Below are 72,089 nucleotides of genomic sequence, written 5' to 3'. Positions count from 1 at the left end.
TCAGAATGAACAACAAAACAAGTCCTTCATTAACCAGAAGCGAGCCAGAAAATAAGGAGCTGGAGAGACGGATAGAAGATTACATGCCTGTGGATTAAAACACAGTAGAAGCCAAAGAAGAGAGTAAGAGAAGCAACCTCAAGGAGATGAGGAGATCTTTGAAGTGACACTCAGGACTTCTTTGAAGCTGTTCTCCTGTCCAGGAGCAAAGATGGGTGTGCACAGTGCAACTTCACCTTTGATGACAAAGTCGACATTGTGGCCGTGTGGATTCAAAGCAGTGCAGATGTACTAAGGAGTTGCTAAAATGTTGAAAGGACAAAGTTTTCATTTAAAAGTTATCGCTAAAGAGCACGGTGCTGCACTTTGCATCTCGTCTACAGGAGCAAAGCAGCTTTCGTCCCATGCAGCATGTCGGCGCTATCGCTGCGCGCCAACATGCTGATCCGTGAGCCTCTGGCCTCTTTGTAGATTAGCACTTTGGGATCGGACGTTCAATGAGAACCATTTACAGCTGACATTAATATTATTTGAATACAGCTTGAGCAACTGACTAAAGAGATCCAAGTTTTTCCTCAAACACCTCACGTGCAGGTACACAACTTTAGCAACAGTTTAGCTATAAAAAACAACAACGTATTTGACCTGTAACTAAGCCCTGTCCCGCCCCTTCACCTTCTAGTGCAACATGTACAAGATGAGTTTTAACAATTGAAATCCTTTGATTACATTACCTGTCGCTGCAGTAGTTAACATAGCAAACCCAACATTTGCTTCTATAAAATGATCATTCATTAGTTCCCTTTCTGTGAGGGCAGTTTGTAGAAATCAGTGTTGGAATCCAACGCTCTGGATTCGGATGGCGTGCGAATGCACCTGGCATTCAGAAAACGATGATTTAAATCATAAACTTTGGGAGACAAGAGCAATATATTGTAGAGTTACAGCTGCAGTGGTTCATACATAGAATAGATTACACAGAAATCCATACGCTCTAATCATGTTCACTGTTCACTACACCCATTGATCTATGAAAGGGCCATTTTGAACAGCGTATTACAACCTGTTTCCTGATCACTAATGAAATCTTCAGCACTTGGATTTCATGATGTGGTAAATTATGTCTCTACCTGAAACTTTTTCAATTCATGAAGTATGCAAACAGAGGAGCAAATCAAAAATGAATCAATCGGTAAAATACTGAGGTAGTAGAGCACTTTTGGTGCGAGTGTTTATTGAAGTGTACCGAGGACAAGATATAAAAGTGTAAGTGTAGTGATTTTTTGTTTCTTCACTGGCAATTAATCAACGATTCCCGTCTCCTTGGGAACGCAGAACAATAATGATACCCGTGTTTCAGTTCCTTTTTGTCATGAGTGATTGTGTGGAATTATAGTAAGTGGAACACAACAGAACTTGACAGCATAATCTTAACAACGATCTCCATTCGTGTTCAAAGTGAAACACAAGAGAAAAAGGCAGACGACCAAAAAAAGAAAGGAAAATGTTGTGTACACACATAAATTACAGTTGCTCTTTAATTTTCAAGGCAAATTTACCGCTCTGATGTTCACTCAGAGAAGGTATTCCTGTGGATTACGCCGGGCCTGGAGAGCTCTTTGTCACAAGATCTAAAGAAAAGACAACAAACGCACCTAATTTCGGTAACAACAAACACTCATAAGATCGTGCGTGGTGCGTTTCTAAAAAGCTCAGCTTCTAAAAAGACACCAGGTTATTCAACTATATTTCGGGACAGAGTATGTCGCTTGTGTAGCGACTGTAAAGCCCTCTGAGGCTGATTTGGGATTTAGGTTATACAAAATAAAATAAACAGAATTGGGCAGCACAGCTTGGAGGACCCATTTACACCTACACCCCCTCATCATGCTGCTGTCTTGGTGTTCACACGCTTGAAAGCCCCTCTGACATCATGCATTGAAAAGGATGAAAGGTATGAAAGGTGCATCCACCTGTGCATCCACCTCTGCTTCAGCTGTTTATTCATGGATTCAAAAGCAAGCATAAATACTTATATGAAGTAATGCCCATAGAAAAATTATGCTCTGTGAAGATTTATATAATATATATAACATTATCTTTTCTATTTGCACAACTTTCAGGATGAGCCTGTTCATGGGGATTGTTAAAAAATAGAAATAAACATAAGTGAACATACAATAATTTGAATCATATGACAAAAAAACCTGGAATAAAGACAAACTTGAAGAAGATGCATGACTGACTTGCTCGTCCACGGAGAGCAGCAATGGGCATAGGAGTACAAGTACATAGTAAATGATTTGGGTTTGGTATTGTATTCGACTATTCTACATCCTCGGGGACGGTCACCTGGCCTTAATAAGGAAATTAAAAAAATAAGGTAAATAGGATCCGCTGACAATGTTTGCCCACCGTCCATCCACATGTAATTAGGAGGTGAAGAAAACGCAGAAGTAAATGAAAATGTCCCGAAGCACGCCGTCGCTTTAACATTTAAATAGATCAATTACCCCAGCTAACATTGTCATGCCCCTAACATCCCCCCCCTCCCCTCCCCCCAGGTTTGTGGTTTAGCTCTTAAGTCCCATCAAAGCAGACTTGATGGATGGCGATGCAGCACTATGACAGGGGCCAGGGATTCCCCAAATGCTGACGCTCTCTCCTCACTTAATCCCACTCTCTCCAAAACCTCCACCACCAATCAATCAGCCCAGTCGGCTGTTCGGCAGTTTGCCGGCCTTAGTTTGCTTTTATGTTGGATTGAATCACAAGTTCAGTATATTTGGGTGTTCGTACACCAGTCAATCTCGTTGAGGAACAAAGCGATGCTGCATATGAGCAGTTTGTAGCCGTCCGAGCCTCTCGTCGGTCAGAGGGAGAGGCGCAACTGATGGAGAGCAAGTTTTGAAAAATGAGTGCATAGGTGCACCATATTTAACTCAACCGCTGCAAGTTTGCATGTTTTAATAACAGATCCATTCCTCACTCACCATCGATGGGTTGAGACGTATTGATTGACCTGGTCCTCTGAAGTCAAAGGCCAATGTCAGCTGTTTATTACATATAATACTTCAGTTTGTACGCTTAATAATGCAATGCCAAGCAGAGAGGGAGAGAGAGAGACATGAAGTTTCAAAAGGGCCATTCAAACAGAAAATGCTCCGATCCGCCTGTGATGGTTCTACAGTGGTTCTAGTCAGTATCAGAATCGGCGTTACTGGTGTGAGGTATTGAAACAAATTCTACTCCGGAAAAACTCTAATCTGACTTTTAAAGGAAATTTCTAATTCAGCATTAATTGTCCGGAAGGCGGAAGCAGAACTCAAATGCAAAAACTTAAAAAAAATCCCAAATCAAGCCAGAAAAAAGTGGAAGTGAAGCTAAACCAGGGACACAAGAGGCAGGAAACTACAAAATAAAACAGGAAACGAACCCAAACCGTGACAATTAATGATACACATGCTACTCGAAAGTAACTATATTAAGCATTACATTTACAGAAATCCAGACTTTGTTCCTTTTTTGGGGCGAATTTGCGAAAGAATTTTTTATTCCACAGCTCAATATAAAAAGTTACGGAAAAAAAAAAAATCAGTATGATTGTAAAACATGATTCCTTTTATAATCACATTCCAAAGGAATATTATCCTGTTATTACAAAGCATATCATTACAACTAGTTTTGCACTAGCTAAACCGGATCTCCACGTCACTGTGGACAACTACTGACTGACTCCAAATATCACCCTGCTATCGAGGGATGAATTTATTAAATCCTGTCACAATCGCTTTGGGCGGCGGTGAGCCGGCTGTAGGGCGCTGCGCGCCACAACAGTGCAGGGAGGCAAACTGGCTTTTGAATGCTGACGGACAAGTATGCACATTGAAGCGGCTCGCAGCCCCCCCCCCAAAAAAAAATACCACCAAAAACAGTTATGTGATTGATGTAAAAAGAGAAACATGTTTGAAAGCTGCAGGTCTGCAGAGAAAATAGACATTTCGTTACTGCATTTTACTTCTTAAACTGAACTGCGACTTTTATTCTATTTTCAGATTGAATGTTGAAGTCGCTGGCCCATCAGAGCGATACAAGACTGAGATTCTAGGCTTTTCTAAAGGTTTTTAGTTGTGCCGTTTCCCTTTGCGTGAAACATAAATCAGCCGCCAGCATTGTGTGTGATGTGTGAGGGGTCAAGGGGAGCAAAATATCCTGCTGAGACCAGATGATTACCTCACACGATGTGTAAGCAGCAGCCTCAGGCGGAGGCCCACCTGCTTATAGCTGCGGTGTGCGTTCGGAATCCAAATGACTTGAGAAAATGACACTCATCCTCCGTGGTGCAGCCGGCCTGCAGCCACTCACCGCTGGCTGGATATGATTACTCTACTTTCTTTTTTTTATTAGCATCTCAGAATCGGAGGCTTAGCTCTTCAGCGCGCATTGGTTTCTAAACTAAAATCTTATCTAATTCCCCTTTAGTCTTCGTGTGCCCGACCCGCCGTCTCCCCGGCGGTTGTGAGGCAGGCTGATTTATCTTCTGTTCATCCATCCAAACTCTCAAAATAAGCGCCGTGTGTTGTTTGCTCTTCAAGGTGTATTAAAGGCTTCAGACCATGGGGTGTATTGATTATTTAAAAGCAGCGCTGGATGGAATAAATGCGGCAGCAGTGAGAAGGGGCAGAGGTGAGCTGTATGAAACAACTAATTGTATCATTGTTCATCCTCGCCAGCTGGTTTGAACCATACGGCTATTTAAAACATTACACAAAAAGCAGCGAGAGCCTGAACGGATTATGAACCTGTACTCTGGTACATTTTGTTCACCAGGAACCATTTTCTCTTTTTCTTTTGGCTGCTTCTGAGAATAAATGGAAGGTCAGTGACTAGAAAGGACGCAGGTTTCCCCCCCTTCCCCTCCTCCTCCACCCTCAACAATCCCCGAGGCTTTTTTTTTTATGAGAGTGAGACCTTTTCCTTTTTTATTGCAGGACTTCTCCCTCACAGCTGTCACCGAGAACGCTCAGGTGCCCGAAAGTGTATTTGATGGTGATCCCGCGACCTGGATGAAGGAGCAGAGCTCCTGAGCTTGGAAACACAACAACAACCACGCAGACACGAAGATAAAAAATAAAAAAAACACGTCTCCGGCCGCGTTGGCGATGACAACCCGAAAAACCGCCGTCTAGCGACGGTGAAAAGGGAATATATAGAAAGTACCTGTGCAAGCCGGTGCCACTGGTTTGTCGCCAGCAGGCCCCACTTTTTTTCCCCCTTGAACTCCTGACTATGGGATCTCTCAGGAGTCGCCGCCAGTGGGCTCTGGCGCTCTGACGGCGGCTGTGTTCTGCTTCCTGGACGGGAGTGAACAGGCCGCTGGACTATCAGACGGCACACAGCACTGCGCTTGACGGCCCGCTGTGCGACTACTGGCATCACTACACAGACGCAGCATCATTGGCGGACTTACAGACACACACACACGCACGCACGCACACGCTATGTGGCGAGGCGCGCCGTCACAGTGTAAGAAATCGCTTTGTAGTCGGCGTGCATCAAACCCTGGAGGGGCTGTGGCGTGTGTGCGTGTGTGTGTGTGTATGTGTGTGTATGCACGCCCCTTGGCTCACGGGTGCTGAAGGGGAAGGTTAAGCTGTAGCCAGATGTTGCAAGACTCCAATAGAGTCCCCGGTGGGACCGGAGCGGATTATGAAAAGGCTTTCATGAATGTTGCACTGTTGTTGTGTTTACTTTTTTTATAAGTTGTGAACTTCATTTTGGCAAAAAAAAGAAACAAAAGTTTACACTGCTAGCCTGGTTGTGAAGTTACCTGTTGTTTTAGTCACTTTGCTGTGATAATAAGTAGCATATTGTGCTGATAAACAGCCCCCGCAAGCTCTTGCGCAGTTTTAATCACATCGATTTCACATATTGAAAACTTAAACGGTAAAAACACAGTTTGCCTTCATTTACATTTTACACAAAGAATTCTCTCTTTTCCCTGTAGTTTTCTCCTCTCTGGGCTCAGTGTGATAAGAGCAACTTGGCCATTGGGATTCTTTTGACCTTTGCACCCTCGGCGTGTGTCAGCCCTCGTGGGCTCTGATAAGCACCGACTTCGGCATCGGGGAGGAAAGTTACCGGGGAATGGACGGCTGTTTTGGAGCATCATTGCTGCGAGACCCCCGTGTGATTATGGGGTGTCAGATCAAAGTATTTCATGAACCTGTGTCGGATTAAATTCTCTCTTCCCTCATACTACTCCTGGGATGGTGCGCTGGAATGTCGCCTGGGAAGAAGAGGATTATGCGCACTGAGAAATCATACGGAATTACAGGATTGGGCTCAATGGTTCTGGCGTGAGGCTGCGATGGCAGTGGAGAGAGAGAGAGAGAGAGAGAGAGAGAGAGAGAGAGAGAGAGAGAGAGAGAGAGAGAGAGAGAGACGGAGGGCGATTACATAACTTTGCTGGCTTTAGCTTTTTCAATTTCCAATTCCATTTTAACCTGTGGGGCCTGATAAGCCTTAAAACAAGGATGAGTGTGGATGTGGTTAGCGGCATGATGAGGAAGTGACATTGGACTGGCTCACATCTAAATGAAGCCTCTTTCACAGCGCCAAACACCGAACACTGAATTATACAGAAACAGAAACGTTTTCTACTATGAAGAGACATTTCTCTTTGAAAATTGATGAATCGCATGGATCAACAATTCCAATTAAGACACCTACAAAAGAATACATTTAATTAAAATCCGAATTAGACCAAATTGATTAAGAAGGTGAAAAATAAGATTGAAATATGTCCTCATGAAACATGAAAGGATTCCTTTTGGTATATTTCTTTCTTCAAAATAAAAATGTAGAAGCAAAACAGAAGTATACTCAGAGGTTATGTGCAGATAGAATGCTTCTCAGTGGACTCAAACAGGAAGGAGCAATAGATCTTCTTAGATAAATGGAGACAGGACTAGAAGCTCGGCTCGCGTTGCCAGCGTGGCGTCTTAGCTGTCGCTGCTGCTCGCACACTTAATGTCAAGTGTAGCTGAGAGCAGGACCTCTGATCTGGCAAAGAAAGCCTTTAAAGGGAATGTCAGACCGACCGGAGTGTGCGAGGCGACGCTGACGTAGGAGCTATTAGTATTGTCTTTCATGCTCTGTGGCTAAAAAATTCTCCAAAACAATCTCATGTATAATATTACTATATTATTGTAGCCATATTCTCATCTGGATACTATAATACTGGTTAGTGGAATGGATTTATCTATTGTCTTGACAAACACTTGTTGACAGTGTTGACAAGATTCTGCCATGAAGGAAAATCAAAGTTTAATATTGGAGGAGCGTTCACCTTCCATCACCTCCCTTCTGCTTGCAAAGGTTTCACATGCTCCTTGGTGAACATTTCAACCGGCTCGGCACTGAGTTTATCTTCTTCCCACCGCTGTGTCACTACATTTATTTGGGAACAATCCTTGTTTTTAGATGGAGCGGATATTACACGGAGACACTTGGTGAATTGGACCGAAAAACTCAAACGTTTTCTTCTGAGGCGTAGTGGAGTGAAAAGCACGTCTCCCGCCACTGAGATGTTGGAAGGGTGGTGTTTAGAGTCGGATTGAAAACAGTCTTTATACTGCCACCTAGGCTCGGTGTCCGCTCAATCCAAAGATGGCATTCAATTCAACTTTGCGATACAACAAGATCTTATTTGTGCCCATGGATTTTTGCCATTGATTTGCATTCATATTCAGCACTACCGTCCTTCCAGACGAGAGTCGCACGCACGGACACAAAAAGACATCAGGCACACCGACTGAACAAGAGAAAATGAATATCAGGTAAATGACGTGATGTTCAGAAATGAGGTATTTTCTTCTACCCTTCACTTCATCTTTGGCGGCCCTTAAACACTGCACACGCTACAAGGCAGCCGTGATCCTCTCACAGTGGAAATCACGGCCCACAGAAAAGGTTCCTGTCATCAAGTCTAAAAAGAGTTTTCGGTGTTGGTGGCCTGCCATGATTGCCCAGGCTTTTACCTGTTTTCATCAGGTCACACTCTCCAACTCACTCCTGCTTGTCTCTGCCACGGTGGAAACAGTCAGGAAAACAGCAATATATATGTAACGGCAGCTCCTCTGTTGCAGGTAAATGGCCCATGTCTTATCAGTACTGACTATATCTGCTTGTCAGAAAAATCCCCCCAAAACTGAGATAAATAATCGTTCCATAGTTAAAAAATTGTACGTAAAAAAGCTTATGTGTCATATAATATACCTCAAACCACATGACATTATTCACGTGAATTCATGAAGTTATTTAGAAAATAAATCCAAAATTACCATGAAAAACTCTAAAGTTCTCTAAAGTCCAATGACATTATACTGAATTGATTCATGCAACGGATAAAAGCTTTTTTTGTTTGTCATTTGTAATAACCATTGTCCATAAGGAAAGACAAACTGCTTGGAACGTTAATGGGTAAAAGGTTTATGTTGAGAAATTCACTTCAGCTTATTTACAGAAGCTATTTTGCCGTGTTCACATGGGCTATGATCAAAGGCACGACTCAGTCCCTTCCACAGACATTAAAGACAAGAAAATGATTTACCTTTGGCAAATGAAATGTCTCCTGGAGAGCCGTGCGCGTGCATTTCAATGACTCACTCGAGAATCCAACAATTGCACAAAGAGAAATATTTAGGCTGCGGGGTGGTTGATAGTTTGCCAATAAGATTGGCTGGCCATTTTGATGAGTCTATTCAATTAGATTTTTACATCAAATGAAATTTAGCGACACCGTAATTGGTTTGGTCATGCATCAATTTCACACATTGGAAAAAAACAGAAATAGTGACTGATGCAAAACTGCAAATGACTTACATTAACAAGTTCTGCCTTTTCGAGAAATCTCAACGAGAAAAACCTCGCAGCCAGATTCATTACATCGGTGAAGGAAAACTAATATTCCTGACAGCATTGCCGTAGCAGTCACTCTGAGGAGTGTGGAGGGGCTAATCCCTTCCCATTTGGCATCAGTTGGGGAGCTGAACCCCTTCATGGCTGACAGCTAATGTTGCGGCGCTGACGGCCAATGACCTCGAAAGCACCGTATGTCTTTTACCAGATCCCACACTCTCTGGCCTGGTTGCTTGAAGAGACAAACCCTTTCCCTGCTGCAAGTCCAACAGTGGCTGTTGTCCATTAACAACAATGTGTCCTGTCAAAGCGTCCTTGACCGGGAGATCTGATTCTCATCTGCATCAGTAGTCACTATCAGAGCGTCAGCTGTAACTCAATAAAGGAAGTTAAGTTTTCCTTTTTTTTTAGTCCTAGACTAAAATACTGAGAGCTGAATATTGAACAAATATCAGCAAGGATGGAGAGGTTTTACCAGATCTGATACATGAAGAAACAGCAAAATGTTTGGCCCCTCCTACCTCAGACCTGTCATAAGAGCAAAGATAAAAGAGATAAATAAACCTGTTCTAACTTCTGGCAGAACATTTGTTGTTTGTGTGCAAAACACATCAGTTGGAGTAAGAAAGTGATTAAGAAAAGGGTTTTCAGGGCCTTTAAAGTAATTAGTAATTAACATTACTGAACTCCAGATTTATAGCCAGCAGCAGCAGCAGCGTGTGGAGCCTGGTATTGGTTTTACCACGCGAGTCTGTTCTGCGTGCTCTCTATCTGTGGAAAGGTTTTGTTGTCCTGATATTGTCACACTACTTTTTTTTTCAAATTAGATCAGCGGTATCCTGTTTACAAAAATGTTGAATACACATCTAAAAATTTTGGAAAATAAACTTACTTACTCTTCATAGATCATACAATTTCCACAGATACCAAGTTACCTTCAGCAGCCAGTTAGCATAGCGTAGCACGAAGGCCGGCTGGATACAGCAGACCTGGTTCCATCCAAAGGAGACCATATCTGCGTAGCTGCACCTCTAAAACGTGCAGAGGCAGCATTAGTGAATGACATCGTTTCGTTTCCTCGTTTCAGCCAGGGCGCTTTATGGTTAAAAGTGTTCTTGCACGCAACCCGCGCCAGCTGCAGGGACACGTTTCAGAGATAATCTACAGTATTCAATTTGGGTCTGATGCTATGGCTTTGAGGAAGGATGGTGAGAAAGAGAGAGAGAGAGAGCGAGCGAGCGAGCGAGCGAGGGGGACGACCTCTGTCAAGCTGACCAGAAAAAAAGAGGCAGCCTGTTTGATTTCTTCCCATGGTCTCTTTGGGTCCCGAGTCACTTCCCCGCTGAGCTTCACCACTGCTGCTCTTTGAAGTGTGCAGCCGGGATGTTCCGCAGTCACACAATTCTGCACAACACATGTGCAGAAACACACCAGGGCTCGTGTCACACGTGCAGGGATACACACTGCGGGTTGCACGTATGTGCGTTGAGTTCTAAAGAACACCATTGAAATATGAACCCAGTGTGATGTTTTTGGGGTGTTAAATTATTCTACTTTAGTTTAAGTAACAGTCAAATTTCATCAAGGCATCTGCAGATGACAAGAACGGCGTCTCCACGATTCTTTACCAATGATTCTCACCTAAACACACAGCATGCAAACTGTATGCGAGCGCGGATCCCACCGATTCATTTGGTGCAGTTAGTGGAGAGACAAAATAGCCTGATTACATTTTGTTTTATCCTACCAGGGTATAATTTCCTCCCATACAATGAATAAATGAAGGCTTTGTACAATTAGTGTTGTGGCCGAGTCATTCAGTGCAGCCCCTCCACAGCACATCCGACAATATCCGATGTATTCAGGAGCGTGCGGAGAAAGTGTGTGTCACATTCTTGTCTCACGTCCACATCTAGGGAGAAAATGAAATAAGCCCTCTCTCCTTAAACCCTTTCCACCCCCCCCCCCCCCCCCCCCCCCATCAGTGCCTGCTTTGAGCAACAGTGTTGTGTATTCTTCAAATGCGTAGTCCTCTTGCCTGTTATAGCAATCAGTTCCAGCCCGGTTGATATAAGGAGGGAGAGAGGGGTGTGGGGGGGGGGGGGGGGGGGGTGGGGGGTGGACACAGGATGAGGCTCATCCTGAAATGAATTCTGTGTTCATTGATAAACCTCCCTTGTTTCGTGGACTCTCACGGGGGCCTTCCTCCCTTCACGTGGACCTTGCAAGCAATCTTAAAATTTAGATTGGTTCTGCACCAGTCCTACTCGGTCCTATCCTTGTGCTCATCACTTATACTAGTGTGATGTATAACAGATAGTGGAGATGGACTAGATTATGTTGGCAGCCTGCCTGTAAGTAGTGTGTGTGTGTGTGTGTGTGATGAGGAATGAGAATAAAGCGTATTCACATATTAAGCATGTTCATGAAGTGTGTCATCTTAACAGCAAAGGTCAACCAAGGTGAATTTAACAGCTGGCAACAACATGAAATAAATAATCCCTCCCGTAGCCGGACCTCATATGATCTGATGTGCGATCCAGTCCATAGAAACGGCCTACAGGAATGGAGTCTTTGGAAATCGTCGTCTTATCGTTTTGATACGCAGGTTCAAACTCTTTTTACAATATATTTATTTGGCCTTTTCAGCTCTGTTGTCTCTGTGGTTGACCTCAACTTCTTTTGTTTCTTATTTTGTAAATCCCTTCCTTCATATTTCAGAAAAAAGAAAAAAACAAACCTCATTTTTAAAATCCAGCCGTGACCCTTTGTGGCTTCCAGTTTGTTCCTTCAGTCACTTTCTGTTGGCTGAGTAGAAGAAGGAAGAAAAATAAAAAAAACAGCGGTTCAGTTCATTTCGTCGTGCCCAAAGAAAAAAAGAAACATGGTTACCTTTTAGTTCGGAGGCTTTTAGGGCTGTAAGCAGGAGGCCACATGAAATGACTCATTGATTGGAAGGTTTTGGTAACTGTCATCCTGCAGTGTGTCATGAAGAGCTCATGGAGAGACTAGCGATTAACATCATTATCTGTTGAAGCTACTTTTCAACTTCATTTTATAAATGACAGTAAGTAGAAAGAGGACAAAAAAGAAGTGTCCAACCGTGTACTAGTATAGAGGAATGGTGGCACGGTCATTATGTGTCATTAATCACACCTTTTCAACACATTCCTGCTCATGCTCCTTTTGTCTTCTGTCTGATTCATCAGAGAAAGTTCCTGCTCTCAAATGCTGAGAGGCATGTGTGTGATTATCGTTACCGAATAATTAGCATGTCTCACTTGCACATGCCACTTATGAGATTGCCTCTCCGACAGCTCATAGACAAAAGATTAGCTTTTGAACTGTAGCTGAATTACTGCCAGGAACTTTTTGGGGGGCGGTTCTTTCTTTTTTTTAGCAGACCAAGATACCACCTGTTCAGGCAAGTTTGAACGATGGCCTTGCGCCAGTTCATATGAACCAAACGAAGCGTTTCGTTGTAACCAAACCAAAGCGACGCCGGGTGTGGAAGCGACCCCGCTTGAGACGCGGGTCCACAGTTCCACTTGGCCAAATCTCTCAAAGACATGTACCATCTGCGGTTCCATAATTGATCCCCACAGACCGCAATAAATCCGACGATGTGACCTTGTACTATTTTCCCCATACCTCCGACATCAATATAATCACTTTACAACAAACTACCGAATCATCCGCTCTCATCGTGTCGTGGAGAGTAAGCTGTTGATTCATGGGAGGATGATAGCATCTGTCCGACTCAATTTATTTACTTTCATTTTCGCATTTCGCAGTAGTAGGTCCGCTGTGAAGCAGCTCCTCTTACATTGACGGATGTGGTGTGCTTGGGTAATAAAAAAACGATATTTATCAAACACAGAGTACATGTGTTGGCCGACACAGGCGGTTTGGTATGCGATTAGATGAACGTGCAAATTGAAATGAACAGGTTTTAATGAGGTCTTTTCTGATCCACTGGTGATTGTTTGCATTGCCACTGACCCAAAGAAGTAGATCACAGAGCTCTTAACGGCCTGAACCGAGTACAAAGGAATTCAGCACAACAACAGATGTGAATAAGTTGTAAATCACCATAATCGTGTTCCAGGCGGCCCCAAGAAATAGATGATGTCATTAGGGGCACAGCCGGTGCCTGGTCCCAGAACAGCCTCTCAGGTGGAATGTACTGCAGTTCCACTATTCCCCTGTCGAAAGGTAATATAGAGCCTAATATCCACTCTCTTCACGAGGGGCGGGGAGGACTGCTTTCTCGTTGAATAATTGAGACCCAGATGAAAGACCAAAGATTTTGTGTTAGACAGCAGCGCGGTGGCCTCGTTGGCTTTGCCTCTCCTTTCGTACTGTCTGTGTTTTCCATCCTGAGTCTCTGTCTGACCTCTTGTCTGATACACACAAGCTGCTTTGTGGGGATAATTGTCTTTGTAAACAATAGGCTTGCTGCCGTTTCCCCTGCAGGGAGCCTCCATGCTGTTTAGGGTAGGGCTGTTTGAAGTTAGGACTGTGCTGTGAAAGATAAAGCGGAGGTAATGTCTGTGTTAAGGCAATGGAACCTTGTCTGTTTCTCCTAAAGTTGGAGATATGGCCTCACATGCTTCCAATCGCTCGCCAGCAGATGTTATCGCCAAGTGAACGCTCACGTTTACACCGCCCGGGTCTTCCACCAGACGATATATATTCGCTTAATGCTCCACTCCCACTTAATGCTCCCCGTACCACTGTATTCCCTGCCAACAGGAAGGTCAGTGCACCTACATCTCACGGAGTAAAGAGATTAGAAACGTTCGCCCTGTAGCAGCAGACCCCCCTCGTATCACAAGACAACTTTTTTTTTTTTACCTTGGAGCTATGAACACATACATTTTTTGAAAAATGTGACAAATCCTGTTCTTTTTAATAAAATATGGCCACACGTTGAAAAGAGAGTCTAATAACTCAGTAAACCAACACTCCACCTACACTTAACAACCAACCAGTCGCTCAGTCCCTGTCAGGTTATAAACAGTCCAACCCCAGTTTCGTATCACGTGTCGATCCAGCAACTGTCTGGGTGGTTTTGGGTGTTTACTCGCCCTGTTCCTTGGTGCAGGGCTGTTCTTTGTATTCCTGTTTTTGTTGCCAGGCCTTTTGCTCCTGGCCCCTAGCGTGTCAAGTCCGCTCGTGCCTTTGCTGTTTTTGATTTGATTTGTAAAAAAGCACTTCTGCCAATAAAGATCCGAATCCTGCAGAGAAATCTATTCCTTGTTGTGTTATTCCTGATCGCTCACAGTTGGAAGACAGGCTCTGGAAAGAGAGGGAGAAAATTGAAAATCATGCGAGCACAATAATTGCCTCCATCTTTAGTCTGATGAGCACGCACTTATAAAGGTCACTGGTTTTGAATAGCCGTGATGAACGCGTGCCACGATGAACAGAGGTTTTCTCTACCGTCTAATCTCTTTTACCCAGAATTTCCTACAATGCCACTGGATATGAAGTTGCCTCGTGTTCCATAGTGTGTACAACCTCCGCCAGTGGACTAGTAAGCAGTCGTGCTTCATGAGGCCGGCCCCTCTCTCCAGGTCCGTCATCACAATAAAGACGAATTGAATTAAAATATGTTTATTATATAATGAAACCTAAAACAAAACGCAGTGCAGTGCTAGTGTGAATGATAAAGAAAAATATTCGATTGAATAGAGCCTGTTTGTGGCCAAACCCGACAGTCTAGCTGCCTGATTTACCCCCAGAGAAGAACTGGGTTCATATAAAACAGTGTTCATATTTTGGCGTAATTCCGTCATTTTGTCCACACGCCATCAAAATGTTTTCCTCAGGGATTGTCCGAGACTGCGACCGGAACCTCCATACGTCACGAATATGTTCTGCTCAGGGACCGTCTGTGTCCCTGCTCAAACAACACCGCGTGCCGCATTTTGTGTTTGCCCCCCCCCCTTGTCCCCAGAGCATACTATTAAGAATGCTTCTGAGGTTGCGTTTACTTCACAGACAGCGTCCAAAGAATTGGTGTAACACTTCTAGTCCCCCATTGTTTTGCTTCCCAGAGTAAATTATGAATACCGTGAATGCTCTTCTGCTGTCGGATAAAAGTAGTTAACCAGTACCACAAGTATCTTGAAATTGGACATCAACACCGAAGCGGAGAGAGTGAGAGAGAGAGAGACAGAGAAGACAGAGACCAGATATTCACAAGGGGCTATTCATCTTGAAGAGGCACAGGTTGTCAGACTACTTGATCTGTGAATCAGTCGTAGTCTGCACAGTAGTCTGGGAGTGGTAACCTGGGGAGCTGACACCAAAGCGGTGCAGGCAGGTTGGATGTTCGAAAAAACAGTGGGAAGGAAATCCTGGCTCTGCCGGGGGGGGGGGGGGGGGGGGGGGGGGGGGGGTGGGCTGAGCTTAGACCGTGTTGTGGAGGAGCATACGGACAAAGCTGAACTCCATTGGAGAATACACATCCAACCTGGTGCTGGGATGCGGCTTTGGAGCACATTCTTCATTTTTAGATTCTGCAGTGATTCATGCCCAGATGTCCCCAGCTGGCGCTGTGTCTGCCAGAACTGTCTGCATGAACAACCGTGGACTGTGTTCTGATTTGTAGCTGTTGTACCAATCCTTGTGGTATTTTACAGCACAGCCTGTATTGCAACACATTATTGGCTCAATAAGTGTATATTTACATGTATTTCATGTAAAACTTTCAACAGCCTGATCCCTCGGGCCAAACCTTTTAGAATGTCCAAAGCCTATTTTTAACAGCTGTGTGGAATATTTTATATGATTTTTGTCACACATCAAGGACGGGCTGCATCAATATTTATTTATCCTTTGTATTGTAATTTGTATTTATTGCTAAAAAGGCTTTTCATGTGTGATATGGGACTTCAATTATGCTTTCCTAAACATTTTACCATTTTATACAGCTCCAGTCAGTATGAATGTTTAAAACATTTGAAGATTTTCTTCCTGCATCAGTGGTTTCTGTTTTGGCTCGACCAGCAGGCCATAAACTAACAATATTCTAAATTATGGAAGTGTTGTCATGTGTAATTGAATAACTCAAGAAAAGGCTACTGAACAAAGCTGGGGCTCACAAAGTTAACTTTTCTCTTTGAAGAGAGATTTTCTGAAGCTTTACTGTGGCTAATCAAAGATCAAAGACAATGCAAACTACCTGTGCATGCTTTTAGACATTAGAGAGACAACCAAAAGGACGTTAACAATATCATTGGGTGATATTTGTTGTGTTTAGGATTTCTTAATAATATGTTCAATGCACTCCATACTCAAATTGTCAAATCAACTTTTAAATAAGTTGTTGATGAAACATTCATATGCAACAGATTGCAATTCCATATACACTAATTGTATCATCTTCAATCTCTATTCTGCAATGGCGATACAATTGCTTTTCTTTCTTGCTGGGAGTCAGATGAAAAGATCACCCCTGTAATTTGTTATCCCAGCCGGCGGCATGTTGCCTTGCAACAGCGGGAAACAGCTAGACCTCCTCTCTTCTCTATCCACATAGGATGCAGCTACAGTACATCAGCACCTTTACAGGACACTAATTAACAGATCATGCAACACTTTTGTGTGACTGTGTATTCCTGCAGTGTTGTTTTCGCCATGAGGTTGGCAGGCCGCCATCGCAGACTCCAGAAAAGTCACTGCCACCGGGATAGAAATAGGCCGCATGTAAATCCTTTTCCTTTCAGCAACTTGTAATTTCTCACCTAACGCTTGCAGTTAATCTTTATTTAAAAGTGTGGGAGGAAAAGGAAAGAATAAAAGCCTTGCAACCAGCTCTCTCGTGACTGTAAATGAGTCCGTGCCACAGTTGTACTCCAACACACAGGCAGCAAACCTCAGATGGAAAGTTGGAAAACAGGGTTGGGTCTGTGTCCAGGCGGGACCTGAACCAGCTGATCCTCTGTTGTGGTCCCAAAATAAAAGAACATACTTTCAAGTAAAAAAAAAGAAAGAATATACATCTCCTGTATTGAGCCTTTTTTGTTGCTTCATAATTTCATGAGACTAAAGATTCATGAGTCATTGCTGTAGCTCACAGAGATGGGCAGGAAACATTCACACACACACACAATGCACCATAACAACCTGCCTTCTGCAGTCATTGTTAAGGGAATGGAATCCAACCAGATGATATGCAGCTCTCTGACACTGTGAGATATGGAATTCATTGCTGCACAAACCACAAGCCTTGAAAAGGCAAGGATAGAAAGGGTGGTTCATTTTCAGAGAAAATTGCATTAACAATACTACATGTTAGTTTCCCAAACAAAGAATACATAACGGAAACAACGACCAAGACAGAAAAAATATGTCACAAATTGCCAAGAGTTTTTTAAACACAATCCGGGCAGAGGTCCTCCACAAGTAGGAGTAATATGTTAATCCAGTTTAGAACTAAAACTCATCCAACTCAATCATAATATAAACAAATTTCTTTATTGCGGCCACGTCTGTATTTCCCCCCCCAAATTAGAACCCTTACATTATCAAATAAAGTTTTATAAATAAAGCCAGCCGTTTATCTTTGACTTTTTTTTATATCCATGAAGGAAGTGGCGCTCCATTTATTTTTATCTGAGAAAGAAAAAGGTCACAGATGCATCATTGCCACAACCCATGTCAAAATTCCCCTGAGAGGTTGCTAACTATGTACCTCACTCTTGTCTTTTTTTTTTCCTGCTCTCAAACACCAGGTCGGAGAACAGCTTTCTAATGCATCACACAAATTGATCACTGTAGCTTTGGCTGTGGCTCACAGTGGCAAAGGTCACCTGTCGGCCTGTTCTTCACTCCATACTGGAGTGACGGGTCAAGTGGGTCTCGGGCCGGATGTTGGGTTGGGCTGCATTAAGATGACCTTCACTCACTCATTTCAAAAACTGTATTTAAGGTTTAAACGGATTTATACAGTAAGCACTGCATCGGGGGATTTGCTGTGATTGGCATGTCACAGTAAAGAGAGTAATTTCGCAAACACACACTAACACACCAACCGACCCCTTAGTCCAAAAGAATGTTTTCCACATGGCACTGTGTGAGCTTTAAAATACACTTGATGTAAACATTTGTATAATCATACTCCAGAGGATGAGTATTTATTTACAGCTTGTATCCTTCAACATGTACTGTCTTGTGGTCTCGGTATTCTGTGATTGACTCATTCAATCACCATAGTTCTGGTTGAACGTGCCCGAAAGGGTTGGAAGGAGATTCATGTCGCTAAAACCTGTTTCTATGTAAGAACCTGTGCCGCTAACTTTAGCGGCGTATGTTTCATCTACTGAATGTATACACTCGCTGCGTTGCATAATAATCGTGAGAGGCAATTAAGACCCATTGGCTTTACGAGAACAATGCTTCTTCTTTTCTGTTTCTAAGGTAAAATCACTTTTTTCCAAATTTGATATGATATTCATTGAAGCAGTGCAGTAAGTGACACCATGTGGACTCCATGGTTCGTTCTGACAGCCTGAGTGGGAAGCCCCAGGGGGCGGGACTTTTTAAAGCAATTTTGAACACACCCGATACCTTTGGGCAGACTTAGTGTAATTTCTTTGAGGCGTAAAAAGACACACACACGGTGTGCCGATCGAAGCCTTATATCCTCCCCAGAATAATCCTAAACACCCTCAGGCACTTGGAAATACACCTGTTCTCCTGAAAATGGCCACTGGAGGAAAAAGCCCTACATGACTACTTGTACTTGGCTCATCCACCTCTGGGCATGCATAGTCATGTCTGGTCTTATCACTCCTGCTGGGATGTAGAGCCCTGGCACAAATCTCGCACATGCATGGAACCGAGAAGAGGAACAATCTCCTTCGCCATCTGGCACTTGAATCAGAGTGTAAAAAAAGTTGACTCCAAGAGAAAAAGTCATTTTTTCGATCAAAAGGCAATTAGGTTACCCACCGTGTCCAGCTGACTAACAAAAGAAAAGAGAAAAATATTTCAATGGCTTTGAACCCTGCAGCTAGAGTAATTCCATGCATGGCCTGAGGTGGGAGAGCACATCTGTTACTGACCTTTTATTAAGCTATCCAGGTAAACCGACACACAAGATACAGCTCTAAAATACAGCCCATGTAGTACAAACTAAAAATACAACATGAAAGGCATTCAGAGGGACCGTGAAACTTAAAATGCTGCAGGAATTACGTGATTATCACGTATGGCATTGAAAAGGTTGTTCAGGCACGATGGATAAGTGCAATGGTGTGATTCCTGCTTGTGATCTGAGAACAAAACAGCTGAGAAGACTTTTGATACGACTTTAATGAATAAATACTGTCCACTTCAAAAGATGTTTTTTAAAACCACCACTTTTGAACTAAATGATTTAGAACACAAACATCTATAAATCTGCGTTACAGTCCTGTGTTTCTAGGAGCAGTTGGCCTAGATTTGGAACAACTCCTGTCAAGGTTTCTACACACCTCATCTCAGAACAAACAGGATATAGCATCTGCTATTTTAGAACATGGCTCAAATCATTTCTGTGTGCCACTGCCTTTTATTCAATGAGCATCTACATTGGGTTGTTTTAGGGAAATTCAAGAAATCACACCCTTTTTAGCCTTCACTTTCATAACATTCAATAGCTGAAAGGACGATACAATCACAAATTCTTAAAACTTCACCAAAGCACTTTATAAAAAACCAATCGTTTCAGCTACAACTACTTTCACCGTTTATGTGCTTGCATGACACACCTGTATTTCCAGTGCAGCGCACATGACTCAGCTGCAGAAAACAAGGGGAAACAGATTGTATTGTGACTATTAATCAAACGCAATAGTTAAACGTTTACCACTGGATTGTTGGGGATACGTCACCCGTCAGCCAATAGGGAACCAAGGGATGATGGAGGAAAAGGTTGGAGGTTGAGATTTGATTATGTGACATAAGCTGCGTTTGGCTTTGAGGCCATCCTACCGAGGATTTGGACTGATGTTGATGACATTTTTGTCAACTCATGTCTACAGCAACTACGGCCTTCAGGAAAAAGCACATTGCGGAGTATATGCAGCAAACCCACAAGGGCCTGCTTCAGAAGGAGCCTAAACACGAGTCACACAAGGTCAAGCTGTTGGTGAGTTTTGTGCTCTCAAATCCATTTTCCCTTCATCTGCCTTTGCCCTTGCTCAAAGGTCTGCGTATGTCCATTCTCTGCCAGGAACATCTGTATCAAATCCAAGATTCCATTAAAGGCTGTCGTTGTTCTGTGCCACTCCTGTTAGACCGATAATCGGCATTCTGCCCCCAACCTGCAAGTTTGAGACGGCAAACCTCCACACAGCATTTGTGTGCTAACCTAAACGTGGCCTAAACATGGCCCCTGTGCAAAAACATCAGATGAAAGAAAACAGAGGGATTCAGTGAATGTGTTTTTATGTGGATTACGGATTCTTTGTGTTGATCGCTGGCCGATCCCAACACATCCAGCCAGGTGCTCGTCCGTCATTAAGGTTTAATAAGACTCACCACACAGTCCCTCATTAATATCTGCCCTCGGGGCAGGACGTTCGCAGAGGAAGGGGAGCGGCAAAGGAGCAGCAGAGGGGAGACGTTGGGGTGACTTTAAAAGAAGGAGCCAACGCTTTCATACGGGTCTTCTAACAGAATACTCCTAACGCGGGACACTTGTTCTTATGTGCAAACACAAAACAGATTTATTAGCGGCCACGGTCCTTCACTGGGACACACCGCGCTGTTGAGAAACCGCCGCCTCTGAAATTTCAATTCAAACGGCAACCAATTACTTCAATTCAAAGGAAAGACTTTGAGACTCTCAGTCTAAACATTTGAGCTTTGGGAGTAAACACATTTGCTAAGTTGGCCCGATAATGTCAGGGGTGTGAGTGTGTGTGTTTGTGCGCATGCACAGGACTGAGGACTTAGAAAAATAACTCAAATCCCAAATCAAAGGAAAGAGTTGTAAATCTACCCTCAAGATACTCACTAACTGCTGAATTCTAAAAAACATCAACTGCACAGCTCCCAAAGCTAGCAGCAAAAAAGCTATTTTAGTTGATCGTTCACGGGCATAAACAATGACGGGTGTTTTCTAATGCTTAAAAAAAAGAAGAAAATCGGATTGTTCACTTCTGCTTTCTCCATTGTTTCAGAACAATTTTCTTGTCTTTTATTTCAAAATACGCTTAACACTCACCTTATGTGACTTGCAATACAAAACTTTCCGCCGCTGTATCACTGGGAGCTTTTTTGTTGATATGCAGTGAGAAAGCGTCTGTCTGTGATTGCGGGCTCAAGGAAGAAGGAGAGCGTTTTAGGCGAGAACACGAACACCGCGCGGGCATCAGACTTTGACAGGTGAAGCACTTAAAAAGGCTTTTCTGTTCCGAGTCTGAGATCCGTGGAGGGTAAAAACATGTTAGGCAGCTGGAGTGTAATAAAGACAATTGAAGACATGCGCATGTTCCGTTTGCAGTTTTTACTGGGCACGGGGTCGACCTACCCTGCGGGTTATGTCCTTTTTCTTTTTTTTCTTCCAGATGTAGCTTCTCCTGTGTTCTTTTTTCTCTTGGCAGCCGCCTTTCACACAGAGGGAGAGGGATCATTTCCACTCAACGAGTCGGCAGGGCTGAGAAAAGGTGAAGCGTCCTCTCGGGACGGATGACGGACGGGATGCTGGAAAGCCAAAGGACATGTTTTGGCAGTAATACGTAATTACTACAGACTAATTGTTTTGCAAAGTTCACATAGTAGTAGTCTGGCCACTTAAAGTATTTATCTGTTGCCAAAAAAAACGTTGAGGTCATCGTAGTTTCACTGTGTGGGAAGCGAAAGAAGGACAATTGTCCAACCAGCCGAGACCTAGAGAGACAGAAAGTGGGCGGGGCCATGTGCGAAATACGGGGTGTCCCGGGGATCAGACACGTGTTTGATAGACACTTTGGGGACATAAATACTAGGCAATTGTCCCTAAAATATATTGGTATTCACACTACAAAACAAGATTCTTCAGCCCCGTTAGAGGGGGCCGGAAACTTAGAATCTGAATTTAAACAGGGAGATTCTACACTTAAGAGTAGGATTATCATCAGGTCAACGGCTGTTCCCCGGACTTCGGAAGCAGCATAGAAAACTCCAGGAATGGAAAAAGAACTCGTCAAGTGGAGAAGCTGCTTTGAAGCCGACTCCTCAAGCACATATTACAGGGGCAGCTGCGGGGGAGACGAGGGGGGGGGGGGGGGGGGACAACTTAAATCTGCCTTGCCCAGGTTGTGCAGTTGGCATGTTAATGCACGCAGCCCCCCACCCGCCCATCAGGCACACCGAGCAGCTGTTTGTGTGCTCGGGGGATGTCGAGGGCGGTAAAGCCCCTACCTGAAAACGACTGGCGCCATGGCTTCGTGAATACACCTGCCAAGCCGAGGCCGGAGGAAAATTCTCCGCAACATTGGTCACTGAAGATGCAGCACTTTGTTTACGGATCGCCCGTGGATGCGAACCTGCTGAAAGTTAAGCTGGGACCCTGCAGCTTTCTGTAAGACCCTGCTGCTCGTTGCAGCTGCTCTCGCGTCCTTTCAATTCACGTCTCTCTAAAAAGCGACGCCTGCCTGTTTGACTGATAGAAGTTTCAGCCAATCGCCAGCAGGTGTTGGGGGCGTTGGCTGTTCTCTTTTTCCCGAACCCGTCACACACGGATTTGTGAACCCAAAGAAAGACTTCCTTTTCAAACCTGGGGAAGGTATGTCTCCACTGACTCAGACTCTACTGTATGCTTTTGGTATTTCAAAGCAATAATAGGGACATCTGTTGAGGTGGATTTGCAAAATGCTGAAAAAGGCCGTGTCGGCTCACTCACCTGTGGAATATGAGGACATCACAGACATACATACATACCACTGCAGCAGAGAGGACGACCTGATGCGTCTCGTTCCCCTCCTCATCTCCAGCAATCTCCTCCCTCTACCCCCCTACCCCCCCCCCCCCCATTTTCTGGGGCTTAGAAAAAAACCAAACCAATTTTGACAGGGGTCATATTACGCCCTTTTGAATAGAACAAATAAATGTCTGTTCAGAAATGAATAAACCTCCCCTGTACACTTGCTCCAATGCACAGGGCTTTGGTTTGCTCCAAAGACGAAACAATAGATGAAACGTTGTCAGACGGAGTTGAGACTGCAGCGAACAGCCCGTGTGGGCGTGTGTGAATGACAAACCAGAAAGCGCTTGTTTTTCAAAATGTCCTCTCCGTCTCACGAGCTGAGTAAAATACAGTGCTACGCCAGATCTGCTGAGAACATATGGACATCACTTTTTGAGCAGGCTTCAGAGAGCAGACGAGATAAATGTCATGCACATAGCTCACTTGTAAAGGCCAACGCTGTTTCATTGCACTTTTCTTCATATCAGACCCTCATAACAGCACAAAAAAAAAAAAACCTTTGACAATATCACTCTGTGTTAATCCACATTTCACATACAATACATTCACCGGCCTATTATCTTGACTTGTTATGAGGCTCAATGCCTTGCATTGTTTATATTTATCAAATATTCATCTGGTGTTTATTCTTTAATTTAAATGAATTATTTTATTATATTTCCAAATAGATTTGTATAAATAAAAATAAAACATCTGAGAGCAAAGTCAAATCGCTGTGTTGAATATGCAGTCGCACTTTGAGGAGCTCTCAATCGATATTTTCTTCTCCTGATCAGTTCCAGGCGAGTGAGCGTGGCAGCGGCATACTATTAGGTTATTACAAAAGCAAATCAGTCGGCTGAATTAATTTTCTTGAGAAATGAGTCCGGCGAGAGAGGGTGTCGAAGTAGAATTTCCATCACTTTGGCCCAAACCATTTCTACACGTGTGCAGACATCTCCGCCTGCTTTGATGATGGATGCAGCGGCGTTCTTTCGAGGGGGCCGTCGAGGGTCAGTTTGATTGCCCAAATGCTCTCAGTCTGTGGAGCATGCATGAAGGGGAAAATACATTTGAGTAGAAACATGCACACACAGGTCAAGAAAAATAATTTCCCGGTACGTTGTCATCCAGCTTCAGAGATCTGCTTGTGCTTGTTGTTGGTGGTGTCGACTGTTCACGTGAGTTGCATGCGCTCGATCGAGATGAATGTCTTTATCTATCTACAAAGACAAAGGGGTCGATCAAGCATGAAGTTGTTATGTGCAGAGAGATGAAAAGCTTGTACGCGCTTCGGGGGGGGGGGGGGCAAGAGAAACTTGAGACCTGTGGGCTTAAAGGAGCTGCAACGGCACAGACAAATTGTCTGGTTAGGAAAACATCTTAACCATTCGCAGGAGCTGTCTTTTTCTGTTTGCAATGTTGCACATTGGCAGAATGCTCTGGAGTTTGGATTTAAATCTGTATTTATTCAGTTGACAAGCACTGGAATATGAAATGGCCTTTTAAGGTTGTTTCTGAGGAGCCGGATGATAATAATTACTGTAAATATTGACTGTGAACAAAGCCTTATATATTTGTTGATGACACGTTTGAAAAGAAAAGAAAAGAGGAAGCTTGATCCAACTGAGAACAAAACCCACACATTCTCTCTCCCAACTCATGAAATACTCTTATTTTGCTCCCGCTACCTCTCTAAAATTGGTTTTGGACACACATTAAGTGTGTCTTTCAAAGAAAGAATTCCAACTTATAAATTGGGTTCACGCTACAAAAAAAAATATTTTTGAATTATGTGACAAGCAACAAAACAACCACACCGCTCACAAAGCAAGCCCCCACGGCCACGACCAGCGAATTAGACGCTTATTTATCAAACTTAAACTAAGAGTGTTGTGTGCGGTCGGTAAATTCATAATCTTAAAGTCCACGCTGCAGATGACCCCCTTGGCCACGCCCACCTCCGGACAGCCTACGGGTTCACATGGTTGGCGCGTTGCACTGACGGCGCTGTCGGCCCCCCGGGTTGAAGCGGCGGTTCTTATCTTATCTATATGGAAAGTAATTGAGGTTGATAGTGTAGAGCCGTCAACATTTGCACGGCTGCAAAGTGTCCTCGCCGTTTTCAAACTTCAAACACTGGCTATCAGACAGGGAAACACAGTGTAAGGAGCACTGTACCTGAGGTCAAACACATTAACAGAATGGGAATATTAATATGCAAGCTGCATAGTTACAAATGTTTAGGCTCCGGGGATACTACAAGGTTTTCTGATTAAATGTGCTCATGCGTTCTGTCCCCTTTTCCATCACGCCAATAAGAATACAGAGTTAATGAGAATGCAACGCCATGCTCTCGCTGACGCTATGGATGGCGTGAGTGGCAGCAAATTTGCATTCAACAGCAGCAGATGGTTGTCGTGTGCTTAATTTCGCTTAACCACCTCTGAAGGGTCACGGATGTCACTTAAAAAACCAAAAGGGGAACTGTCTTCATTCCTTTTCAGCGTGAATTATTTGTCTCTTGTGTCTATTGCGTATTTCATCAACGACACATGAGTGGGAAAAGATTTAATGACTGCATCTACATACATGCAGTCCGTATTGATTGGACCCAGGTTCCATGCAGTCAGCAGATTCGGAATCACCACCATCAACATTAACGTCATAACATGTCGGTTTTAGAGACAGGCCTGTAATGGCACCGCAAACAACTTTAATAGCGCACTTAGCTTTTAGCTACAGCGCATACAAAACAACACGAAAAGATGTCATCGTCTCACATGCCTTCATGTGTGGATCTTATATAGTTTTATTTATCCAGTTGAATTTGTTGTGCTAGACATAATTTACATAATGATATAGTAATTATGGAAAAGAAAATATCCACTGATATCAGATTTTTTTTCCCTGCTTTTGAAGTTTATTTTCCTTTCCTACCCTATAAGAAATTAAATTTCATGGAGCCCGGCCCCCCATAAAGCTTCAGAAAATTAAATTAATTAGTACTATGTGGGAAATATAGTTAATGTCCCAGCTCATAGAGGTGAACTATGTCTATAATTGCCATATAATGTTGCAGCATGACTCGAAAACTGCCCTGCCATCATTTTCTCTCATATATGTGATTTCCTGCAAATGTTCTAAACCCTTGAAAAAAAAAAAAACAGTAATGTCTTAGGTTCGATAATGACTTTTTATGCCACATTTCAATATTGGAGATAGTAGTAAATCCTATGTACATAATTTATGTTTATGTTGGCGGTGGTGTAAGGTAACAATACTAGTTACTAGTTATGTAGTTAAGTACACACGCACCATTAGACACCCCGAGTGCTTTTTGACAGATTTTGTTCCAAAACTACTACTAGCTACTGTATAGCCTACGAGATTAATTAGAGACGTCACAATGGAAAACATACTGCATATTACTGCATGTTCCCCTGTGTTGCATAAAATAAGCATTTCATTTTGCAATAGATTGAAACGGCCCATTTTAAAGTAATATCTAACCAGATCATTTTAACGATTCCCCCGTCAACTGAGACTTCACAGCCCCGTTGAAGACAAATGCATTTAGTTTAAGTGGTTAAAGCATCACACAATTACGCACAAAAACAACTTGTATCATCACAGTTATGTAACGGAACAGTGTTCCTACTATGAGGGATAATCCACAGACCCTCTTGTCAAACAACCTGCCCATAATAAAAGGGAAATAATGCTGCTGTTGCCACGGAGACTGTTCACATCAAAGGCTGGCGGATTTTACCTAAAGTTTTTTGATTAACAAAACCAAAGGAGGACGTGTCTCTGTACTTTTGATCCCCGAAAGCTAAATTCCATCTTGCATTTGAGATTCAAACTAAATTTCTTTCCTAGATTGCCTCAGGAGTAACACAGGAGAACACTAATATGTATATGTTTTTTAGCATTAAATAAATAAATAAACAAAAGCACATTTTGAATTTTCTTCATTGGGAATCTTGAAGAACAGCAGCATACACAGAAATGCATCCATCTGGCAGGAACTGTGTGGCGTGGCTGTTTGCTCAGGAGCTTGCGGGCTACATTTTAAAAAGTCTCTCCATCTTTCCAACAGTCAATCTATCCGGCCCGCCCGCTCATGTCAGCCTGTCTCGTAGCGGCGGACTCGTGAATGACTGATCGCCGTCTGAGGCGCCTGGAATGGGAGGTGCTGCCAAGTCGGTAGCCGCCGCGTGTCAATCCGAGCCGCCCGTGACCTTGTGTCAAATCAAACGGCTCCGCGGCCGCAACACAGAGGACGCGCGGCGCAGGCCGGCGAGGAGATATAGAACTACGCCTTGCACGAGTGTTACTACACAGTCGGAGATGGAGTGAGTTTGAGATGGATGAAGTGCCTTCGGACATAACAGACTTAACACCAGCTGCTTTGGGAGAATGATTAATGAGCTAACATTTCGTAGGTATGTTTAATAAAAACTCTTACCAAATTAACGTGTTATTTTTCTTTAGTTCCACACTTTCTATTCTATATATTACAAAAGAAAAATGCCCAAACTGTGATGAATTATTGAGAACAATAAATATTGATTTTGTGCCATGAGGATATAATGCATTTACTTTGCTGTTGTCATTTTCAGCATCTTTTTGGCAGCAGGTGGCAAATTTGTTATCAGAACAATCCTTCACCTCTGAGTTTGGTGTTCTCGAGATGACCAGCATACATTATTGAACACTGTTGTGTTGCTTGGTAACATTCATCCATCTGACCTCCCCCCCCAAAAAAAAGTTAGTTTTGAACTCCTTCCATGAAAAGGTATTATATATACCATAAATAATATCATTATTATAGGTAGCCCGATAGCTGTGAGCGGTACAGCAAGAAGCTTGGAATAAATGTCTTGTTCCGAGTTTTGATTATTCTATCGCCTCAAATATATTTTATCTTTTGCCTTTTAAGACATCCTTTAACTTCCATCTCATTTTCTCTGCTGCAGGATGAAGTATTTAATTTGAACTGATGTAGAAGAAGCCAATGCACATCATATACATTGATATCATTGATATTTATTCAGGTCAAAGGGGTGAGCTGACGTGGTTTGAGAGATGTAATACGCTGTGACGGATGTCGGCGGAGGAAGCGACGGTGCAGCAGGGCGTTAGCCGGAGAGATGGAGGCTTCCAAAGCTTCCAAATCGCCCGCAAATTGAAAAACAAAAAAAAAGAAAGAGGAGACAGGGCTTCTATGGGTGGGGGGAGGCGCGGGGGGGGGGGGGGGGGGGGTATCAGGGAGTCATGGCAGAGACAAATTCAAGACCCTGACTCAAATGCCACGGGGGAAGGGGGAGACTCTCAAATACCTTGGAAGGAGGAGAGAACGTGTTGTGGGAGCCAGACGACAGAGGGACACTCGAAGACACACAACGCCGAGCTATAATTGACTTCAACAAGTGGGAAAAGGAAACGACGGAGTTGATTATGTTAAGAAACCGTGGGTAATGTAGTCAAAGCAGTGATCTGTAACCACGGCGGCGCCCTGAGGGACGCCGCTGTGATTGCGTTTTAAGACAATGGGCCCCGAGGCAAAAGGCCCCGCCATCGCTCTCACATAAGAGTAAGACGCACTCTCTCGCAGTTGTTTAGCCTCTTTTTCCTCTTGTTGTGTGTCTCTTTGTGGTCGTTACGTTTTGTGTCTGCTCATTTCATGATTCCCTGTAATCATTTTGTGTCTCTTTATGGTCATTGTGTGATTCCTTGTAATCATTTTGTGGGTCTTTTTTTTCTTCTAATTTTGCCGGTTCATACATCTCCCTTGAGTTGACACAAACACACTTGCACAGACTCAATGTGACCAAGATCAAATCAAGGGAAATTAAAAGCGAGGCGGCAGCCAGTGAAGGTACATGAGTTTATTGATTTACGTTTGTTTAACATACTTTTAAATATCTGCCCACTGTGTGAGGAAGTGTAAGTTGTAACTTGATTCAGGAGGATTTCATAGCAACAAAAATAGTATTGTAGGACACCATTAAGTCTCTCACGTGACAGTCTCACACTTTAAACCGAATTTCAATGATAGATTAATGTTGTGGTTTTTAATGGTTTGGCCTCCACTCATTTCCACAATGATTCTTCCTTTTGTTGTGTATGATGGAACTTTCTGAGGAGTAAATTGAATTTGTTTGTGTTGATGTGCTCGACAGTCCTTGACTTGTGCTCATCTCAGTAAATTCAAAAGTTATTGGAAGATTGTGTATCAAACATCTTTCAAAATCAGGCTGACAGCCTTGAGCTACTGTTTCTGATTGACATGTTTAAAAAGCGACCTCCTACATGTTAAAAAAATTGTGCTATTTAAACCCAGTAAATGGAACTTTTTGAAAGAAGTCAACATTTTCGGGAGAAGGTGTGTCCAAACTTTGGACTTGTACGCTACATTCCTGATCCAAAAATACGTATATATATATATATATATATACCTATGACATGAGGGCCTAATTTATACCAATATACCTCCTTATAGTATGCACAAGCTTGCAATAATTCAATACAGAAACTATGGTGAGATATTGCACTTTCTCTGTGGCTCTAGAATTGTGTTATGAACAGAAAATGCCGGTATTTTCCTTCACGCACATTCTTCTCAATGAGACTGGTATGCAATAAATTTCCTCTGCGTTATGAACCTCCCCCCCCCACACACACACACACACACTCCTCCCACACACACAAACACACTGACGCTCACACTCATACACACTCATACACGTTGTAATGCAATGCCTTGGTAATATTATACGACTTAAGAAACTCTCTTTGGGAAAATAACTGGATCTTAACTCCCAATAAAATGTCTCCGAGGGGCATAAAGGAAGATTCATGCGGTAAATATGATAGACTATTTTTAAGTCTCCGGGACTCAGCGTTGAGTCGGTCTGGTTTGTTTTTCCACAATCTACCATAACAAACATTTAATCTCATGAGGAAAATCACACTTCACTTCTCATATTCCCACTTATTTCGAACCTTTGAATAATGACTTGCTGTTAGTCACATTTGTTTTTTCTCCCATTTCCTCCCGTTGAAGCGGCATTGATTAAAACTGTGATGTTTTGTTTTTGGCAAATGACTGGATGTCGAAGACTCGCCGTGACATAAAATCTGCAGATCCTCTCAAGCGGAAGGGTTTCTTTGAAGGAGATCCCAACCGCCTGCAAGACGAGAGGATCAAATCAGCACAGATTATCAAGTCATGCTACTTTCCAAACCCTGCTGGGGGGGGGGACTGTGATCTAGCTTTGGGCTACGGGAGTCTCAGGGATATCTGCAAGTCTACACACGTGCTCGGGAAGATGAACAGAGAGATTGGAGCCGATCAAACCGCAGATGTCTGTCAAATAGGCGAGATAACTGGGCTTGCCTGCAGCTCAGGCAAAACACTGGGAAAGTGCTGCTTCATGAATGGTTGTGTTTATTCGTGGACGACGATATTTCATTTAATTACGAGTAAGGATGTAATGCTGTTTGAAGATATTGAATTGGTTTTTCACTTTTGAGTGAATATCTCAATTGTGGGCTGTAAAATTATAGCTTGTCTGTGTATTTTATGAAATTTGGAAGCACTTACAGTGAACGTGAATTGTAACTGTGACCAACAACTGTTGTCCCCAGTGCGAGATTGTGTTCTTTTTTCATAATAAACGCAGTAAATAAAACACTCACTTCAAGTAAGTGTTAAAAAGAAAAATACCACGTTTCACAAATTTGCCTGAGGCAGCTTTAAAATCTCCCCAGCATACAACATCCTTTATCTTTAGAAATCCACAAAAAATCTCTTTTGAGAGAAAGATTGTGTTAAGACATTTTGTTCAAGTTTTGGTGGTGCCCTAAAAGAGTCAGACTTTCTAATGCGAGCCAGACAGTTATTCCTAAATCTAATTATCATCAGTGTAGTGGAAATTAATTCCATGACAGCACAGAATTCGGCCTAGAGATGACACAAAAAGGGACCAAAAAAGATGCCTTTTATTTCGCATGAAACACTTCTGATGTAATATTTGTGCAGGAAGTCTGTTCTTTTAGATACATACAAGACTTCAGCCACCCGAGAGCTAGTCTGAGGCCGGCAAATTGATTTTTTCGGTCACTCCAGGAGTATAAATATTTATGTTGTCAAAAGCCGCACTAACATCAAGTAATGTAAGCACTGACTGGGAATCCTAATCCAGTCCATATGATGCAGAAAATCATTCCCCACTTTGGGAAGAGCAGTATCAGTCGGGTGACGTATCAAGGGAGAGAGTTTCAACCTTTTTAAGAGCACTATGAGAGTATTTGGGGTTCAACGTCAAAGAAATCATGAAGTGTAACAGCTGAAATGCAAACAGGTGACTGCTTTGGAGTAAGTTTGGAAAGCTAAAATTCTTACTCAGGTGGTGAGGGAAATGTGTTGCTTTTGCCGCACACAGAGGAGGCTTGCAAATGAACCAAATGTTTATTGGATGAGAGAAATATAACATCCACTTTGGATTTACCGCATTTGATCACCCATCTCCTGCATTTGGTTCACTGGTACAATTTCCACATGGCCTTCCCTCGCAGTGAAAGGAGCCATCAGGACCACAGGCCATTACTCACCATGCACAGTTAAAGTCAATGGTCCAATATGCTGGGTTGTAAATACTTTACCGCCAACATTAAAGGGACATTTCTTAAAAGTAAATCCCACACCATGTGATATGAGAGACAGCAGATCACTATTACCCTGCGTGACTGAGTCAAGAGTACTGTTGGAGTACTCCAAGAAGAAGTCCTTGAATGGACTTACTGGGAGAATGAAAGGCCTTATTCAAATAAATATATCTGAATCACTAATTCTGATCGAAATAGGGAATCCGGTTCGGGTTATAGAGGTTATTACTATTTGTTAACACATAGTTGATGTAGATGGTATTATGAGCAGTGTGGTAAAATGTGCAGCTAGGGAAAAAAATCACCTTTAATGAAGAATACAAAAAATGTATCATTAATGCTTTGGACGACACGGTATTTTAAAAAGCAAACTCTGTGTCTTGTTTGGACCTTAGTTTCAGTAATAGGATGTTTTGTAGACATGTCAGTATATGTCATATTGGGAGACGTATTAGTCGAAAATGATGGCAGCCTGAGCACGTCGTGATTACTTTAGAAGAAAAGGCCAGTTGTCAACAAAAGCAAATCCCTACTCACTACAGTATCGAGCCAGCCGGCTTTAAACCTGTTTTGAACCTTTCACGGAGAAATCACCACGGTAAATTCATCAACGTAAACTCATCCTCCTGGAAAACTCAAACGTCCCAACAAGTCATTCTTATTTGATCTCTGACTGCTTCTTCCTTATTGTTGTTGGCAACATGGCGTGGTGTTGGAGTTTGCCATTTCTAGCATTGCTCAACTGTTTCAGCGGGTGTAGAGCGACCACGCAGGAAAATCTGCATCCTTCCAGATCCACATGCGATTAGATAAAATAAGATAATCCTTTATGTAAATTTGAGCCTTCTTTCATGAAGGTCTACGACCTCCAAAAGCATTCTGCCAATCATCTATTTCTCATTGTAGTGTTCAAGCTGTGATCAAAGAAATTAATTAAATACTGATTCAAATATTTAGTTTACTGTATTTATACGTTATTCATTGTACATGTGCAGTGCTGTTGGAATGATGAACAAAATACAGGAATTAAAATCATGACAAATTGAAGAAGAGAAACGTCTTATTGTACCGCGGATTCCTGCCAAACCACTCGGCCACACTCCAGTCCAGTGGATGGCAGTATTGGTAAAAATGCCCCTCAAACTGAAAAGGAAAAAGTGGCGCAATTAGCTATCTAGGCAGCCACTAACAAGATGATTTAAGTTGATTTAAACAGCTTCATTTTTCATGAACAAATTATTGCCACAGCAAGCATAATAATAATGCAGATGAGCGGAGTAGCGTCCGTAAGAAAAGACTGATTAACGAAGTTGGTCATCCCAGTGTGCACCATTTTCCTTCGTAAGTATAAATAAGCATTCCATTCAGACCATAGATGTGACAAGCACACGAGGAAACACAACATTTCATATTAAGAAAGGAAGTGATTTGTTGTTCGCAAATCTGAGGTTGACCTTTCTAAATGCGGGAAATTGCACCAAACACTGGCAAATGAATACACATACAACAATAAAGATCCATTATTCTGAATGCCAATCAAGCCCACGCAAAGTATAAAAAACTGTATTGACTCCAGTCGTAAAAATAATGACAAGTCCTCTCAGCCCAGAGCTGCCATACACAGAACCCCCACGTTTAAATTCATTAGAATGAATAGGCTGTGGAAGGGCTGTGGCTTGAAATCCACACAGTACAACACGGACGATGCTCTATTGATTTGGGCCTCTGGTTGCTCTTCTCTGATCTCTCAAAACAGAGGCGGGAATGTCTGGAAGGTGTGTTGAATTTAACTCAGGCCCTGCAGCTCGCTTTGACATTGCTAAGAGTACAACCAAAGATAGATCTGATGAAATCTCATGAAGTGTATGGACAGAGAGAAGGCCTGTGTGGATGCTCCTGGTCGCTTTTGCTCCAGTGATTTTCTTGTTTTAATCTCTCAAGATATCAGCGGTATTAACCAATGCTTGATGTGGGCCCTGTTTGTCTTTGTCCTCTGGTCCTAAATTGCTTGTGTGTAACCAAACCTCTTATCGATCTCAAAATCTCTGCATTCTGCTAATCGTGTTTGTGCAGTCTCGAGACATGATTGAAAATTATTAAATGTAAATATCTCTTTTAGCTTGCATAGGTAAATGTTAGAGTTATGTTATTGTTGGGGATTGAGTCTTTTGTAAACTTTCAACTTATTGAATTAATACTGTGTGTGTGTTTTTAATATATTTTTATCCACCATGAAAACTTCCCTGCAGGGATAAATACAGTTTATTGGATTGGAATGTAATTGAATTAAAATGGCCCTGCAATGGCAAGAGGGAACCTTCAATGAGTCAAAGCCTCCTAATTCGACACACAGCACAGACAAAATACATTACTTTTTTTTTTTTTAAATGTGATGGAGTCTGTGTGCTGTAAGGAAACAATATTGCTCATTTCTGAACCTTGGCAAGCTTTGTTCAAGGGTTTGTTGCAAACGTCGTAAAAATCCTTCCATTATCATCCATGTCACTTTCTTGGACAAACTTACCATCGCAGTTATTGCATTACATCTTCTATGTTATGCTTTCGCCTTTGTTTCGTCCACTGGCTTTAAAAAAAAAGTTATTTTGTTACCTTGTTGCTGCATCTTTTTCTTCTCTTAGCTTTCATGCCATTCATGCTATTGGAAAATGAGATCAAGAGGAACCTGTGCCTGATGTTTGATCCACATTCAAGTAACCTTCACCGTTATCTCTGAGGTAAAAAAAATGAAGGGTTGTCCCCTGTTTTGGGAGCAGCTTTGACTCTCCCACGTTCTTCCATTTGACAGCTGGATTCAGCTTCTAGCCACAGTCTACCCTCCCAAAATGGGAAGTTGTCCATGATCCTCAATCTGCTTTCAAGCCACTCTCTCTACTGCTTTGGAAATAAGGAGGATTCAACGGGGCTGATGTGAGAACAACTTTGAAGCAGCTCCCTCCTGCAGGCTCCCGTGTGGAAATGAGGAGCTCTACATGCTGACTGGAGATCAGTTTTGGACGCAGCTCTCGTCCATTTGGAAATGAACATTGTCCACGGTGCTGACTCAAGCAGAGCGTCCTGAACAGCAGCTCACCCTCTCACTGGCAGTTACAGCGTTGCCGGTAGCTGCTCTGTGCTGTTCAGGGTGTGATGCCAAGTTGATTTATGTCGTTGGGTTGTGAGCAAGAGGGGTTTCAAAACAGCTGTTTTCAAATATAGAAGACATGATGCAGTAATTGGGTCACTGTAAAGTGGTTGCAACCTAATGGGCTGTTGGTTTTAGAACCGGGCTAAAGAAATATTGAAAACGTGAGCAGGGATATAATTATAACAGTAGATGGCTACAATACAAAGTAGCTATATAGAGGCAGGAAAAATAGATTGAAACAGTAACCTTTGACTAGTACCTTCCTTCAAAATAAAAACACGCGAGATAGAGTATTGTACTGGTGAAGTAGGCCGGTATTATTATCATTTCCATCTCTGGACCTCTTACCCCTGGTACCTCACCTCACTCTCTCCCGTCCTCTCCTCCTCTATCACACAGCCCTGTATCGATCTTCTGCTGGTTGTGTCCAACAGTAGTATATCCAAAGATATTTATGTTTGTAGGTGCTGGTCTCCGGTTCCCATTATGGGCTTGAGCGATTGGGCATGGGCAGTGTTTTAACACCTCGCTGCTGAGGAAAAATGTAATATTCAGGAGGCATGTCCTTAGTCAGCACTTCCATCCCAGGAGCTGTAAAATGACCGGGGACAGCTAGTATACTGAAGCATATTGCAAAGGTTGGGCTACAAGGGAAAAGATGATTACAAGACAAAAAGCTTTAGCTTTAACATATTCAATCAAAACTATTTGATTCCGCCCTTTCACAGAACTCCAATACGAGTGACGATTTATACTAAAATAAACGGATTTCTCCGCGATGGGACAAAATATCATGTTGACTGACTTGTCAGAGGTCAGATCAATTTGAACACCTAATGGAAAGTATTGGAACTCTGAAGGTACATCTAGCATTGAAGGAAAGTATATCAGGTTAAATAGCAGTAATGGTTCAGAAAAGATACCTATATTTTAACACGAGGCTTCCAAATACCGCCGGGAAATCACTGAATCACTAGATGAATGCATTCACAGTTCTTAATTTACAACCAGCCGGTGTTGACGTTCTTACTTGGGATTAGGCTGAAGAAATACATCGGCAGCATGTTCCGTTCGCCCTCATCCCCTGACTCCCCTGACTCCTCCGTCTCTTCGCGTCTCTCGTTGTCCGTTCAGCACCTCTCCGTGACCGCGGCTTTTAAAAACCTCGTTGGCCACGTCAGCGTTCTGACCCCCCTCACCTCCCTGATTTAGCTTCTGAGAGACTCCAGCTGCTTGTGATGGCAGGTGATCTCTCTTTGTGTCAGTCTCTCTGTTCCGCTCTTATCTCTCATCCACACTTCATATTTCTCAGACACGCGCAGCGCTTCACAGGTCGATCCGCTTCAAAGAGGAAAGGCATACTTTTCAACTTTCAAAATACCATCTGCATACCGTCTTCATAGCGACTTCGCCGCAGTCCAATTATACTGCAGTTCTGCAAGTCCTCGCACTCTACCAGTGTCTTCTGGTTATTAACTCGAAATACTTTTTATGGACTTTCTCTAACCAGTGATTTTTTTAAAGGCCTGTAGCACATTGAGTTGCATCGACAATTTGACTTATTTTAACGTACAAAAGCCCTTTTCTAGACTTCACCGAGAAGTAAAATGATGGCGAAGAGGAATGCGAGTTTAAAACCCGATTAGAACATGTTTATGTTTGCTTTCTGAACACACAAACAAATCTGTCTCTTTCAGTCGGTTAAATGTAATTATAACGTTCGTGCCAAAAACCAAAGTCTAGTTCAAGTCGAAGTCACACATCAATTCACAGGATGTGCCGAAGCAGCCAGCTCCTAACCAGATGCCTCTCTATTACTTTTTTATTTTCCTTTGGTGGCTCCAACGATCCCCTTACCCTCTCTCTCTTCCTCTCCACCTCATCCTTTGCAGGTTCCCTCCATCACCACTAGGGGCTTTCCACACCACGCCGTTCCGAGAGTGGCTTTGGAAACGTCGGTCTCGCTGCGCTCCTCTGTGCGCGGAGACTCTCGGTGCGCAGCGCGGAGGTGCTAGACGAGGACGCGCACGGCGTTTATCCCTGCTGGGGTTTTGGTTTCTTTTTTTCTTTTTTAGCACACAGGGGATCGTACACCTTTTAATTCCAGGAGGAAGCTGCGAGTTGAGTGGCCGTCCCTGCATCCATCCCACCGCAACTTGTCAAGGCACAAGGTATTTGTTTCTGCCGCACGGTAGCACGGGGACGACTTTGGCTGTCGGGTGTTTTTAAAAATTATATATAATTGGAAAGTTCCCGGCGCCGTGGCTCGGTCCCGTAACGCACAACTCCGCCAGGACTCGCGGAAAGCTTCTCGCCTTTGCACTGTTAGGACTTTTTTTTTTCTCTCGTGCACAAAAATAGAGGTAAATGGCATAAATGCATTGACAGTGCACACGCAGCGCGGTGTGTATGCGTGCGCGGATCTGTCTTTTTGCATTTCATTGAACCATTTTCCATCTTCACTTGAAGCCTGAACATCTCCGCCTAACTTGTTGCAACTTGTAACGCAATTAAAGGAGGGTAAGTGTAGTCGCTGATGACAACTGCGCCCGGTGGTCACATCAAATGGTTTTTAGACAGTAAACGGGACAATGATGGTTTTCAGGTTTCGGGCGAAGTAGGAAATGGTTTCCGACGGGTGACACGAGCCGGGGAAATGTCTGCTGTGATACTCGCGTCGCGTAACGTTACATTTATTGTGGGAAATCTCCACGGTGAGATTGGGCAGCAGTGGAAGTGCGCGCATGCATTTCGTGTGGCACGTCGCTTCTGAACAATTGACACGTTTTCATCTACAACCAACGGGATGAAATGGGTGTGAATATGCCGGGCATTGTAATTATCGACGCACGATTGGTGTGGATGAATTCAGAGGGTGAGGAGAATGAACGCACGCGGGTCTCCCGCATTTTGGAACGCGTTTCCGCAGACTGCGGCCACTTGATGCGCCAACAGGATGCGTTTGGGAAAGTTGGATGTGTGCCACTGCGCGCTAACAAGCCCGGCTGCTGAATGAATGAATGCAGACTTCCAAGCATATCCTGTCATCTAAATAGTTGCTTTTCATGGGGAAACAATACGTTGGATTTGTGCTCATCCGGCCTTGTGATAATCCTTCACAGAGATGTTGTGGATTAAAAAGTTGCAGTCTTGTTAACAGAGAAGAGTTACAAATATTTTTTTTTCTTCAAATCAAATTCATTTGATAGTAATCAATTATGTTAGTTCCTATATATTTAGTATTTTAAACATAGTTAATCTACATGTGGATTTAATCCAAAAGAAAATCGAATTAACATCAACAACTATTTATGTCCTGTTTGTTTAAGAGAATTTTCTGGACATGATCCAAATTTTGTACCACATGCTTTACTGTTACAGTGTCTTTGAATTATGCCTCTCTCCTTCTCAATCCTAAACCTTTCATTGTGATTTGTTGCCTTCAATTTATTTCAGACCAACTGCCCAGACTATTTGTAGACGTGACATTTAAATTTACTTTAATATAATTTGTTAAACTCATGAGCCAGTCGGTGATGGGGCAGACGGATGCTAGCTCGTTAGACAAAAAGCCTAATGTGATTTAGCTTCACGTAGTCTCATAGATGCTTCACTGCCATGAATGCATCACCTACACATTGATCAAATTCACTCCATCCCAACAGAATAATATTTTGGCATCTGAGGCATACACCTCAGAATGAAATACAACCTATTCCCAACAGCAGGAGTTCTACGTGCACGCTTGATATCTTAGTAGAAGATTTGTGACCGTTGGCTTTCAGTCCACTTTAAACTGGACATTAGTGAGTGACCTTGGCGTGAATGCTTGAGTGTCCATGTGTCGGCTTTCTTGACCGTGGTTGTCTGTGCAGAAATGCACACGTCTATGTGTGTGTGCGTGCGTGCACGGGGAGCTGTGTGTTTTGTGAGACCACCCCCTGTGCCTCAGTTTATCACTTATCACGAGCTAATTGGCGTTTGTGAAATTGAGACGAATGCCCTTTGTCCCCCGTAACCGATGAATCGCTTTGAGTTTCCAATTAGATGCTGCTCTATGAATCTATCAGAAAGGCCGTGGATCTGGGTGCATAACCTTACCTGACCCTTTGTTTGGAGAATTGATTTTTGCAGATTACAATTGAAAAATGTATGTAGAAAGCTTTAGGGAGGCAGAATTTGCTTTACACATTTGCACATTTACAGATGTCAAGTCTCCCCAACATCTCGTATCGTGTTCTCAACAAATTAATCTAAAATGCATATCTTATAGTATATTGTCATTTTTTTTGTTACGTAAAAATGACTAAACACATGTGCCAAAACTACCAGAATAAATTAAGATGTATTGTGTCATCTTATTTTATCTTTACATTAATCAGGAAAAATGCTGTGCAAGTGCAGATTTTGTCATTATTTACCAACCCCATGATAACTGGAGTCAGAGTGGGCTCTGTTAACACATTTAAAAGTAAGATCAACTATTTGGCAGAAACTATATGCATCTTTCAACTGGTAGGTGGTTCTGAATATGGAATATGACAAGGAAAGGAAAACGAGTGGGGAAAAAAAAACAATGTGTTTACCGCCTTACTGCCCATTACGGCCACGTATGTGTGCTCGGTATCCGAGCCTGAGTTATTCAGCCGGTGGTCTAACCAGGGCGTACATTACAAGGGCCATGTAGCAGTAACCCAGATGGCAGAATGAGCTGATTATGATTTATGTACCAAAAGTCAATGCATTACTGTGAGCTTCTGGATCCAGTCCCAATTCCAGGCAGGCGTTTTCACACAATCCCAACCAACACACACACACAAACAGAAAAATCATAAATATACACAAATAGATGCTTACAAAACATTTTTAAATACGTATGTGTCCATACAGTAGAAATTCTCTCTCTCTCTCTCTCTCTCTCTCTCTCAAGCAAGCCTCCTGGAAAAATCATTTAGATGAAGCAGTCCACCGTTGTGAGACATTGATTACCGTTTACCAAGCCGGAGCGTAAATGCAGCGCGTGAAGGAAGAGCGGACAATGCGGGAGAGCCAAAAAAAAAGGGAGGGAGGTAGGTAGGGAGAGAGAGTGGGAAAGAGGGAGAGAAGGGAGAGAGGATGAGAGGCTGATAGATGGTGGTGCGGTGGCAGTAAAGATGACAGATAACGGGATAAACCAGGGAATGTTTATGGCTGACAGAGGGGACCGATTAGGCCAACTAATTGATCTGGACCTGTGGTTAGGTGGCCAGTTCATTCTCAGCCAGTACACACACTCTCTCTCAAACACACGCACACACACACACACACACACACACATACCGTTTCACAGTCGCACTCCTGACTGCTCTCACCTGCCGTCTGGTTGCCGGTCAGGGACGGTCAGCCCTTAGTCACTTCATTACCCCCTCAGGGCAGGGAGTGAATCAACCATATTAACTCTTGAGCTCTGTGAAGGAACGGCCAGGTAGGAGGTGATAGAGAGCCGAGGGCTGTGGACAGGCTCCATGGCGGGTTCTTTCGGCCATGTTTGTACCTTATTTCAAGGAAAAGGTTACTGGAAACACTTTGAACAAACAATTTTAGAGGACTATGGCTTTGGTGCAGAGACCCAGTTTTGTATGCTTTTTTGTTGTTGTGATGAAACGTAACACCGTTATATCTCGTTACTGCTGCACGCGTGTTAGAGCAAGGGTCCCCAACCACCGGGCCGCGGACCAGAACCGGTCCTTGGGCCATTTGGTGCCGGACAGCACCACAGGGAATTATTATAATTCTTTTTTAAATTTTTAAATAAAAATTGTTTTATTTTGTAAATTGATTGTCTCCTAATTACGTGCACTTGTCCTTCTTGACGTATTTCCCAGGCGTCACCAAGCGGCAATCGCCCACCACTCGCTGCGCACGGCAGTTCCGCCCACCAGCGGACAAAGAACCCGCGACTACACCATTTTTTTAAAGCAAAAAAAGCATCAATGACCTTAAACTATTGGGATTTACATTTTAAAATGTTACACATCATTGCAGACCCAACCAACCAGACAAAGAATTGAGGAAGAAGTGGATAAAACTAACAACTGTGTGAGTGCTGTCCTTATGATGCACTATAGGAGATCTGCCTTTTGAAGCCAAAGGAGCATAACCAGATGGAGAGATCTCAATCAAAATCTCGATAGGCCCTTTTTTTTTGTAGGGAAACTAATGCATTGCTGAGAAAGGCTCGTTCATAATTCAACGCAAAGACCCGAGGAAAAACAGACTTGTAAACTTTGATGGTTTTGAAAACCACGATCTGATCCTTTCATCCCCCTTTAACTGTGGCTGCGATTTGGAACATGTACACGGCTCAGGATAACAAGACCTGCCGAGCCGCTTAGAACGCGTCGCACTTGTTGCACTGTACTCCGCCGACGGTTGAAGAAAGACACTCGTTCTGTTCACACTGTGCCGCTGTTTGTTCCGCTGTCTCACCACCTAACGTGCACGTGCATTTCCTGGAGGCAGGATTCCATCTGCAGTGATGGATTCCAGGTAGTCGATCTGCCTTCTGTAGCTGGTCTGCCGTTCTAGGTCTGTGCCTCTCGCACTGGAGTGGGAAGAACAACTGCTTTGTAAACAGGCTGTTGTTCACCTGGATGTCACGGTTCACAAAGACGCCCCCTCGGAGTCTGGCGTAACCTCGCTGGCAGAGCTTATGCGCTGGTGTATTTCCGCATCAGTGTCGGCTTTGGAGGGATGAAGGCTGCCGAGGTACGTTTTTGATGTGAGTCTCACACACACACACACACACACACACACACACACACAGACGCACGCACACATACAGTGTATCACCACACACATTCGTGCTCGTGCACGCTCGTATGCACAGAATTGGTTTGAGACACAAGGGGATTTCTCGGTTTGCAATATTAATATGAACAAAAGTTGAGAGGTGACGAGAGGAAGTGGACGTTTTTATTGTGTTTTGTTTGTTTGCCGTGTTTATGCATTAAACACAGTGCGAGAGGAAGATTTTAATAAGTAAATCATCAACACTCAAGAGTAGCCGATTTTTAACCTCTGGTTTTTAAGGGAGTGTGGTGCCAGTAAACAGCAGTTTCATACTGTTTGAGAAGCTCATGTTTTTTCCCGCTCTTGTCTCATATCCGATTATCTACCCGGCTGCACGAGGTGACATTTTCACAAGCTAAAGATGCTCATCAACAATGAGTGTCCCTGAAATTAGATTTATGAAGCGCCGTCACCTTCAACGACAGACAGAGTGACTCAGGTACTTTCATAATAGTAGAGACAGCGCTCTCTCAATGACTCGCCAACTAACCCATGCAACACTTCAATGTTGAAGTAATCCCAATCAGTTAATATGCTTCATCAAGTTTAAAGCCAAATTGTTTTCGGAAGCTAAAGTGGCAGATATTAGCTGTGGGCCTTTTTTCCCGTATGATTGAAAATGAAATTGCATTAACGAATCCTGAGTATAATGAAGCATTTGTTCATTAAAAAACAGTGTTTGTATCTTGCAGCATTTTGGCTCAGCGTTTAAAACCGGTGCAAAGAGCAAGTGGAATCCACACTCCTGGGATTCCTCCGGCTGCCCCAGTTACCTGCCATGGTTCAAATTCATGCATGTTAGGTTGATTGTTGACGACAGAATGTCCACAGATGCGTATGTGAGCACACGCGAGGGTTTATGCGTGTTAGTCCACTCGAACAGGTTTTCTTGTCAGGGGGCATTTTCCAGCCTTCTGTCCGACCGAGGCTGGGACGTGCTCCGCCACCTCCTGACCCTGAGTTGGAATAAACGGATAAGACAATGGGCGAATGAGCAAAAAGTCAGTCCTGGATTTTTTAATAATTACGCTGAAAAGCTTTTCACTCAGTGTCGGTAATGCAGCCTAGCAACAGACAGTTTGCTCCTCCGAGCAGCTCATTCAGGCTCTGGACACTTTTCTTTCGTCTTTGTCTTCCTGCGTCTCATTCCCTCGCTCCGGCTCTTTCTCAGTTTCATTTCACTCTGGCAGGACTTTAATCTTGTGGCTAATGAATAGCTCAAGTGTAATGATGTTTTTTTGTAACGTGGGACTGATTGCAATAACATAATCATATTTTTTGTCTCAAATGTGACAAATACAAACATATAATAGAGTGGAGTACACACAGCAATCCACAGAATTCCAAATATTGATGTAAAGTGAATTACATTGTGTTACACTTAGTGGTATTATTGTATCATTTCACGTAAACCAGTTGTTAGAGCAATGGGTGGTTAATATAAATTTCATTGGAAATGCCAACAGCTTCATATGCTTTGTAGCTTGTATGCTAAATTGTATTTCTATCATTATAAAAGGTGTTTGCATGATCTTGAACTCATATGTAGTTACGTTATTACACACTGTTATAATGTATAATATTATCATAGTATCTTGGCCGATGTGTTTAAAGGGGCAGCTTTGCATGGACGTCACTTCTGTCTGGTTAAAGTAGTGAATCTGCTTACAGACCCTTAAAAGAGGAACTAAGCCGTCTACAAATGTGATGCTGTCGCCACTTTATAGAAGCATAATGGAAAAGACATCCTTAAATTATTGTTGTTAAAGTGATTCTTAGCAGTTGGGGCAAATCGCAGTCAGGCATCAGAAACAAAAGTCTTTTAAACTATGATGTGGTACAAGGATTACATGTTTAATGGTGAATTTCAATTTTCCTCTTTGGTAAAGAGACGGGTGATGAAATTTAGTTTTAGTTTATTTATGAAAACATGGAATGGTTTCATGAGATAGCTCTTGATGATCTTTCCACTTCTCTGCCACCCACTAACAAACATACACAAACACCAAAAAGGCTCAAAATGTAACCGTTTTCATGTTTTTGCTGAATTATATATTGAGAAAACGCTCTTGGGATCGCCAGTATTAGCTCTCGCTGGGCAAAGGAAGCTTTCTCAAAGCTAGAAAGAAAAGCACACTCTCACAACAACATGTTCACAGATTTATGCATGTGCATGTGCATACACAAATACATCACACACACTTCAGCCATGCTGAAAGATCCAAAAGTTTCTTCCCTTGTGAAAACATTTCCTTCTTGGGTAAAGAATTTAGGAACTTTAGCATTGCATTGCCCAACCAATTAGAACTCCAAACGAACTTTGCTTTAAAAAGAAAAATACAGATTGCTCATTTAGAAGGCAAAACTGCAAAATATATATATTTTAAATCATACAATATGATTTATATTTAAAAATATATTTTTTAGTTTTAGATTCCGTCACTCACAGTTGAAGAGTACCTATGATAAAAATTACTGACTCCTTCATGTTTTGTGGGAAAGTGGAAAACCTGCAAAATCGCCAGTGATCCAAATACTTGTTCTCCCTCGCTGTACATATGTACAAGGAATATCTCCAAGGCCATCGATGCGCCTTTGTGATCATTTATAGACGTGTTTGCTCGATGCCAGCCCTTCAGGCTTCACTATGTGATGCTACCAACATGCACTGGGGTCAGTCTGCTTGAGTTATCACACTGCATCAGACATTATGGTCAGAAATCCATCAACTTGGCTGTTTGTGCTGTACAACAATGCCTTGAGTTCGGCAGCTCAGACAAATAGCTGATAATGCAGAGTTATAACTCTTTGTTTGCTTTCAATCAGAAAGGCATAAATTACACAACTGACCAGAATTCAGTAATATTCGATAACATTCCCTAATATGGTGTGAGAAAAAGCTGTATTGTTAAGAAGTCATGGAACTTTGACATATTTCTCACGGCTCCCTTAGAAGCAGACAATAAGAAGCCGGTATTAAACTGAAAATCACTTATTTAATTGTATCTCAATGCTCTAATTGTACTGTGAACTTTTGGGTTCTGGAGTGATGGGACAGATCAATGCAGCATGAGCTTGCTGAAATGCCACCAAAATTGAATAAAATGATTGGGAATTGATGTGGAGTGTGGAACATTTTGGCAGTCTTTGCATTCAGGGCATCGTAACTGGATATCGGTGAACATTAGTTGTGCCTTGATTCCATCACACGGTCTAAGTTAAAATACTCAATACTTCTATATTTGCAAATTGTGTCCATAGTAACCTTTTCTATGACAACACTGCATGGCGTCAGCCTCTGTATTCTTTCAGTTTCACTCTCTGTGTTGTGCAGTCAGTCTCATCTTGCTTCATGAATCTTTTTAAACTTGATTATAGTTTGCATGCAAATCACTTTGAATCACTAACTTGTTCTCATTTTCAACTCATTCATTACATGCAGACGCACTGTTGCAGTTAAAAAACATGCGGTTAACGGTATCTATTCATACGACTAGTGTTAAGGGGAAATAATGGTTTGGGTTTAAGCGCCAGTGCGTCGGATTTAGTGGCATGGCGACTTGTTTGAAGATTGGCGTCAAGAGAAATCTTACAATCCTACAAGTGTGCGCAAAGTGTTTGAAGAATCACGGTGGCATCGCAAAACGCAAATCTCCTCACCAGACTTTTTTTTTCCATTCTGGACACCTGTTACACCTGTTAAATACTGTTACAGTATTTAGATAACAAATTATTTTAGGGCTTTGTACATTAAAGAAAGTTGACCTGTTAATATTATTTTACACCCTCTAAAACAAGAAAGTTTTTGATTTAAATGGAGTTACGTACATGAGTAAATGGTCCTCAAAACAGAATTCTGCATGTATTTTTATCTCCTTCCTACAAGGCGATATATAACGTCTTGCTAACGGAGTGAACAGCAAAACCACGGCTTGCGGAGCTAATATTATCATACTTCCGCAACGACGCCATTGGTCAGGATTGTCAGCGAGAGCAACAGTATGAGCACAGTGCAGAACAACTCACAGACGCTCAAATGCATATTGTACTGCCAACGTCATTCTCTGCTCAGGGAGCCGGTGCTCTACTATATCTATTCATTGCAAATCTCTTTTTGCGGCTACATTATCACTCATTATCTCACAAATGTAGTCGACTTGAAGTAGTCAACATGAATACATCAATTTGATTTTACACTTGACACAGAGACAGGTCCCCTGGGTGAAAGTCATCTGTTTGTTTTTTCCCCACACAACCACTCCAACCTCCTCCTGACTTTTCACTCCACTGCTTCCCCTGCACTTTCTCTGAGTGTCTATCGTGGTGTGAAATGAAGTGCAAAAACCAAAGGATGAATAGCGATAACACATATAATTAGAGACAAAGGGTTTTTCCTCTGTCTGTATCTGTTGTTCAGTTTGGTTGTTGTTCTTTTGTTGTGCGGTTTATGTCTCTCTTTGTTGGTTTCCTACCATTGCTCTATTATCATTTTCACTGTCCAAAGACATCCGGTTTAGTTGGAGAAAAAAGTTTCCTGTCGGTATGCATGTGTTTTTCTGTTTCGTCTTGATGCATGCTTGGCTGTGCTACGTGGGGATAACGTGGATGGAAAACGAATGGATGGAGGTTGTTTGTGCTCCTTTCTCTTGGTTCTTTTGGTCTTTTGCAACAGGCTGTAACATTTCTAAGAGCCTCAACTCTGCTCCTACACCATCATTTGTCTGTTTAATGGCCACAGAGGTGCCATGTGGAGTCATAGCAATGACATATTAACGTTTATTCCACTGTCCAATTTAAGCTCTGGCGGAAGAGTCTGGCCCATCACTTCTTCTTCCACGTAAGCAGTGCAGCTTTTACTCCTTCTCGCATCTCCAACTAAAAATGCATAGTCTTACACGCTTTTTAGTGTGTACTTGCAGCCATGACCCATGGACAAAATAAACACGCCTTCCACAGCATTTTTAGATAAACTGAATTGTAACCACTACCACATTGCATATTAAGCACATCCAGTTCAAATAAATAATTAGTGTTTTTATTTTTAAGTTTATGTAAATATTTGTGACGGTTCCATCATTAGCAGTTAATACAGGAAGAGCTTGTACAAATTACGAATTATTTTATGGCAAACTGGCTTTAATGTGAAGAATTTGCATATGAAGTCAAACCATTTCATCAAATAAAGTTGTTTATATCGGATGTTGTAAGTCATTTGTGTTGTTTATTATGCTGCGAAATGTTCTTTAATATCTAAAAGTGAAAAACAAAATGAGCTATTCTCTTAATCATGCACATTATCATCTCAAAGGAGATCCCAAAAACATGCGAGTGGAATAATAAAAAAGCATTTATTGCATTGGAATATTCACGTTGATAAACTCATCATAGTACAGATATGGTCTCTATCTAATTAATTTAGCATAACCGTTCAATGAAATTCTAAATCCGATGAAAGTGGTCTAGAGTGTTTATTATGTAAATCTGACTCACAGTGAACCTGTTACAGGCCATTTAAATGGAGAATATGCTGCTTTTACTTCTGCTAACATCAATCTAAATGCTGGATTAAATAATAGTGATGAGTCAACTGATATTATCCTTCACTAGTTTACATTCCTGTCACCATCCTACTATTTGCATGATTTGTTGTTGAATATGAAAGATTGTCTTGTTTACATGTGTAGTATTACATTTACTTATTTTACTTCTTAATCTGTAGATAATGGGGAGACAAAGTGTGGTCCAATATGTTGTTGAAGTATAAGAGAGCATGACAAAGAGAAGTGGACTGACAAGAAACCAGTAAACTGAACAGTCTTGTTGGTTTAATGGCTGAAATGCAGAAGAAATGAAGGAGTTAGCGAGGTGATGGAAGAGACAATAGGAGCTAAAGGATAGTGTTTGCTTTTTGCAGGGTTCTTTTTAATGTTTAATATATTCCTAATTTCCCCGTAAATTCTTGCTTGGGGACTTTCTGCAGTTTTAGAAAAACAAGTATGGTAAAGAACCTCATTTTCTCTTGAAAGAACATTTTAATGTGCAGAATAACACTGAGAAGTTCAAACACCAACATCAAATTGCCTTTTTTTACTTTCTTGTACTTATTCCGACCTCACCGTGTATAACAATTGTCCCCTTTCTTAAAAACCGTAGACAATTAAAAAGTATAAGTGCAAATACGGAAAGCCAAAAAGCATTTAAAACAACAACGTAACCCTAATTGTACTTCAATCCTTAAAAGCTATGAAAGCAACCGCGAGAGGAGGAAAAGGCGACGGTATCCGTCTCAGATTGGATCACGTGCTGCATGACACCCACAGGAGTATGTTCCTTCCCACGTTTGCAAAAACCTCACATCTCTCAGAGGCTCACACAACAACGTTAGACGGTCGGGAAAGTTCCCTCTCCAGTGAGCCGCGGCTCTTTTCACTTGCAGACTAGACTCTAAAACATAGATAAGTCGAGCTTTTAGATGAAGATTCACGGCAGTCTTGGTTGAAATATGGATCTGTGAGCAGTTGCTGTGGGGGTGTCGATTTGAGCGGGAAATCTGCTCCCCTTTTGGGAGCAATGCAGCTTCAGTAGTTGGTATTAGTCCGCATTCAGTGCCTTCTAATTCAATTGTTTCCATACTAGGAGATTAGATGACACCCGTTATCGGAAAAAAGCCACCAATTTGATAATGTCCGCGCGTTGTGCTCGCCTTTTGAACTGGGTGTGGCTCGGGGTGGAAATATACAAACGAGCGAGCGGTGCCAGCCACTGGCAGTTAAATCTTAATTGCATAACAGCAGTGGCGTCGTGCAATTTTGTACACAGCTCGTGTATTTAAGCTGCAGCACGAGGGCTCACTGAGCGAAATGATGGGATGCCGCGCGCGCACCCAAATGAGCGAGTACATATGCCTCCGACAGCACCAGCGATGATGACTCTACTGGCTTAATTCACTGAACATCCACGAGAAGTGACAAGCTTGGATGGTTTTTGGGCTGTGAGAGTTGGGGGGGTGGGGGGGCGGGGGGGGCGTTTTAATGCATTGTTTACACGTTGCTAAATTTGCCGGTCTTATCTGTCTCAGAGATTTTCCGATATGAAGACGTCACATCGTTTTTTTTTTTAATGGCGCACAGCTGCGTGCGCGTACCCGTAATCCTGGGACACGCTGGGATTTGTACTGATGATACATATCTTTGTGAAGATTAAGCCCGCTTTGCGCGCAATGTGTCTCTGTGTAGCTTCCACACTGGAGTTACAGTTCTGGGCCTGTGTCTCCTCTTTGTTTCCGCAGCATAATGGGCTTTGTAAGATAATACCCAAGAGACATAACAATACTTCTGAGCTGAGGGATTTCCAAGCCGCCCCAGATCGCAGCGCCGCTTTGGCTCCGAGCTCCGCCCGTGATTGGAAAAACCAGCAAAACCTGGATTGCCAGCAAATTATATTAATCGCGGCCGTGGTCCTCTTTATCATCTCCTCTCCTTTCAATCACTAAGCTCTCGGTTTCAAAGCCATTTTTCCCTGTAACTACTTACTCAGCTCTGGAATGACACTCAATGTCAAAATCAGTTCGTCCTCGGCAATGTTTTACAAATTTGCAGTTCTTTGCAGTCAGGATCAAGTCGTAAGGCTACACTACTGTTTTCTTCTAAAAGGAAAAACAAAATGTTCAAACTGTTGCAGATATTGCTCAGTTCTGTGGTTTCAGTGTAAAAAACGAAGGAAAACATTACTATAGTTACACACTAGTATACTTATGTATATCACATAAGGTTGGGCGACCTGTGAACAAGCCGCTTTTTTTTTTTTTATACCCGTGGCTCAGGTTGGACTCATTTAACTTCTCTGTGTGCGTTTGTAAGCATGAAAGACGCCCGTGCGTCAGAGAGAGCCTAAAGTGATGTGGGCATTCTGAAAAACCAACGAGCACCGACGGCTTCCCTGTGTTTCCTTTTTCAGTGAGCCGGAGCGGGCAGCAGAGCTGATAGCGTCACAGTCACGGGACCGTTTGACAACGACTTGCTCCAGACTCCGTTTGCCAGGTACAACTATTCAAATTAAGCAAAACGTGTGCAGTAGAATAGATTCCTGCGCAAACAGGCAGCTGATCACAGCTTGTTTGGTTCAATCAATCATTTGTGTTTTTGTGAAAAGTAGACTCATGTTAGTGATGGTAACCAATAGCTGGACAGAAGGTGGCTGCAGCCACAAACCAGCTGATTGAAAGAAGAATGAAAGCAGTGGATTGCTAAGTAAGTTCCACATAAGTTTACCTAAAATGAAGAAACCCAACTCCATAACATTTAGGAGATGTTATGGGACCCCTCCATGTATTCTCCTGCTTCATCATCTCTCTCAGTCTGTCTCTATCAGCACAAAGTAGGGATGGTATCTTCTGGGAGCTTCATTGCGTGTTCTTTTGTTGTTTCCACACTTTGGATTGTTCTGGCTTGTTGTTTTCATCGTCGTAAAGACAATAAAACCCCTTTAATAGTTTTTATTGGCCATATCTTTGTTGGATCTCAACCTCAATGTTTTAGTTTGCCAGATGAGCGCTAAACATCGACATGCTGGCAAATATTGAATCAGTATCCTCTTTTCTTTCTTGTGTTACTTCTCGCTTTGCAAAATGTTTCATTTGAATTGAGCAACGTTGCCGATTCACATTATAATCCAATACAACACATTGAGCCACAGACTTGAAATAAATCACATGCCATTTAATTAATGAAGCGATTTCATCACTCCCAAGTGTAGACAAATACCGGTAATTTACAACACACAAATGTTGGACATTACAGTGAAACTGTCCTTAAATAGCTGTGAGGTGTGAATTAGGATCTTGACAGCAGCATGAATCAGGCCTTCCTGCTGATTGCTTTTAGACGTCGCAATCGAGGAGGCAACCTGAAAAGATTGGGTTATTCTTTTTGGTGAGGGATGCACTGTTTGTTAGAGATCTATCAAGTAAGATGGGATATTGCACAGTAACGCCACACTACCTGGGTATTTATTGCCCTCGCTTGATGCCTCTGGAAAGCCTGTAATAGAACTGATAAACGGGGCAATTATGCCCGTAGCTCCTTTAGCTTGTATTGATAAGAACATTTGGCACTTAGACATTCATTGTCTTCCTTTTATTTCTCATGACAGGTTTTAGTTTGGCCGGCGCCATTATCTTACTGAAGCTAATTTTACACCTAGCCAATCAATTTCTCAGCCGTTCAGCTCACTTCTCGGAACAATAAAGAGACCGGCAGAATTTCTTCATCAGTGTCTATCGGGTGTTTTCTACCATTCAGTGTGCAGTCCGTCCACTGGATTGTTTAAGGATTCAGCTGTAATACTGGTGTAATATCTATGTGGCATTTATTAGCAACATGTTAAACGGGTGTTTGTATCCAGCCAATCTCTTTCTATCAGTTTGGTGCTTACAAAGATAGAGCTCATGCATATTCCTGCTCAATCTCGTGCCATCGGCGTCTAAACTCCTCGCCCTGCTGATTGGACAAAGCCTTTCCCTGTCCAACTGTGCTGTTTACCATTTATAAGTATAGCAATAAATGCACATAGCACACATTAACTCGTGGATTTCATTAGAGGAAATACTTTCGACTTTCAGTTCCTTTGATGTTGTTCTGACATACTTTCTCCATGCATGTGTTGGTTTTAGCTCGGACCTGCTGTTCACCTGCACTAGCTTTATACTGGTAGTTATGGTTAGGGAAAAGGAGACGCCTTTCAAGGACATGTTGTGTACCAGGCCTTTGCACCTCAGGAACTCTGTTAAAATGCTCATCTGAGATTAGAAGTAATCTAGGGTTAGGGTTAGGGTTTAGGGTTAGGGTTAAGTAATTGATTTGGATGATTCTCTGACCTGTATAAGAGCCAATTTGTCTGAATTGACCCTTTTGTTAAGTCGTATCTTTTGTATGCAGGCGTGACAATTACCATCAACCAGCACTAGTACTGCACAGCTATCCTTAATGTTTTTCAGCTTTGGCTTTCTTTGTATCGACCAAAAAAAGGCAGATTATCCCCAAATGCTTCCTTTTCACCGTTACGAGTGGGGAGGAAATTTGACAGACAGGTTGTTTTTGCCCTCCTAGCTGTTCACTTAAAGGGGATTATGTGGCCATCGCAGGCTCAACGTAGAGTCTTAGTAATGGATTCGCCGCTCTGTATGTTTTTAGTGGTGGTTTGTGAAAAAACATTTGCTTCTAAAACTGTGAAAAAGTGTCTCGGGTCTTTGTGATGCCTGAAAGGTTTTTATTTTTATTTTTTTGTCTAAATAATGCATTCACTTGATTGTCATTTTAACATGCTCACAATTACTAGCATGATAGAACTCCAGAGTAATGTGGGGTCATTTTAATAATGCTGATAATAAGCTGGACTCTGTGACCTGCTCCTTTGCGGATGTGTGTTTTTTAAGGAACGTGCTTTGCCATAATTTAAGGGTTTTTTCTTGCATCTTGGCTACCTGGGCGGCATAATTCTGCAAAACCAAGCGCATACTAAACATGGAAAAAATGTTAATTCATCTTAACATTATGGAAATAAGGAAAATATATCCGTTCTGGATTCTGTTCCGTCCGTCATTTTGTGGGATCGAGCACCTGTATCCTGATTCGATGAAAAGGGAGTTTAGAGTAAGTGAGACCTGCAGGACGCTTTAGCTGCAGCGGATTAATGGAAGCCGTTTGCAACCTTCCTGAACCTTAAAAATTCAATGAAAGGTTGAGCATTTTGATTTTGAGGATAATGTGTGAACGTGTTAGCGTGAAAGTGATTGTAAGTAGTGCATTTATATGCCTGCATCTCAACAGTGCTTGGATATGGAGCTTTACATTTTTGACAAGCATATTCATGTATTTTATGTATTTTATCTGTTTGTTACTGCAGAGAAGTTGTTTACGGTGTTTCATCAAATCTCACGCCTGCAGCTTTTTAATTTCAAAGGACTGTGTAGATACTGAATCAAACTAAGCGGTTTGTTTCCAAATACGTTACAAATACGACGAATTTTACCAGTTGACTTGGTTTCTAAATCATTGTTTAACATACACACACTCAGACATATACCATATTCTATTTTTAAGTACAAAAGAATTCACTTTATTGTGATTTTATTCTTCTACACATAAACCTTCATCAATGTTTTTTCTGCTGGTATGTATATGTCATATTAACCCTAGACGGCCGCTGCTGTAGCATGGAAACATGCTTTTCCCCTCTATTTCCCCTCTAAGGAGATATGAGAGGCACTCTCCTTTATACACTTTAAATTAAAATCCTGCATTTGCACAGATGAAACCGTCCATCGTACATCATAAAACTCAAATATGCACTTACCAAACGACAAAACTTTGAATAACAGGTTCGACAAAATATCCTGCAAACAAGCTACAGGGAGGCGGGACTCTGAGTTCCATGACCTGAATAACAGAGAAGCTGGACGTCTTTTAAATCCTTCATGCAAGAAACTGTTTCATTACTTATAGGTCAAAAATACATCGACAGCCAAAATGCTTAATAACATACTCGATAAATTAGAACACCAAATGTTTGATTGGTCTTTGAAGCCCAGTGCCCCAGATGTGTAACAGCATTCCTCATAGAAATATTTGTCTTCATTCGTTTTTAAGTTTTGTGCATCGCTCCGCTATATTTTTCTTCTACCTGCATACTACAGTTAACATTTCGGCGTATCTTGTACACTGGCAGTGACAGCCTTTATGAATCATCGGTTGTTAATGGGACATTGACTATTCCAGTCACAGCCAGAGTGAGGGGAAGGGGGCAGCTGGGAGTCCCGGGGGGGCTCAGACCCGTGGCAGATCCATTATTCATGGTTCACCGTGGGCTTGTAGCGAACACTGACACCCGACCCGCCTAAATCAAGCAGGGCCAGCGAGTCTAACGCCCCTTGGGAAATGCAAGGCTCAGGTAAAGGTGGGTGGGTGGGGGAGCGTGGAAGGTGGGAGGGCTGTGGTGTGGGGGGGGTGACGGCGAGGGTCAGATCAGAAAGGACTGGCTCTTGCCTAAAAGCAGCGAGCCCGGTACCTGCTGCAGGGGTCGGTCTGCTTTGCTTCGGTACGTTTATTAGGCCGTTCGTCCTTTTGTCAAAACTGCTGTTTTCTTTCTTCTACATACTGATGCCGCTTTGAGTCTGATCATAACGGCTAATGGCGCATTTCCAGGACTGCATTCACTTTTCTTAGTGGACGACCTTGCACAACAACCTTTGTGCACAAGTTAACTGTGCCTCATTGAGTGATCAGGAAAACCCTTTCAACTGAAGGTTTTGATATTGGGGTTGATCTTTGCTATACTTTGAAATGTTGAATGCGCACCCAGTAAATGTGTCGCATCAACATTTGTTGTTAATGTTCTTTAAGATGTCATCCTCAGTCAGTAAATGATGAAAAATACTCTAAATAGTGTGGGAGTTTTAAAACTATAATACATGTATAAAAGCATTCCAGTGTCCATATTGACAAGACAAGTTAGCCTTCAGAGTGGATGGTAGAAGGATGTAAGGGAAATATACAAGACCTCCCTGGTGTCCCTTTTGTGTCATTGCTATGCAAGAGAGTTAGTAGTAAAGCTCCATTCATCCCCAAAGCCAGAAAGGGACATTGAATTGAAGCCGAGCACTAAATACCCAGCAAGGGATCCATTGCCGTGTGCCAGCATTAGCACGAGTTACCATCACCTTCATTACTCCCTTGATGTGATCACAGCAAGTCTCGCTTTTGCAAATATTTTGTCAACCATCATCTCATTGAACATGTTTGTGCACAATGGCAAACATGTCTGCGTGATATCCGTCTCCAGCAAAGGGGTTCATTTACTGCCTGTAAAAAAAAAGAGGACATTTTCTTTCAAATTCATTCTGTGCTGTTGTTGTTGTTATTGAGCTCAAAAAACACATACTCGTAAACACCCTTTGGATAAACCTTCCTTTGATAACTTGGGCCACAATGTAACAAGCCATTACCGGGATTTTTTCCGCTGCATAGTGATTTTATGAAATCAGTGAAAAGCATGAACACGGGAGAACCACATGAATATTGCTTCATTATTCTGTTTGGATATGGAATCTAATGAATCCAGAGACGGTTTTGCTCTTATTCGTACATGACAAACTCATTTGCGGCAGACAAAAGCCCCCGAAGTCCCTTAATTACCCACAGAGATGTTGTAGGTTGTGGATTTTGTCTCCTTCAGCTCGTCGCATCCCACGGGCTTCTTACTCAAAACTCTTCAGTTGTGTAAAGCATTTCCTTTGATGTTGCGTCATTGCTAATCCGAACCTAATTTCCTGGATTTGCTGGTTACAAAACGAACATATTTTAACATCGCAATCAATAGTCAAAGCACATTCTTGTGATTGGAACAGAAGAAAAACACAAACAAGTCTACTCTGGATGCAATACTTTTCAATTCGGAACAATTTGATTTAATATGTAAATTTATGTAGAAAGTCTGTTCATGCTTTACACTCCCAAAGGCACCGAGCGAGAACTTGTCCCGATTCATCTGTTTTGTTTCATCAAATGTGTAAGCTAATTTAGCATTGCATTTTCTGTGGAATTCTTTGGGGAATTCAATGTTTCATCAAACTTGCAGTGTCACCCCATTGAGCTTGTCACTGCATTAGCTATGTTGCTTCGAATAAATATGCAATAGTGTGCAAAATATGCATGCAAAGTTTCAACAAGGCACGGCCGAGACAAGGGCCTTAATTCAAACTTCCTGCTGCGTTTTGAAAGGCTCTCGTAGTCTGTGCAGATATGCAGCCACGACTGCAAAAAATGAAAAAGCAAATCAGTGTGGCAATCAAAGTGGAAAGGATTGGATCCTTTTTCAAGCCCATTTAGATCATGATGAGGGAGAGATGATGTTACATAAAGAATGAGAAAGTCATTTCCAGGCGATTGTCTTCGCTGGCTGTAGACAGACAGAACAAGACATAAAGGATTGCCGTCATGGTGGCCAGGTGCTGCTCAAATCTCTGCCTTGGCTAAGGACAATCTACCACAAAAGAATAGAGTAGAATTATTTTGCTTAGTTTATTTTCATCTTTCTTCTCTCCTCCCCCTGTTTTCTGAAGCTTCCCTCCTCTTCCCCCGACCCATCCATTGTAGATTAATGAGTTTAACAAACCACTGAGCAAGAAAGGGCATTAACAGCTACTCAAAGCAGAGAGCCATCATGGAGATCCTTGTTGTGTAAAAAAAGTATGCATCTTCAAACCCGCAAGGCGGTACGTAGGGATAACGGAGCGCTTCTACACACTGTCTCCTCAACACTCTCTTGGCCAAGCCTGAAAAGAAAGAGGCGGGAGAGACTTCAACTGGCAAGACAAGGCGAAGTGTGTCTGAGTGTGTGTGTTTGTGTGTGTGTGCTTGTGTGAGGGGGGCTGTTCCCTGGATGCATTGGGATAGAGCTTTGCTTCTGGAACAGTTAGACCACAGAGGCCTAATCACAAAATGACATAATGATAATGAAGTTTTTTGTTTTTTTTTCTTGTGTGTATCTTTTTGTGTTTTCACACTTCCTTCGTACATCTAGCTGGATTCAAAATACAAACCGAAGCCTAATTCTCTTGTGGTTAATTTGCAAAAGCTTGAGAATGTTTTTATTTTTTATTTTTTATGTTTGATGTTCTTCTCCACTGTTATTCTCATGACAAATGACCACAAAATGCTGCATTGTTTTCTAAAAACTGTATGACCTTCAGCACATCATCCAATGCTGACGATTGGAGGTGAAAAGACCACACATTCAGCTCCAGCTTTTCAACAAAAATAATCATTAAATAGCAAATACCTGACAGTCAAGGGCACGGGCTAATTAGCTTTCAAAATCGGAACTAGGCAAAACAAATCCCCCCCATTCCCACGTCATGTAATTTAGAGTTTCTCCTTTAATTGTATTATTTATGCTCATAGAGTATACGGTGAATATTGTAGGTACATCTTGGCTTTTTCTTTGAGAAATTCCTGCCAACAAAGGCAATTATCAAATATTGACTCAGTTTGTTTCCATATGATTTAGTGGCACAATTCCCAGCTGATGCCATTCGTTCCTCCTCATAAGTAATCAAACATAAGGAATGCATTGTCAATACAGGGTGTCAGGGGTGCTGTCAGAATTCAAATGAAACGCCCACCCGAAAGAAGAAGAATCAAAAATCTATGTAACTGCTTAATACAAATACTTGTGTTTCAATTTGCCGTATAGATTCAAAACAAGCCACCAACGCATGCATGTTTCATTACGTAGCGAAGAGGAATCAAACGGTCCATTTAGATTCTGCGGCACTCAATTTATGACCAACACCAATGCTCCCTGCCAACACAGGAAGAAAGTGTGCCCTTCATGCAGCCGAGTGAAACGCGAGGGTGTGAAGGTCGGCGAGTGAGCCTTCAGCGTGTCGGAGCGTCACGCTAATGACGGAAGATCGCATCCAACCGCCGACACTTAAGGACGCACTTTCCCCCAACCTCTGCCCAGTGTTTTTATTACTTGACCACACTGTAACCGCCTCGCACAGACATTGGGGATTTCTTTTAAAACGATGTGAAGTTGCTACTTTGTTAAATGTTTGTTTTGTAGCCAATAAAAAAATGAAGGTTTATTCTTGCTTTTGCGCTACATTAAAAAAAACCCATTATATTTTATCAATTAAGTTAAATAAAACATAAACAACATTGAAGATTCATTAAAATATACTATCAACACTAATAATTAATGCAAGATTTTTGAGACATCAACACGGTATTTACAATATTCAGCAATGACCATTAGGTGGTAAGAGTATTGATAAGGTTACTATTATATCTAAAATATCAAAATGATATGATCATTGAAATATATATTTTTTTGAGCACTGGTTTATTTTTTATGTTGGCTGAAATCGGACATTAATTGAATAACTGAATGTGATGTCGCTCTGACCCTAATAGCCTAAATGTTTTCAAAGCAATTACCTTAAGAATGCTTTGTGTTCCGGCTGCTAACGTTAGATGTTGGATTCATTTGCTTTTGCCGCAGAACCCAATATCATCTTTACTTGACACTTTGCGTGCAACTACTTACCAAAGTTTCTGCTGCATCTGAGAAGGTTTTCTTTTTAACTGTTGTAAAAAGGAAAATTCTGACATTTCATTTAGAACTCGTCACATATTACCAATTTGCATTACCTTCCGTGTCAATGCACCACCGTATAAGCGTCTTTTAAATGAATATGAATATGAATATTGCACGTCCCGACAACACCTCAAATAACAAGTCCCACTGTAAATACCAATCAGTGTCGTGATTACACTCAGCTAAACCAGCAGAACGAAATGGTAAAGTTAGATGAATCGAGAGCAGATTTAAGGCTAGTAGCATTTACATATATAAACTGCTCCTGAGCTACGCCGTGGAAGATAGAGAACATTCAATTTTCTGTTTCTGATTGAATGTTTGAGAGCTAGACTGTGTCAATAACATTGTGGACGCACGCGCACGCGCACGCGCACACATCACGTTCTTGCTCAAGCAAATCGATTTAGTTTATTGTCAAGAATACATTATACACCTCAGAGTAGTGACTCAAATTTCTGAGTGCACTTTCTTCATTCATTACTGCGGTAACTATGGACATAATTGTCCTCTCAAACTGCCTGTGGAGCGGAGTGTGTGTATGTGTGTATTTGTGAATACGTGCAGGTGTGTGTGTGCGTGCGTGTGTTTGTGCGGGAAAGAGACAGTGAAGAATAGGAAGACAAAAAAACGTAAGCCTGATTTAAATGGCTTTGGGCTGTTGACAAAGGTTGAGAAAAATGCATTTCCTCTTGTATAAAAAAAGGGAAGGGAAAAAAACGACACACGCGAGCGCACACCGGTACGCAGCGCCACGTGAACACACACACACACACTCACAGGCAGTGATCTGACAGGTGAGAATGGCTCACAGCTAGGCTAAAGGGGAAGCACACTACATAAGCAGGTCACCTCTCCGGGGACGCAGCGATTTTTTCAGTGTGTCTCACTTGGAATGAAAAAAACGAAGCAATGCAACACAACGACGTGGGGATCTTTGGGCTGACGGTTTGCCCCATCGCACCGCCGTCCTTAGCAATTAAGCTAGCGGCTTCTTCATTAAGTCCAATTCTCTACTTGAAACATTTCCAGGAGCCTCGGGGGAAAATGTCACTGAATAATTTAGTGTTTTGTACAACAGTGGTAAGTTGTATGACCTTTCTTTTTCTTCTACACTTTTTCTAGGCAAATGGTGTATTTCTGAGAAAATTATTCTGGGTGCAGTTTGCGGAGCTCGGTGCAGAGTGAGACACGTCCCGACCTTGACCGTTGTCCTCGCTGTGTATGTGTGTGTAGGTGAGAGAGGGGAAGAACAGGAACTACCGTACTTTTGGAATTATCAGTCAAAACCACCTCTTATCAAGCAGAAGCAGAATGTAACGATGAATCAACCGCCGTAAGGAAAGAAAAAACTACAGCGGGTGATTATTAGTATGACAATGCTAGCAAGTGTGTTTACAATGGTCTCGGATTGTTTGTTAGGGTTAAGTATATGTAGTAGCACATATACATAGAACAATGTGATGCTTAAATCTTCCAATTTGGGATGCACCGTTTCACCACCACCCTCAGGATAATAACTCTAATCCAGTTAGTTATCCATTCGACGTGAGCCGAATCGCTTGGTTAAATGGCATTTGTTCAAATATTTTATATTTAAAATATTGTTTTTACTTCCAATAAGATTAAACTGAATGTCAAAAACAGAAGGGATTGTTGACAATGTGCATTAAGGTTTACAACAGAGTCCAAAAAGCAGGGAATACTGAGACACCTATACAGTACATCCGTCATCTTCTTCATAATGTTGCATCCACAGGCGGTCCGGGCATTTATGGAGCTTTCTCTGTGAACGGAAGGCTCCATTCGGATGGGTTGATGAATGCTAGTCCATGCATGGTCAACCAGAGCACTTCTTTTTTCTATCGAACGGTCAGAGTTTTAGAAAAATAGTCCCAGGTCCGTCCATCACAATGTGAGGATGAAAACTTAATGACGAAGGTGACATGAATTTTCCTCCAGAGTCGACACTTTGACACCGAAGCAGCATCTGCTTTTGCTCTCTAACGCTTTGTTCCCACTGCGGTGAAGTCTGACAGGAGAGACATATTTCAAATGTTGGCAGACTGTGAGAAATCCGGCCATGCACATTTCAACATGTGCCAGTTCTGACCAAAGTAATTGGATAATGGAGCGCAGTGACACCGGTAATGAGGTTCTTGTGGTTATCATTTTAATTTAACCGTAATCTAATTCTAAAGCGGTTCAAGCACCAATTTACAACATGTTTCAACACTAACACTTATAATGATAATGATCTTTTCACTCAGGTTTTTAAAAGGTTTCAGAACTTATTTTTATTAGTTATGATATGTATGATATTTATGATTTTCTCGGTAGTTTTATCATTAACCCGATCACCGTACTGATAAAGCATAGTCTCTAACAGGTATGGTGAGCTATTTTGTTTCACCTTACTGCAGCCAGCAAGTCTTGTAATCTGCACATTTTTCAGCTTTTCCCATCAGTCCTCCCTATTCGCCCCGTTTTGAAGGTTTTACAGTGAAAAACGAGCTCCACTGTGTGTAATTCCTGTGCATTTCAGCGGCGTTCCTTTATGACAACGCTGTGGAATGGTCTAATACCGTTGGAACATTGTCGGGGGACCTGCTGAACTCTCTTATTTGCTCAGTTGACAGCGTAACACTCTTTGCATTAGGGGGCAAAGTTCTCTCTCGGGCTGCATTAGAACCGGGCCGCAGCTGATGGCGGTGGCTAACTAGTGACATTCTTTCATCAAGTGGGAGGATTCGTCTGAGGAGCCAGTTCGTTGGAGGACATCACACAAGGTCGGAGCCTCTGGCCGGCATGAGAGAAAAGAGGCCAAGCAGGAAGGCAGACACTCGCTGTGCCGTCTGGAAGTTTCTCTACTCTGCGACTGGCAGGGCTTGATGTGCGAAGAGTTTGAAGTTTGAGCTTTGGTCACTTGCGCTTTTTGAACGTTGAGCTATTTCAGCCCTCAGTGGGGCATGTGTGTGTACATACATGTGTGTGTGTGTGTGTGTGTGTGTGTGTGTGTGTGTGTGTGTGTGTGTAAGGCAGGACGGGTGCAGATCCATGTGTCTGTTGCAGCTGACTGTTCCGACCACCTCCAAGGGGAGAAAGCGGCTCTTCCCTCATTCCACAGAGCTGTGAGGTTCGCAGGCGGCATGTGAAATCAATAACGTCCATGAGCATTAGGGTGGCCAAGTGGTTTCAACGGCATTTTCATTTAGCCGTTCTTCGCTTTTAACTTTCAGAAGGCTGAGGAAGACAGACAGTTTCCCGAGACCGGGAGACAAAGACACAGGCAGGGAGGCATAACGAGGAGGCCCTCAGACAATCAAACTGGAAGCACATGTCTGACACGTCTTCTGTTCGACAGCCATTCGTAGAAGCTTTCAAGACGGGAGCGTTTCTCCAAACCATCCGGCTGAATTGAACCATCATCGTTTGCACATCAGTACTGAGCACAAGTCTCTCTTCGCCGAGGAGGCAGGGCAACGTGAAAAGGTGTCGAACATTTTCTTCATATAATCGGAAAGTGTCGCCTGGTTTGCCGTTTTATTCCAATGTGACCCGTGTAGATTAAAAAGATGAATCTTCCGTAGTCCTCTTTGGTTAGTTTGGTTACAAAGAAAACATGACAAAGCATTTCAACTAGTCGTACGTATTAATTCTGTAATTATTTAAAAACTGATTCCACAGAAAGGCATGGCTTTAATAATCCACTCTATGCATAATCCGCACAAGCTGCAACAAATAACTGGTTTGTTTGTGTTTTGTGTAGCGCAGGGGTCACTTATAGGTGTCCTATCTGAACCTGGACCTAAAATGAATGGATCATTGAGAACTATAACACTTCTATTATAACATTTGCATCTTTTCTATGTTTATGGCACTCGTTCAGCGATCTAGGCAAAAAAAACAAAAACGACCAGTTACTGAGCCAAACAAATGTTTGTATTCTCTTCCAGACTGGAGTGAGATCTCCACAGGCAGGGGAGAGAAGAAGCGACAGGCCGAGTAGTCGGTACAGAATAACATCAGACAGGGAAGTCATTTCACAAAGAGGAATGTGGTCAGCGAGGCCAGATTGTTCCCCCGGGCAGATCAGAACCAGAAGGTCTCATATGTTCAGAGACCGCGCGGATTGTTTAAAGCGATGATATGAAGCTGGACTACAAGAAACCGAAGGGCGAATCTTTAGAGCACATATGCTGTTGAATATTAAGCAAAGGACCACATGTGATTGAACGCGCGTCAATTAAATGCCCAACAATGCTGGAAACGTGGATGCAAATGAAGCTGAATAAAGTGGCTTCAAATGAAAAAAAGTGTTTTCAATAAATTAAGATAAAGCCCCACACACATATTTTTCTTTTGAGAAGATGAGAAGAATATACAATCTGGGCTCTTTTGGTTGATGTCCCTTCATGTCTGTATGAACTGACTTTAAAGCTGCAGGGAAACCAAATTCAGTCATTTTTCTTAAATTAATAATACATTATTTTAGAATAAACATTTGTCAAAAACTTTCTGTAATTTACTAAAAAATGAATTCCTTGTTTTACTTGAAACGAATGAACAATAATTTACTTTTTTTCCCGTTCATTTTTAAAACTAAAAGAAAATAATGAATTATTATTCAATGTATCTTCTCTGACAGTTGCTGTTAACATGACAACTAGGCCACTTCAATAATTATGGCACTGAATAGATCAGGTTAGTATTATTAGGAAATTCTCTCTAAATGGACAGCGTTGAATTTCAATAAAATACCCCTGTGCTGTAGTACCCTTATCATTCTCAGACTAGAAATTGTACCTCTATATCTGAACAATCATCCAGGTCTATCTGGGTTGGAGCTGTGCGCTGGTGTGAAATCAGATAAAATGGTTGTGGGGCAACCTATTTCCATCTGACTGATTGTGGGAGACAGTAATGGAAGCTTGGTAACACAGACCAGGGCCCGATGTGGCTTATTCAGGCTAAGGTCCCGTTATCAAGTCAAACTAAATCCCGTTAACTCACATCAGGCTAATTTAAAATTAAAAACTATTTCAGAAAACTGTGTTTGGTAAACAATTATTTTACAGTAATCAATAAACGTGTTTCTAATTTACTCATGTACCTAAGATGCGGCTACAAAGCCTTATTTTTCAGAGACAATCCCATCATAATGTCATTGTTAAATGTCACATTTCCAACGGCCTTTTAAAGGTCAGAAACTTTTAGCCGAGTATCTTTCTTCACAAGAGTGCTTATCTGTAATGTTGTGACCATCTCTGCACCCAGTTACATAATCCATATGTACGGGATCTGACCACCCTTGCTGCAGCCGGCGTGGGTCCGGTTATTGATTGAGGTTTATCCGCCTCCCTCTGGGTCAGAAAAGGAGTCAGCCTGAAGTTCTCACAGGAGGATAATATGTTTCCTTCTGTGAAAAGCAGTTACTTCCTATTAAAGAGACGAAGGGAAGCAGCTTTGAATATTCACCTGCCATCTATTCAGAGGGGCCTCCCGCTCTGATGATGAGGCAGTGTGGGGGAGGGGGGGGTCTCCTGTATTTCCTGTTCTTCTTCTTTCTGATTGTGAGTAAGTGGTCCGTTACAGACGGGGCTGATCCAACCAGGGTAAAAGCAGCTTGGGGATAGTTCCAAAATAAGTCTGATCCCCAACAATCGAACAAAGCCGTAAGTATAAAATGGCACGGATCAAATGTTTAATAGTAACCCATTTGTAAGCGAAAGACAAACCTACATGTTCACTTTCAGTAGTTATTTTCAAGTGCTGGAGCAAAAAAGAATAGTTGACGTTGGGAAACAAGCTGTTAAATGTGATTTAATAAAATGCTATTAATCAAATTAAGGCATCATCAGATCATTCTGTTTTGTTGTGACATTGCTTCGCACCCAATCCTAAAGAGTCAATTGTAAAATGTAATCTAATCTCCATCTTGATGTAATCGCTCGTTTTCTGTTTTTTGTTGCTGTATTTAGGATTGCATTACACAACTGTTAAACAAAATGAAACTTTGGTAATTAAATTTTCCCATCACAAGGATTGTTATTATGGGATGGAAGTTTGATTAATTCCTGATAAAAAAGGGTTCTTTGTCACTAATTATTTCTCTTAGTAAATGCACAGCAAGTCTTTTAAAAGTCATCTTCACTATGGTGGCTCAATATTTTACTAAGCATGTTTTTACTTATTTATGCCATAATATAATGTTAAAATGATTTTTTATGTCAATAAACAAAGGGGATGAACACACGAAAACAGGGAAATATACAGTGCTCCTCTTCTACTAACACATTCTTTTCATCCTTTACTTTCCTTTATTTGAACATGTTTTGTACAAAAGGTCGCAAAAAAACAAGATTGTTTCTGTTCATGCCGAGAGTCACATTTTTCAAGACAATTGCCTATTGGTAACTGTCTTTAGCAAAAAAAAATGTATGTGTACAAAAGACGGAGAACCAAAGAAAGAGACAAACAGCGAGAAAATAGTTCATCAAATGGATGTATGTCTTCTCAATTCAAAGCAGGTATGAGTGATGTCAGACATTGTGTATATCTGGTGTGCACAGGTGTCCGCTATAGCTCATCATGCATCAATACCATTCCCAAGATGTTTTATTGATCTGTGTGTACAGACCACATTGTACAGTTGTTTTTTGGAGGTTGATTGTGTCATGTTTTTGAAATATAACCTCATATGGTATGTTCATCTTGTTCAAACTCGATTAAAACAATTGTTGGTCAAATCGTAAATATGAATTTAATTTGCTATCTTTGAACTCCCATGCCTGTATAATGCGATGTTAAAAAACATTTTAAAACTGTAAATATAACGATGATAAAGATGTTAATCTATTGCTACCAGTTAAAAAACAGCTTAACACTAAAACGAGAGTCTATTCCCATTTTAAAGGTAAGTCCAACCCACATGTGTGTGGACCAACATTGTGGCGAACTTCCTAGCTAACGCCTTTCTCTTAAATCAGCGGCAGGACACAGGAACTTCTGAATTAGCATCCGTAGTTACCTCGGCTGTAACATAAAAAGATAACTGAAATACTTTGCAAACAGTTATAATCTTTGTGTCAATGATTTGTCTTTGTAATATGGGAAAATATACCGTGGCTTTTTAAATATCAACACTGAACATTTTCAGTCTTCTGCCTCACTGTATTGGACCGATCCAACAGGACTTCCCGTCAGTCCGGCTCCGTGCACAGATTAAGAATAACCCCGAGCAGCTAAGAGAACCTTTTCCTTCTTCTGATCGCGTTATCATAAAGAAGTATTCTCTCACTTCCACCAGATACTCTTTGTCATGTTTCTTTTATTTCTCTGCTCTGCACAGGAGAGCCTTGTGCCAACTGCAGAAGGCAAAATAAATTGCCCTTCCTCTGCCTCGGTCTTCTTGACTCACTGTAGAGCTTTTCCTATTCCCTTTCTCAGTACTAAATAATGCGTTTTCATTGCGTGCATACTTTAGCTCAACCGTGTTGTGAAAGCATTTAATGGAAATCAAGAGTTGTTTGAAGTTGAAGCTTATTTCAGACTTAAATCTCTTGGCCTTCTACACCAGCCCCTCCCATACTCCCCATTCTCTTTGATATGCAGCCAGTGTGCACAGAAATGATTGAATTTGTATTCATTTTTTTTTTCTCAAAATGTTTCGTCTTTGAGAGTTAATTTCATCAAATGCATTGGTCTTCCTTTATTTATTGTGGTTGGTATAGCAAACATACATTTGCTTGATAAGAGAGATGAGATTTGTTGGATACTGGTTTTGTTTTTCTGCGGTTTGAAGTGGTATTTTTGATTCATTTGGTGTGATGGGCTCTTCAAAAAATGCCACTTGCCGCAACACACTTATTTTGGCAGCGCCACCCACCTCACACATAGCTCGACATACTTGCTAGCAGAATAGCACTCACATCTTCTCACGCGAACACACAAAAAGTCAATGGCACAAAATAAATCCCACGAACAGGAGCCACAGAATGTGCCGACAAACGGGGGAAACAAACAAAATACCTGGGTGAAGGCTCTGTTAGACATGTCAGATCTGACAGCCTGTCAACAAAATGCGCAGTTACGGCTAACAGATCAATACACTTCTGCCTTTTTGGAGCACGTGCCCGCTTTTTTTTTTTTTTACCAGAAACACAAACGCACACACAAACGCGCACACATTCAAGTCACAACTCGCCGTGTTTTTTTGCCACAGGGAAGTCCTTTATCCACATAACCAGATTAACTCACAGTGAGCTCCGATCTGCTTAATTTGGATTCAGCCTACTTACCCCTCCCTGGTCTTCCCTGTCAGTCCGTCTGGGAGCTCATCCGTCATTCCGTCTGCGTGAATGGCGACGCAAGATTCAGGCCTGTATGCGTGTGTTACATAATTTAAGCAGTCTTCTAGTCTTTAACACGGATCGTCACCGGCAAGTCACACCCACGTCCCCTCAACGGGTTCTTTTGTTGTGTCATCACAAATGTTTTACTCTTACAATGAACAGCTGATTTTTTTTTTAAACTGCATATTATGGACTCATAGCATGTCTGGTTAGACATGCAATATGTTTACTGTAAAAGACTCTCTTTGAATTGTGGAATCCTGAGTGACTGACTGACTGACAGTGAAATGTCAGATGGGGAGATTGTGGGGTAACTGTCAATTTCCCGTTTCTGAAAAGTCAATATTTGTACGAAACAGAAGCTTTGATGCACTTTTCAAGTCGCTTCCTCTGAGAATTCACAAAACATAATGTGAGTTGTGTATTATTTTCGTACACCGATAATTGAGTTAACTCAGAAGCATTCTTGTTATGGTTTAGTATTTCAATTAAATGCAGTCACCCCTGACGTGCGGGGACTCCGTCCAGAGCAGCTTCAATGTCCAATAAGAAAATCACCCAATATCGGACATGGCTATGACCGTCATTATGCGGACTCAGAGAACTTGCCTGAGTTGTTTTGAATCTTCAAAACCAGTTAGACATTTTGGGACTAATTATTCTACCAAACTTCTTCTTGCTAAATGCATCACAGAGCGGAGTTGACTTGTTTGTTCATGAGGTTTTAATCCATTCTAAATGTAGAACTGTTAACATCTCCAATCAAGTGGGTACTTTAGACCTAAATGCACATGAACCAGTTTCCTCAGAATTCAATTCAGACGTGATGGATGAGGATTGTGGAGCGCAGCGTCTCTCTGGAAACAAAGACACTGAGACGAGCGTCCAGGGGTTGATAGGCCCAATGAAAGAGCTCAGCCTGCGTTGACAGCACTGAGGTTTCCACACGTAACTATCAGTTCTTTACTCACCAATTGACTAAGGTGGGCTGCACGTTTCGTTCATTACTGAAGTCGAGAGGAAGACAGCGTGATGAGGGTAAAAGATGCAGAGAAGGATGGACACGAAATGGGAGTGGAGAAGGATAAGGAGAGACGCAGAGAGGAGAATTATGTGAACGGCCAGAGGGAAGCAGGGGGACAGATAGGACAGAAAGCATTGGGATACTGAGGGGAAAAAGAGGGGGGGGGGGTAGAAATAATGAGGGATGGGAGGAAAGTGGGGATAAGCGTGGAAAGGAGGAGGAGGAGGGGGCAGCAAAAAGAGAGCTGAGTGGAGCTGAGGAGGCGCTGGGCCCGAGGGATTTCTGTGCATTTATCCTGCTCTGCAGCAGCCTTCTGAAGCACTACCTCAGGAAAAGACTATAAAGCAGGGCGGCTGCTGCTCTGTGCTGATCTGTTAATACCCAACGATACATGCGGCTGCGCCGTCGCCACTCTCGGGCCGGGGTGGGAGTGGAGTGGGACAGTGTGTGCACGTCTGCATGAGCTTGAGTGTGTTTTCTGTTTGGTGTTTGAGAATCGTATCAGATATCTGCAGAAGTTTGCACACCCCACCTCCCCCCCCCCCCCCCACCCCGCTGGCTTCCCCCCCCCCCACCTCATCCGGAGACATGCAGTTGCCGGCGGAGCGATTAAAAGATTATATTGAACAACCTTATGGTGGCTTGTGAGCATTGTCGTCTAAAGCTGCTGACGGGAGTTGGCGGGGGGGAGGGAGGGGGGGGGGGGGGTCATGAATACCTTGTTTTAGGACTCTGTATAAATAGACTCTGCAAAACTGCCTTGGAGCCACAGTGTGTGCTGCTGAAAGTACTGGGAGGTGGAGACGCTGCATGGGATCTGTGCTGTTTGCTTCACAGAAGACCACGTCACGCGGTCTCTGGGGGGGGGCTTAAATGATTAATTGAACGAAAAATAAAGACCTAAGGGGAGGGATAAAGACGTATGCTCTGGAAGATCAGTTTATTTGTGTTTGACCCCCTTGGTAGCCTGGTTTTAAAGATGGTGTTAAACCATAAATCATCATATCATCAATGATCTGGCAGAGTTGTTTTCATTGCATTCATCTGGAGTCATTTAAAATGCTTTTTATACTGAACAACAAAGGTAAAAATATCCTACTTGGAAAACTGAAGGTAATTTCTGCGCACAACTACACTCAAAACAGTTTCCTAAAAAATTACATGTTTTGGTGGACTTTCTTTTTTTTTACTTAAGGAAGGCCAGCGGAAAAAAACGATCTGACTAAAAAGACACGTACTATTTCATACAGTATTTTTGCACAACAACAGAACTTATCATCTTACCAAATTACCATCGCAAAGCACAAGTCGTTCTTCGTGGGATCCAGCTACAAAAGGCTCAATTATAGTCCGGACGGTGTTCTGTCACCTGACTTGACCCCAAAGGGCACATCTGTTCAGCTGGACTAATGATCAGCAGCGAGAAAGCAAGTAGAAAAGCCGTTACCGTCTGAATATGTGTGTGTGTGAGCTTGTGTAGTTGGATTATTCCCTTTGGGTGACCGATGCACCCACATTGTAGGTATACTCGCTTTCCATCCGGCGCCAAAACGGATAGACAGATGAATATTGTAGAATGCTTTTATTAAGGATATCATCATACTTCAGGGTAAAGACTGGGGTTAAATATAATGTAAGCTTACGCCTCTGAGAAATAAATGTAAGTCAATAAGCCCTGAATTGTCCTACTTAAAAAGGTGTGAATAAAAACTGATGATGAATAACAGACATTTTTCACATTGATGTAGTGACCGCTGTATCATTTCTTTGAAATTGCAGACAAAACTATTGCAAATTGCTGTTGAAAAAGGTCAATTATACCTTAAAATGAGACTAGATCATGAAAGATACTCCAGTATCACAGAAACAGGGAAAAAAACAATGAAATAAGAATGTAAGATTGAGTGGGAGTAAAACATGTACAAAAAAACAAACGAACATTGGAACCATTTCTGGCACAGTGAGGGATCGGCACTGCAACATATTGATGTTTAATTAAAGTTAAGTTCAGAGCTTCAGTTCCCCCTCAAGGCCCCGTGCTTCCATTCAGCAAAAAGCTGCAGAAGATGCCTTTTGTTTACTTTTACACACGATTGGACTTTTCATCTTACTTAAATGTTAAACCACCACACTGTATGTAGGCCCTGCTTGCGTTTACCTTTTCATATATATATATATATATATATATATATATATATATATATATATATATATATATATTATTTTTTTTTTGTGTTGCATCACAAATGTGTGTTTAACAGGGTGAGAATGGAAGAAAATAAGAAAAATCTTTTTTAATTATAAAAATATTACATATATATTTATTATATATACATATATTGCCTGGCAACAGGTATTAAAGGTTTCAGTATCTTTCCATTTCCTTACCTTTTATTATCATATGCTTTGTTCTTGTGTTTTCATAAGTGTGTCCACTCAGTTGATTAAATGGGGTTAAATGTGATCCGTCGTTGCCTGTTGTTTTTTATTGATCATGGCCACTTATCATCTCGATCTAAATCACCTGTGTTCTCAGATTACATGACAGACTATTAGAAAGACGACTAACCAGGCGTGTCGTATTGCCTACAGTAGTCTTTAATGACGGTAGTAAGCAGCAGTGTGACTGGGTCACAGCATTGTGTTACATGCAGTGAGTCTCTACAGCTTGTTTTGCATATTATAACGTGATCCCGCAGAAGAATATAATCTGATTAAACAACATTACAAACAACGCACCGTCAAAGAGCAGAGTATCATCATATCTCCGACACAGCCTCACGGAAATGGAATTTCATTCAGAATGTTGTTGCCGGGTTAGTTTGTGCTGCAGTGGTTTCTACTGTTCAATAACAAAGTATATCAGCCTCTTGTGATTGCATTGCTGTTTACCTTGATTAAAATACATTTTGACAAATTCTTTCACAGCTTCTCTAAACTGTAATGAATCGTGTAACACCAGAAGGATACTCAGAACTCCGCCAAGGCCGTGTTCATAAGTAAAAAACAATGTGTGTGTGCACCACTTGATTTGAATCTGCTGTAAAAATGTAATGGGTTCTTCCTTTCCCAATGTTACATCCTTCCACCCACTTTCATAAAAATTGGGATGTAGTTTTTGAAACCGGCTAACCAAAAACAGCCGAGCTAATGAATGTGTTTGTAATATCCGAATATGCTCACACCACCTGGGAGCACTGTCTGCTGTGTGTAGGGGTTGAGAGATGCAGAATGGATGTGCGATGCCTTAAGACATCGTGAGGGTTTGCAACAGCTCCCATTTCAGCGAGCCAAACATCCACCCGGTTCAAAAGACCTCCACGGAGCCGGTCAAGAGAGATTGTAAAACGTGTTCCAGCGAGTTAAGACGCCTAAATCCTGGAGCTTCATCTTGCTGACGGAGCTCCTAGCTTGTAATCTGGACACACAGTTACATGGCAACTGGGTTTCAGTAGAAAGCTGTTTTGTAATGCCATCGTCATGACATAGTTTGGGTGATTAGACTCAAGTTGGACTTTAATTAACAAAGCTAAATGGCTTCGCTGCAGTCTCCGTGGACCACTGCATGTTATACTCGCTGTGAGGGAGTAGGAGGGGAGTTCCGGAGGAGTTGGTTTGGAGATGTAAAGCAGGTAATTAAATGAAGATTGCAGGCTATTGAATGATCTCAGGGGAAAATATAGTGCCTCCTTCCCTCCCCCAACCCTCGCGCTAAAGCCTTACACCTGAGATGAAGTTGACAGTTAATGATGGTGTTTTTTAAAACCACTTTACCTCCTGCCCTTATAGCTCACTCTCGCTCTCTCCAGACAGACTGGGGTTATTTTTCTTTGGCCTCTTCTGTTATCATTTCCTGAGATAGGTCCACACCATTTTTCTCAATGTTCCATTAGCAAATTGCCTACTCCTTCTATCTCTCCATCCCTGTTTTCTAACTACCCAACTGTCACCTAATGTATTTACCTAATGAAATGTATTTATTGCAACTGGAAGTTGACTCCAGGGTCTGTTTTATTTTTCAGAGGTTGGAGCGGAGCCACAGACCTGAAGAGAGACTAATGTGCGATGGCTTAAAGACAACCCGAAGGACCTGAAAGCCATCAGTGGCACAGAGTGCCAACAAGGTCATCTGGCTAACGGATGGTGAGTCTTTTATTTGCATATGTCGTGGTTTTCGAGGTAATAATGTCTGCTTATCTTACATCTAGCACACTTACGTGCTTTGGCTGAGGAAGTTAGCCCCAATAATAAAAATTACTCCTATGCATCACAGATGATGAACTACATAATCAACTTTGAGAAAAACATCACAACTGCATACTGTATATTTCTGAATAAATGCATGAATGGGATCCATTATCATCAATCAATCCATTAAATTCACGAGAAATGTGCACAACACAACAGTTATGTTACATGTGGGCGATTACACTAATAAAATGAATCAGTTAAAGCCGAATCTATTAAATAGAAAGGGAGATAGGGACACACGCAATGTTTCCATTCCATCTGTGATTCACTCAGTATTTGTCCTCATTAGTGTTTGACTGCAGTATGTGGAATACTCCCATACCCCAAAACTGCAGAGTCAGTCATTTCAGATCCCTCACAGGGCGCTCCTTCTCCTAATACGTCTAGTCCTGTGTCAGGTCTTTGTCAATCCAGGTTAATATCTAACTGAAGGATCCGATCTTCAAGATTATACGTGTTATTTGTTTACACCATCTGCCATTGCATGTATATGCGTGTGTGCGTGTGTGTGTCTGTGTGTGTGTTTGTGTGGAATCAGAAATAGCCAGCGGACGTCCTGCAGGAGTCTTGTAGATACAGCAAGGTTATGGGCAACTTGCACAATAAATAATGAACAGATCATTTAATTGTTCAACTTATAACTTTTTAACAAACACACACACACACACACACACACACACACACACATACAGACACAAACTAAAGCTAGGAAAATGACACCAACAACAGCTCCCTTTATAATGTGGATCACAGGCTGGATAACGGTCAGCAGTGGATCGTACC

At 42.2% G+C, this 72,089-nt stretch overlaps 1 long non-coding RNA gene across 1 annotated transcript; it reads left to right on the top strand.

The window, feature by feature from the left end:
• Window positions 1-36,623: 36,623 nt before the first annotated feature.
• Window positions 36,624-71,200, top strand: LOC144389001 (uncharacterized). The gene is made up of 3 exons (XR_013453318.1): window positions 36,624-36,859; window positions 49,476-49,558; window positions 71,078-71,200. It is a non-coding gene; the product is annotated as an uncharacterized LOC144389001 (long non-coding RNA).
• The last annotated feature ends 889 nt before the right edge of the window (window positions 71,201-72,089 follow it).

The sequence above is a fragment of the Gasterosteus aculeatus genome, chromosome 17, assembly GCF_964276395.1.
Source record: "Gasterosteus aculeatus chromosome 17, fGasAcu3.hap1.1, whole genome shotgun sequence".
Lineage (NCBI taxonomy): Eukaryota > Metazoa > Chordata > Actinopteri > Perciformes > Gasterosteidae > Gasterosteus > Gasterosteus aculeatus.
This window is presented reverse-complemented; position numbering and strand designations above follow the sequence as displayed.